Source organism: Mytilus californianus, unplaced genomic scaffold, assembly GCF_021869535.1.
Source record: "Mytilus californianus isolate M0D057914Y unplaced genomic scaffold, xbMytCali1.0.p SCAF_21, whole genome shotgun sequence".
Taxonomy (NCBI): domain Eukaryota; kingdom Metazoa; phylum Mollusca; class Bivalvia; order Mytilida; family Mytilidae; genus Mytilus; species Mytilus californianus.
The window spans coordinates 2624237-2696325 of record NW_026262670.1 but is presented as its reverse complement, the minus strand read 5'-3'; the positions used below and the strand labels follow the sequence as shown (position 1 = coordinate 2696325).

General features: G+C 33.2%; 2 protein-coding genes and 1 long non-coding RNA gene across 8 annotated transcripts; 1 reads left to right on the top strand and 2 right to left on the bottom strand.

Moving 5' to 3' along the window:
- The first annotated feature begins 34011 nt into the window (after positions 1-34011).
- Positions 34012-35376, top strand: LOC127731974 (uncharacterized). 2 transcript variants are annotated; one of them, XR_007995925.1, is made up of 2 exons: positions 34012-34227; positions 34928-35376. It is a non-coding gene; the product is annotated as an uncharacterized LOC127731974 (long non-coding RNA). The 2 variants fall into 2 exon arrangements; XR_007995924.1 differs by lacking the exon at positions 34012-34227 and adding an exon at positions 34236-34339.
- A 1267-nt stretch (positions 35377-36643) lies between these two features.
- Positions 36644-47513, bottom strand: LOC127731973 (uncharacterized). Of its 5 annotated transcripts, none has more exons than XM_052240938.1 (7): positions 47347-47513; positions 45726-45788; positions 43984-44102; positions 42243-42351; positions 40398-40577; positions 39631-39717; positions 36644-37228 (listed from the first exon to the last, which is right to left on the bottom strand). In XM_052240938.1, exons 2-7 carry the CDS (start codon positions 45784-45786, stop codon positions 37125-37127), a joined length of 660 nt encoding a protein of 219 aa, XP_052096898.1. In that variant the 5' UTR covers positions 45787-45788; positions 47347-47513; the 3' UTR covers positions 36644-37124. The 5 variants fall into 5 exon arrangements, with proteins under 5 accessions (XP_052096898.1, XP_052096899.1, XP_052096901.1 ...); XM_052240939.1 differs by having other exon boundaries at positions 39631-39711; XM_052240941.1 differs by lacking the exons at positions 43984-44102; positions 45726-45788; positions 47347-47513 and adding an exon at positions 43904-43954.
- A 4508-nt stretch (positions 47514-52021) lies between these two features.
- Positions 52022-54050, bottom strand: LOC127731972 (cholecystokinin receptor type A-like). The gene has a single exon (XM_052240937.1). It carries the CDS (start codon positions 53611-53613, stop codon positions 52249-52251), a length of 1365 nt encoding a protein of 454 aa, XP_052096897.1. The 5' UTR covers positions 53614-54050; the 3' UTR covers positions 52022-52248.
- Positions 54051-72089: the final 18039 nt, after the last annotated feature.

Below are 72089 nucleotides of genomic sequence, written 5' to 3'. Positions count from 1 at the left end.
AAACCTCACGTTTTATCGTTCTATTGCATCATATGAAATAATCTAGTTTAAAGTTTTAAGCTTTCGTCCTTTGAGATTATCACAAACTTTGAAAAAACAGCAGCCTAGTTAACAGTTTTATAATCCCCTTTCCTCTCCGTTTCTCAGCTTGAAAGACAGATTTGGTCAAATAATATACATTCTTTTCTTTGTTACTAATTGAATCTTATTGAAACTACGTAGCTGCAGAGACATTTAGCAATTACTTTTTAGTAACTGTCTATAAGCTGTAAGAAAAATAAAATTGTCATTCAATATTCAAAAACTAATCTGTCAAGTAGCCAGTTGAAACATCGCAGCGGATATAGATTCGTATCAATGTCCAATCTCATAAAATTACTTCAAATTGTGAAATTGTTCGATTAATTGTTTTCCAATTGAACATGTGATATGGTTTTATTACTTCTTCGACTGTGTGAATTCGTGTCGTTAGTTCAATATGGTGAATCCTTTTCCATGCTAATGCAAATTTGTAGATAATAATTGCTTATCTTTTCTATATTTTAAATAGTGTCTTTTGTTTACAATGCATCATATCATTCCCGTTACTGATGCTTACTTTTTTCTATTTATTTGAATTAAACATCATATTCAATGTTTATTTGACTTACTTTTTCAATTGATTTATCATGCTTTTATTTATACTCTCTATACAATCCCCTCCCCCCCCCCCCAAAAAAAAAAAAAAAAGAAGTAAAAAAAGAACTGTTGTAACCACAACGGTTTTATACACTAGCAAATAAACTATCAAATTTATAAAAAAAAATACATGGTATTCATCTTTAAAAAAATGCTTCAATGCAAATTACGCACTGCTGACGAAACAGTGGCAGGAAATATTCAAACGAATGGATACATTTGGGACATTTTTTCATTGACTACTATCACCCCGTATAACCTCGATTATATTGTGTACGGTTCGTTATCGTTACACTGTTTTATACTGTTCGATTCGTTGCGACAATATTGTATTTGTTAAATGAACTTTGTACGTATCAAAGTATGCTTTCGTGTGTTTTTAACCTATATACCATAGCATGATGTCATGGTATATAGGTTAAGAACACATGAAAGCGCCATGCATAAAGCATAATACACTATCCGTTGTATTGTTGAAATACTCTTGGAGGTATTTTGTATGAAATTATTGTCTAATCAGAAGACTAATAACCCTAGATAACGCACACAAAAAATGAAGTTTTTTTGAAGTTATGCATTTTTAAGATCCAGTTGTAAAGTCTGTCGTCAAGTACTTTTAGTAAAAATTTGTAATACGAACCCACCTACTCTGTTGTTATGACTCATTAGAAAGGTATTTCACTTGACCCATATATTTCATTCTTTAGTACTGTGAATTTAAAATTTTATCAAATCAACCTGTAGCTTAAATATATAAAAATAATAGAATCTGAAGCGAGATGATGTAGCAAATATTTTTGCTACAAACGTTTTCAAGACATAACAGTTAACTCAAACATGCCCAAACATAAAAAGATGCAATCGACTTTCTCTTTTTAATGCAACTATTTAATAATTGTCCATTTTTTGGGATTTTTTCCCAAACAACTATCGCCGGGGGCAGAGATGCAAATTAATGCTTTGGAAAGATGAATCTATTATCTATTTATGGAATTTTTTTTTCGGCGGAATTTATGCTTATGCACAAAAAAGATCTACTTGGATTTGAACCTACCATAATCGCATGTTTTATGAAAATTTGTCTATAATTTAAAAGTTTACAAATATCTCGAAGCTCCATACTATAATTTAAGTCAAAACATGTATATAAGATGCAAATAATCCTAAATTATGCACTTTTATTAAACTTTTAAAGCCCATAGAAACAGACGTAAACAATTCAAATATACCAATTTGGCTTTTTTCTCCTTCTCTAACAAAGAGTTCCATTTCTTTTGTTTGATTTCAACTGGGTTTCCGCCTGGTCAGCAATTAAATACAACCAATCAGACAGGATTCTACTTCGTCAAAATTATCTCCCCATTACGCCAGTCAATTTTTACAATGATCGTAAAAATGACAGCCATTGTACGGATGACGCGCTGTCAATTTAGCTCTTGATAATCGATAAATTTATCCACATAGCACCATTACGATCCTTGTATGCCAGTTGTATTTTATAAGACAAATGTATCTACTAGCTATTGAGCATCATTTTATGTACTTTTCTGCATTCAATCTATTTAAAACTATTGTCTGATCGGTTGTCAGGTGGAATTTTCGAAAGTTTAAAAACATTTAAAAAAATTCTAATTAAATATTTCGTGGAAGGCAGACTAAAACATTTCAGAGATTGAAGACCAATAACCGTAGAAAACACACACATAAAATGAAGTTTTTTTGAAGTTATGCATTTTTAAGATCCAGTTGAAAAGTCCATCGTCAAGTACTTTTAGTAAAAATTAGTATTTGAACACACCTACTCTGTTTTTATGACTCATTAGAAAGGTATTTCACTTGACCCATATATTTTATTTTTTATTACTGGGAATTTTTAATGTTATTTAATCAATGTGTAGCCTAAATATATAAAAATAATAGAATCTGAAGCGAAATGATTTTTCAAATATTTTTACTTTATACGTTTTCAAGAAAGAATAGTCAACTCAAAAAGCCCGAAATTGAAAAGGTGCACCCGACTTTCTTTTTTTCGATGCAATTATTGCCCATTTTGGGGATTTTTTCCCAAAAAAAATCTATCGCCAGAGGTAGAGATGCAAATAAATGCTTTAGAAAGATCAATCTATTATCTTTCTGTGGAATTTTTTCGACAGAATTTATGCTTATGCACAAAATAGATCCACTTCGTTTTGAACCTGCCAAAATCGACTGTTTAATTAAAATTTGTCTATGATATAAAACTTTAGGGAGCAACCATTTAACTTCAAAAGGGGGGGGGGGGGGGGGGGTTATGGTTTTTTTTACATCGCGATGACCGTGAGGGCATTCCGGTGTATTGCTATCGCCTAGATTTCCATTACGTAACTTTCGTTTTGGGTTTGTAACCGATCTATAAACATGATAAATACGCAGACATTCAGGAGTGCAAAAGTAACATTCCTTATCGTTTGTTATAAATACATCTCTTCAATGAATACTGATAAAAATATTTTTTTTTAGAACATAAATTAATAATATGAAAATGTTTTGTCTTTAGATATATATATATATAAGTAAAAAATCATTGATAATATATATGCACACGTACCGAAAAATTGTGTTAACGCATGCGGAAGAATATCTCAAGAATGTTTTGCGGCAATCCCCGCAAGGACTGGTAACTCTGCATGGAAGTTTGTTTTTTGCGGGAAAATATGAATGCCTACTCATATCCGATCTTTTAGAAAAATCGAATTTTTACAGAAGAGTGTCCACCATGCACTTGCACTGCACTATTATTAGAATAGTAGAATAGAATGATGTACAAATGGATGAAAATTATATATACATGTAACTGTTATTTTAAGGAATCATTATGACTGTAATATTTTTTCTGTCTATGAAGAAATAACCTAAAAAATGTGGTGCACACTGAATAACCCGCGTAGCTTGTTATTTATAAGTGTGCACCACAGTTTTTAGGTTATTTCGAATAGACAGAAAAAATATTACAGTCATTCCTTATAATTTAATTCTAAATTCCATTTTTAAGGAGTAAATTTTGAAAAAAAAACGTTGGTGACGTCACGGTCACATGACAAAGTTATGTCTATGAGCTGATAGACAAAACACTTTCAGCCAATCAGAAGACGTGTTACATCCAAAATTAAATTATATTAATATGATATATAACAACAAACCAGTGTATACTGATTTGTATCACTACAATATAATAGTTATTACGGTGAGGTTGAATTTCCTATCATTTATTCATCATCCACGCACGAACTTGTCTCAGAAAAAAAAATATCTCTGTACATTAACCTCAGTTTCAGGTATAGAGATGTGATTTTTTTCTGAGACAAGCGCTTTTGACCATCCACAAGAACTTGCGGTCATCCGATGGTCAGTACTTCAGTACTTTGATTTACTTAGTCAGAAATAAATTATTTAGTTTTTCGACGCGATGAATCAGATTATTTTTTTCAAAATTTAACACTATAAGATATGGGGGGAATTTGCATTCAGAATAATTTATCAAATTGGGGATCAAAATAATTATTTTTTTAAAAATCTGGTTATTATAAGCATCATAAAATATTTACCCACCCATATGAATTTTATTCAAATTTTGATTTCTTATGTGTTTTAAACTCTTATCTTCATGAAAAAAACCACAAAAACAGCTTCAATCTGAAGTACCCACGACTCTTAATAGCCTAACATTATAATGGGCTTTGTTCTCTAGGAGGTGGATATCAAGAACCCCGACAAATTCAGTATTTCTTGATTTTTGTTAGCCGAACTTGTTTAGTCCGAGTGAACTATCATTCAAAAATAAAGTGTGGTTGTATTTGTGGTGAAATACAAATTCAATGTTACAAAAGTTAGAAACTACAAGCATTTAGAAACACAAAAATTGACTTTCCAAACATTTGCCATTTTTAAAGTTGTCAGCAAGATAAGAATGTTATTATTTAAATAGGAAGCTCAAGTTCCTGCATATTTTTTTAAATTCAAAAATAGGACAGAAATGACTAAGTGGACTGACTGATGCACGTGCAATATGATTAATTGTTCTTTTCCTAGCGTCATATGGCAAATAGTTCATGCATGTACATTATTAATTAACAATACATACAATATGTAGGTCCTATGATAAAGGTTGATCGGGATGAGCTGGGAACAGTATATCTAATGTCAATATATATGTTCCTGGGATGAGATGGTGGTGGTGGTTGGAGCGGATTAAAACTGGCATTGTAAGATAAAATTAAGCCTTGCAAAATGCCACCTGTGGGCCCCTCAAATAGTTGTTGCAATGGTTCATAACGTGCAGACGGCATGGCACTCTATACACGAGGCATCGGAGTGAACGTTCAAAATCTGACCGGCGTTTTCAAAGTTCGTATTGGTGAAAATTTTCTGGAGCCCTCTTTGTCAATGACACCGGTACGTAATGGTTAATTGTTGGTTGCTTAACGTCCACATGAGCACAAATTAACAATGTATACACTAGGTAGGTTCTGTAATGGTGGCTGTCCAGAATTATGCACACTTATGAGAACTCATGAGCTCGTACATCCTCTCGATACTGTTTACTTATTATTTTGGCATTGCACAAGTTCATGCGTTGCTATGACGTCTTGGTCTAAATCCATTGGACATATACTGATTGATACTTTAGTCTTGAACATTATTGATCTTTTAGTTGTAATTGGCTCCGAAATAACTATCAGTAACTACAAGTACTCTTATTTCGGTTCTTCATGTGTATTGTTTTATATTAGATGTTTTTGTGCCTCGTTTCGAATTTTGAGTCAAACCAATTGCAACTGATTTGTGCAGTTTTTTTATCATGTTGTGAAGTTACACCAGTGTCCCAGGTTATGGTGAGGGTTGAGAGTTCACATGTATAACCCCGCCGCATTATTTATTTACCTCTCCTAAATTGTTTAGTTATACATTAGGCCGTTAGTTTTCTCATTTTAATTGTTTCACTTTTTTTTTATATCGGGGCCTTTTATAGCCGACTATACGATATAGGGTTTCTCATTGTTGAATGCCGTATGATGGACTATGATTGCTTACATCCACTTCATTTTAACTTTGGTGGATAGTTTTCTCATTGGCCATCACACCACATCTACATTTATACATATATATATATATAAAGCAAACAGTTGGAATGTGATCTAATAGAATCTGAAGCGAAATGATTTTTCAAATATTTTTACTTTATACGTTTTCAAGAAAGAATAGTCAACTCAAAAAGCCCGAAATTGAAAAGGTGCACCCGACTTTCTTTTTTTCGATGCAATTATTGCCCATTTTGGGGATTTTTTCCCAAAAAAAATCTATCGCCAGAGGTAGAGATGCAAATAAATGCTTTAGAAAGATCAATCTATTATCTTTCTGTGGAATTTTTTCGACAGAATTTATGCTTATGCACAAAATAGATCCACTTCGTTTTGAACCTGCCAAAATCGACTGTTTAATCAAAATTTGTCTATGATATAAAACTTTAGGGAGCAACCATTTAACTTCAAAAGGGGGGGGGGGTTATGGTTTTTTTACATCGCGATGACCGTGAGGGCATTCCGGTGTATTGCTATCGCCTAGATTTCCATTACGTAACTTTCGTTTTGGGTTTGTAACCGATCTATAAACATGATAAATACGCAGACATTCAGGAGTGCAAAAGTAACATTCCTTATCGTTTGTTATAAATACATCTCTTCAATGAATACTGATAAAAATATTTTTTTTTAGAACATAAATTAATAATATGAAAATGTTTTGTCTTTAGATATATATATATATAAGTAAAAAATCATTGATAATATATATGCACACGTACCGAAAAATTGTGTTAACGCATGCGGAAGAATATCTCAAGAATGTTTTGCGGCAATCCCCGCAAGGACTGGTAACTCTGCATGGAAGTTTGTTTTTTGCGGGAAAATATGAATGCCTACTCATATCCGATCTTTTAGAAAAATCGAATTTTTACAGAAGAGTGTCCACCATGCACTTGCACTGCACTATTATTAGAATAGTAGAATAGAATGATGTACAAATGGGTGAAAATTATATATACATGTAACTGTTATTTTAAGGAATCATTATGACTGTAATATTTTTTCTGTCTATGAAGAAATAACCTAAAAAATGTGGTGCACACTGAATAACCCGCGTAGCTTGTTATTTATAAGTGTGCACCACAGTTTTTAGGTTATTTCGAATAGACAGAAAATATATTACAGTCATTCCTTATAATTTAATTCTAAATTCCATTTTTAAGGAGTAAATTTTGAAAAAAAAAACGTTGGTGACGTCACGGTCACATGACAAAGTTATGTCTATGAGCTGATAGACAAAACACTTTCAGCCAATCAGAAGACGTGTTACATCCAAAATTAAATTATATTAATATGATATATAACAACAAACCAGTGTATACTGATTTGTATCACTACAATATAATAGTTATTACGGTGAGGTTGAATTTCCTGTCATTTATTCATCATCCACGCACGAACTTGTCTCAGAAAAAAAAATATCTCTGTACATTAACCTCAGTTTCAGGTATAGAGATGTGATTTTTTTCTGAGACAAGCGCTTTTGACCATCCACAAGAACTTGCGGTCATCCGATGGTCAGTACTTCAGTACTTTGATTTACTTAGTCAGAAATAAATTTATTTAGTTTTTCGACGCGATGAATCAGATTATTTTTTTCAAAATTTAACACTATAAGATATGGGGGGAATTTGCATTCAGAATAATTTATCAAATTGGGGATCAGAATAATTTTTTTTTTAAATCTGGTTATTATAAGCATCATAAAATATTTACCCACCCATATGAATTTTATTCAAATTTTGATTTCTTATGTGTTTTAAACTCTTATCTTCATGAAAAAAAACCACAAAAACAGCTTCAATCTGAAGTACCCACGCCTCTTAATAGCCTAACATTATAATGGGCTTTGTTCTCTAGGAGGTGGATATCAAGAACCCCGACAAATTCAGTATTTCTTGATTTTTGTTAGCCGAACTTGTTTAGTCCGAGTGAACTATCATTCAAAAATAAAGTGTGGTTGTATTTGTGGTGAAATACAAATTCAATGTTACAAAAGTTAGAAACTACAAGCATTTAGAAACACAAAAATTGACTTTCCAAACATTTGCCATTTTTAAAGTTGTCAGCAAGATAAGAATGTTATTATTTAAATAGGATGCTCAAGTTCCTGCATATTTTTTTAAATTCAAAAATAGGACAGAAATGACTAAGTGGACTGACTGATGCACGTGCAATATGATTAATTGTTCTTTTCCTAGCGTCATATGGCAAATAGTTCATGCATGTACATTATTAATTAACAATACATACAATATGTAGGTCCTATGATAAAGGTTGATCGGGATGAGCTGGGAACAGTATATCTAATGTCAATATATATGTTCCTGGGATGAGATGGTGGTGGTGGTTGGAGCGGATTAAAACTGGCATTGTAAGATAAAATTAAGCCTTGCAAAATGCCACCTGTGGGCCCCTCAAAGAGTTGTTGCAATGGTTCATAACGTGCAGACGGCATGGCACTCTATACACGAGGCATCGGAGTGAACGTTCAAAATCTGACCGGCGTTTTCAAAGTTCGTATTGGTGAAAATTTTCTGGAGCCCTCTTTGTCAATGACACCGGTACGTAATGGTTAATTGTTGGTTGCTTAACGTCCACATGAGCACAAATTAACAATGTATACACTAGGTAGGTTCTGTAATGGTGGCTGTCCAGAATTATGCACACTTATGAGAACTCATGAGCTCGTACATCCTCTCGATACTGTTTACTTATTATTTTGGCATTGCACAAGTTCATGCGTTGCTATGACGTCTTGGTCTAAATCCATTGGACATATACTGATTGATACTTTAGTCTTGAACATTATTGATCTTTTAGTTGTAATTGGCTCCGAAATAACTATCAGTAACTACAAGTACTCTTATTTCGGTTCTTCATGTGTATTGTTTTATATTAGATGTTTTTGTGCCTCGTTTCGAATTTTGAGTCAAACCAATTGCAACTGATTTGTGCAGTTTTTTTTATCATGTTGTGAAGTTACACCAGTGTCCCAGGTTATGGTGAGGGTTGAGAGTTCACATGTATAACCCCGCCGCATTATTTATTTACCTCTCCTAAATTGTTTAGTTATACATTAGGCCGTTAGTTTTCTCATTTTAATTGTTTCACTTTTTTTTTATATCGGGGCCTTTTATAGCCGACTATACGATATAGGGTTTCTTATTGTTGAATGCCGTATGATGGACTATGATTGCTTACATCCACTTCATTTTAACTTTGGTGGATAGTTTTCTCATTGGCCATCACACCACATCTACATTTATACATATATATATATATAAGGCAAACAGTAGGAATGTGATCTAATTCATTCGACATACAATATTCATCGAGATCCTATGGCTGCTTTCGTTTTTTAGCTAACTTTGACCAAAATCTGCATTTGAAAGGGCCTCAAATTGTGAAAAGTAAGAGTTATAGAACTTTTATTGGCTATTACATATTTCTTGAAACTTTTTTTTCATCTGGAATAACATTGAAATTCAGGCTAGTTCTTCATTTGAAAAATTGCCGTCAGATGTGCGCTTTTCAATGTTGGCCTTGAAAGACTGATAATATTATTGTCTACTATTTCGACAAAGTTTACAAATAAAATTTACAATAAAACACAGAAAAAGGGTCGCTGATGCCATCTCGAATACCTTAAAAAGAAAGGGATTTGTGACGGTTTTTGTCAACGAATTGTACATTGATTATTTGTAAAAGAGCAACGAACATGACACACTCGTTGAAACGAACGGTACAGTAAGAGGAAACTTATTTAGTATGATATCGTGTTTATTCTGTGTGTAAATGCAACATGTGAATGCACCTAGTAATTTAACTTGTAGTTATTTATTATTGCTTATAGTATTGCTACGCAAAAGTTTATGTAAGGAAAGATATTCAACATTATTTTCCTCATAAAGCGTACAAAATTGCACCATGTCTTTGCGTTTTGCGTCTAGCAGTTTCATCAAACGTTCTATACACAATCTGAAACATGCAACAACTGTATAATTGATTAGATAAACTACCATGTACATAGACACATTGAGAGATCCCCACATAAGTTCTAGAAAGGCCTTTCGAAATTGTTGTCATCCCAATTGTTGTCCTGATTATCGCTTCAAACGCATCAACGTTCGGATTCATTTGTATCGGGGTTATACGGGGTGACTATGGGCGTATGACATTTGCGCCGATTTAAAAAAAAATCGATCTTTCATTTGCGCATTTTTTTTTTCTTTTCATTTGTACCGATTGTGTACAGGTAAATTTCATGTGAATGTTATTTTTTTATTCATCATTCTAAACCTTTTCCGTTAGCCAGTTGTACATAAATATATATGTTGTGAATTGTCAGTTATAACATGTATATAAATGTTGTCCCCTCCAAAAAGATTGTTGTCGGTTTGATCTTGCTCAAAACATAAGGAATAAAATCCAGTCTGTTTGGCCAAGCACAGAGTATAAAGACAAATCAAGTGACCCTGATAAATGGCTATTTTAAATTTTCGGGCTACCATCACTTCCCCCAGATGAAATCGAGGACTGCTTCACTTTTGACATTATGTCTGACGCTCCTTCTAGTGATAAATGTCATGCATTCTTAGACTACGTATTAAGTACTTATATATATGCTCAACTTCGCGTTATCCGCCTTATTTCTGGGCAGCTGCGCTCGTTGAAAACTGTAAGTGGACGAATAACGGTCCAGATTCTTTTCATTCTCAGTACAATGAACAGATCTATTCGCACCACCCTAACATATATGTCTTATGGATGTCATCAAGAAAATCCAGACCGTTACTAATGTCAACAGAACTTTTGAAATGCCCACGTCTGTATGCAAACCAGAGAAAGAAAAGATGGACGTCGTCAACAGTTGACAATTACAACAAGTATAAAAGAGCTGAAATTACAAGGAAGGAATACATCAGATGTGTAGCATATAAATACTCGGCAAGACCAGATTTATAATTCATTGTATTCCGTTCTTAAGGATTTGAAACCTGTGAATAGATTTTTGAACCATGATTTGAGTGGATGTAGCAGGGTGCTTTCATCTTATAAAACTACTTATCCTGCTCGAAATCCTAATTTTGCCGAAGTATGCATAAACGGTCAAGGCCCCCGACCCGTACTACGTCCATATTACATGGGATCCCAAGAAAATAAATATATTCGATTGACTAATTTGAATGTAATACCAGTGTTCCCAGCAACCGTTGACATAACATTCGCTTGATTTCTTTTTTAATATGAAGGATCAGTTTGTGTACTCCGAATTGAGATCTGTCTCTATTCTACTTTTTTCGTGTTCAATCTCGTTTTCTTGTTAATTATTGTGATTGTAGATTGTTGTCAGGGTGGATTTAGGCGGTTTTAGCTACTTTTACCACAAAATATTTCTCGCCACGCTTCGCTTGCCGAGATATCTACATTGCACCTACTCAAGAAGAATATTTCGATAATGTTACTTCAAGCAGCCCCCCCCCCCCCCCCTATGAAATAGAAACTTTTATTAAAACGTTAATTACTAGCATGACTATTTTTTGATATAATAATGTTCAAGTAAAATTTCTGTAATCAAACTAAATTATATTCAATTCAGTCTTTTTTTTTTGTGTTTTTGTTGGGTTTTTTTCTCGCCCAATTAAATAATTAAATGCTTCCCTCAATTGTTTTGATCGTTGCGTATATATAATTTGTTTTAGATAGTAACTATAATTTTTACAGATATAATATAATTGCGAACTATCAAGATTGTGGTAGGCGAGATAACTCGAAGTATAAACACGATGTTAAATGTATTTATAGTAGCAAATCATTAATTTCTTTATTGAATAGAGTTGGTCACGGACCAATCAAATAATGTTTTATTGAACGTGCCAGTCGTGGACGTACTATCCGTTGACTGTCCTGATCGGAGATGATTAGGCTGTTGACCACTGTTGCCCAATACAGTGTGAGGCAAGCTCTTTTAAGATCGTGATTTGAAACAAGTAAAGCCAAGAACAAACTCGGCGGATACGATCAAATTCCGGCACAATTTCGATTTTTTTTTACATAAAAAAAAATAAATTTCTGAAACGCAAATAAAATTATTTGGGCGGCAAGTTTTTCACTGGGTCGGGCGGCAATGCCAAACAAATGAAATTTTATTTTAGGCCCTGTGTCCAGCGCTCTAGACCACTCGGCCACCTAGACTAAACTTAAAAACTCAGCTTTCGGTGGCCTAGTGTTACCTTTCCTCGTCAGTAGAATCTAGAGTTGTAACACAGTACATGATATATTAGGCATGAAGATGGAATTGATTGCAGATTAGCTTAGTTATATATATATAGCTACAAAACCATGCATACAAACTAAAGAACCGAGCAATATGACCCCCCTCCCCCGAATAAAACAAAAAACTGAAGGATTTCACTAAGCGATGTAGGAGTTGTGCTTACAAGGTTTAGTGGTAGATAGATAATTATAAAGAAAAAAAGACAAATGGACCGACTTTGAGTTTTATAAAAATCTTGAAATTTTATATGTTAAAATGCAATATTTGCAATAAAGAATCAATTTGAGAAAACATAAAAAGAATTTTTTTTTTTTATATGGTTTGGCCTTCCAACTGTTGGATTTGTGCGCCACTAATGAGTCTTATCACGGTAGACGAAACGCGAGTCTTACGTAACAAATTATAACCTGGTATCTATGATAAGTGGTCCCAGTTTATTGAAGAAGCGAATCGATAAAAACGTTTCTTATATGAAATAGCGATATTGTCTAATATGAACGAGTTGCATTGTGGGAAAATTCCGACGAATGTTTACATTTGTATGAAGAAAGGAAGATTTCTCGGTAAAAAGTAATGACTATTCTTCTTAAAACCGGGTAACATTTAACACTACAAACGTCTGCCTGTATAACTTACATGAATTGTGTGATTTTATACATAATTCGATTTACGTATATACAAAAAATAATTACGTATATACGTAAACCGAATTACGTATATACAGAAATAATTCCATGATACACAGAAATCGAATTACGTATATACTGAAATAATTCCGTATATACATATATCGAATTACGTATATACAGAAATAATTACGTATATACAGATATATTTATGTATACACAGAACATTTTTGCACATACGTTATTTAAATTATGTATTTGCTTATTCCAGAGTATCAGCAAATCAAATCGTGCGTAACAGACGTTGTTAATATTTCAGTCTTTTTGTATTTTTTGGGGTGTTTTTTTTTTGTGCGGAGATGGAGTAATATAATTAAAGAATAACGTCATTGTGTGTAAATTGTAAAAAACATTTTTTGTATAAATAAAATTTTATGCTATTCACTCCGATACTATATTCGTTAAGAAAATGACGGATACAGAGCGACGAACAGATCGGCATTCCCTTCATCTATACTATTAAATGAGAAGACCTCTTTTTGTGTGTCGCTTCTCTTCCTTCCACAATAAATTAATCATCAAGCCTTTGTGTCCTATAGGTACCCTGCATAGTCGCATTTGTCATCCTCGCTTATGATTATTCAGTTTGGGTTATTTTGGGAGGAAAACGAAAATAAAGGCGTCCGGATATTGTTTCTGTCATCGGACGGACTTTTAAGTCATAGACAAGACTTTCGTTTAGGACTGTTTAAAATTACGACCTCAAATTACACATTTGGGTGGCTGGGGTATTGGGTCCGTTCGCGCCCAATACACGTTCGCACCCTACACGTTCGCACCCCACATGTTCGCCCCCTGGGTCCGTTCGCACCCTTTTTTTTATTCAAAAACCTGATGAATTATAAGATGTTTTTTAAGATGTTTATCTCAAAATATTTTTATTTTCATAAAGAAAAATTCGGCAATTTTTAAATTTTTAAATGAAATATTGTTTTAAATTGATTTGATGATTAATTATTATATGTCAATTATGTATGATTACTGTTAATATATGGTGTTTACACAGCTAAACTTGATGTAAATTCTGCATGTAGTTAGCATGTATTTAGCTTGGTATGAGTAAAAACAATTAAGATTCAAAATGTTATTGTTGTTAAGTTTAATGGCGGTTTGGTATCTCAACATTAAAATATAATTCAACACAAAAAACCTTTTTAGAAAGTCACTTTATTTTAAAACAATGAAAACAAAATAAATATAGCAATACACTAACCAAAACACGATTAAAAAATATTCAACACAAAAAACGTCACTATATTTTGCATGTTTTGAAACAATGAAAAAAAACTTATTTATAGCAATACAATAACCAAAACACGCCGATTAAAAAAAAAAATATTTATAGCAATACACTTACCAAAATACGATTGAAAAATTATACTATTCATAGTATATAGAAAAACGCAAAAATAATTGAAATTAATAGAAAACAAAAAAATAACGGATTTTGAAAAAAATGGGGGGGGGGGGGGGGGGGGGGAGGGGGGCTAAAAAAATTGTCCTGTCCCCAAGTACCTATGACTTTTGATACCTTTCCTGAAATTCTCCAGTCATAAAATCTTTTGCAAAAATTCATCCTACAACAGAACCACGCTCTTAATGCCTGCGATTTTGCGGGTGTGTTCTAGTAATTTTCTAAATGTGTGTGATGGCATAGTTCAGGATGTTGTCCGTTTGATAAAATCAGACTGCAGGAACACAGATTATTTAGATTCTGCATTGTTACGACTCCAGACTGTAGCGACTAATGTTCCTCGAATATCGCAGAGATGGGCGGCTGTAGAAGAACTGTTGGATATGCTGATTGAACTCATTGGAGCTGTTGAAGAATTAAAAGGGTAAAAAAAAATATTACTATATTTTCTATGCCAGAGGGTAGGAATGCCCTTTATCGTACAGCGTCTAACGTCCCTTTTTCGCTACCGTTAGCGTCAAATGAGCCCTCAGGATTGTGTTTATCATCCTCTGACTGACTGAGACTTTTTCAAATAGTCATTCTGAACCATTGAAATGGATTGGACCAAACGTGTCTGTGAAAGTCACTCATTTAGAATTGTTTCCACTGGATTATAATTCAATATGACTTCAAAAGCCTATGATTTTCAACTTCTAAACTACTGAATAAAATTGTGTAGGATCGACCTTCGGATTGATCTTTATATACCACCCCCCAAAGGTGACTGGGGAATAGAAGTATGGTCACCATTGGTCTTCCTCCGACCGGCAGTAAAACCCGTGCTAAAGTGGGGCGTCCGTTTGGCTGTGCGGGATGTAAAAATTTGCAGCCACGTCCGGTCAGAATGGGGACGTTAAATCCGATGCCTCGTGTAAAGACAATGCCACGCTCTTTGCACGTTAAGAACCCTTGCAACAACTCTTTGAGGGGTCCGTAGGTGACCTGTTGCAAGGCTAAATTTCTGTCCCTATCCAATATACCCTCATTTCCCGTGGCAGTCTAAATTTCTCCGACCTTAATCCCTTAATCTATTACAGAACCTACCTATTGTATTTATTGTGAACTTGTTCTCGTCCTGAATATGCATGAAATATTTGCCACTGGACGTTAAGCAACCAACAATCAATCAATCTTTATATACCTGTATTTGTTGACACCTCCTGTAACCTAGAAATGGCCCCCGCCGCCTCAGTGTACAGGCGCGTAGCTAGACAAATTTGACGTATACGCCAAACTTTATAGAATAACAAAACATTTGTTTATTAGTGCCCTTTTAAACAAAATGAAATATGTATTCATTTCGTGGCATAACTGCTTAAAAACTGTGACCATAGAGATATTTAGCCTTCTGGACTTGGCGTTTGCATTGTATAGTAGTATATTCTATATTCAATCCACGTTCAAACTGAGTTTCTTATGTAGTACACAACCTTCTTTGTGAGAAGAATGACTAAAGTAAAAAAAATCTAAAATATGATTTTTTTTTGTTCAATCATTAATGAAAGTGAAATAGTGAAATAATTATTCGCTTTTAGCAGCCAGTATGGTTCAATTTTGTCAAAATAAGCTTAGAAACATTGATGATGAATTAATCACTTGCAAGTGAATAATTCGACCTCATTGAATCCGTATTCATGTGAACTACAATTTAACCCCTTAGCTAGAGATGGATAACGCATGAATCGTCCGTGTAAAGTTATTTAAAGGAAAAGAATGTCAACATTGAAAGTGAAACATAAAACATTCGATTGACTGATTCGATCCACAAAAAATCATTCTTATACAGGTAAAAACGGTGATAAACATAAATTTTTAATCTATAATATATGAAATTAAACAGACCTAGAAAAATCCAATTGCACGATTTAGCTTAATCTATTCATATCTATATTTATGTTTACATCGCTTATATGGTCATCGGAGGGCATCGGAGGTCAACTCGATAGTTAATTAGATGGCGTCTAGACTAAAATACACACGAAACGAAGCTACATATAATCGAGCATATGCCCTGTAAATTGTTTATTTTAGACTTTTAATAGTTTGGATAAATATTTTACATTGTTATAAATCAAATATGAGAATTTGAGTCAAATCGGTGAACATGAATTTGACAGCTAGTGCCCCTTTAATGACACAAAAATATCATTTCAATTATTTTTGCTTACAGGCTAATTCGATCTGAAATTACAAACGTTGTTTAGCATCGCCGACGGAATACTTTTTATGAATGTCCAGAGACAACTTTCACCATTTGTTGAGAGAAAAGCCCTCTGCATCTTAAAGATTCCTCGTGACAGCTCATGATGAGTGGTCCGTAGATAGTCCAGTACAAGGCGAAATTTACAGACATTATCCATTATACCCTTCCTTTCCAATGACAATCACATTTTTTTCATGCCCATTTTTCCTCCTCATTCCCCCGAAATTATTTTTAACATGTTTGTTAATTTGTTCTCGTCCTTCATATAGCCGACCATGTTATCACTGTACGTTAATTGCAATTGACAATGAAGGACAGTTGCGTTGCAAAATTTATGACAAGCGTGACGACTTTAATTTTCCATTAGTTAATTTCCCTTAACATGCCATCTTCTCATGTATACCATATAGAGTATCGCATGCAGTTGATACGATTTGCCAGAGCCTGTTCTTATAGTGAGTATCTGAACAGGGAACAACTCTATTTGAAAGTGAAAAATAATTACGCAATCAGGGCTACGATGAACATAAGCTGAAGTGATCACTAAATTCTTTGGCCGCCAACACGAGCTGGTTGATCCATATGGGATTTCTGTGTTACAACTTCTTGCTGAAATACTATAAGGGAAGTTCCAGTTTCATTTAGTAAGCAGTGATCATTTTGCTGGCTTTCAGGATGGAAGGCAGGACCGTTAATTATTTGGAGGCATGTATAGGCAGTTTCCTCTTATTACGGAGCGTCGACCAGAAAAATAATAATACAGAATCAAAAGAAATAAAAGAAAAAAAAATATATTATTTGATACGTTCTCGTTTGAAACCTGACACCTGTCCCGACAACATAGAACATCTTATTGTTCCTGTGACCTCTTAACATGTCACATCGAAACCCCATTCATGAATTTTATTTAGTATGCTTGTTAAAAACTGTCTCTACATTCTACAAAAATTTCTTGACACATGGCATTTGTCGCTAGTATAGACGAGAATTAAAATTTTCCAAATGTAAAGTATAATTTTGTAAACTCGGTCGCACTGCCTGAATCTTGAATGTCATTGTCACGATTTTTCGTAATTTTACGAAATTTTTTATGCATTTAGAACTCGTTGAACTGCATCTGAATATAGACAATTGGTATATGTAGCATTAATATGTAGATTCTAGAAATACATTTTTTTTTAAAACAGAACCTAAAAACGTAAATAATGTTCATGTAGGTAAAAATCAACAAAACAAAATGCATTTTATACGCTTAAAACTTTGTTATACGATATGTTATCGCTGTACAAGTTTCTGTTTTTAATGGTATGAAATTATTAGGGATTATCAGATTCTATTTGCAGTTTTAATAATTATAGTTTGAGTGATGTATGAAAAAAAAAATGAAAATTAAGATATCAATTTACAGTGTGACTCCGGTCATGATATTACACTTATTTTGTTATTCGAATCCTTTTTTCTGTGGACGTAATTTCAAGAAATTGAAATTCAATAAAAGAATTTTATCGATGCTTTTTATCTTCATTATATTATAGTTTATTTGCATAAACTTTTTATTGAATGTATCTCTGAAAAATATTAATTGTACATATTTCACTTTTAAGATGTTCAGATGCAGTTCAACGAGTTCCAAATTGCGTTAAAAATTTCATAAAATCCAAAATTCCCGACTATTACATAATATACACTTCGCCTTAATTTTGAAATAATAGTTGCCGCAGTCGTACCCCAGTTCCTTTTTAGATATGATCGTTGTCCTTAGAACGTCGGTCTGAAAACTGTTATCTTGTGGAAGCTCATGTCCAAACTAGAACACTAGCCACATCTTTTCTCGAGACCATCGTGACGAGAAAATGACGAAGAAGCATTAATAGAGCTAGTAGTGCTATAGCAAATAAAAACAAACATTACGACTTTGACAAATCATAATGATTAACTAAGAATTTCCTAACATCTTCGCCAAACTTGAAAAACCGAATATTAAAATATGAATTTGATAATAATAAAAAATGTCAGTTATGTATAGAGTGCACATGTTTCTTTGAAACCAAGGTAAAATATATCGGGGGGAAAAGGCAAGAAAGCAGGACATAACATCAACAACTGCTCAGCCCCCGTCTATTATAATGCCTCCTGTTAAACAAGTTCTAATTTACGGCCTTGGAAGGACTTCACGACGGGTGCAATTAATGAGGCAGGAGATGCTAACGCTTCCGGAGTACCTGATCTCGTCCTAATGTTTATGAGGGAGTTTGTGTTGACCGAACATTTTTGTTTTTGGCATTTGTGTTGTACAATTTTGTCTTGTATACCGATTGTTTGCTTACAAATACTGGTTCTCTTATGAGTACTGAAGACTACGTTTGTCTCTTAGAAATTATGTATGCTATAATCCTTGTCTTATTATGACGTTTGACAAAACATATGATCGTTCAATTGGGTAATAAAAGGATTTGCTCAAAACACGTGATTACAAATGTAAGCATCATGTTAAACATAATAATTCAATCAGCCGTTTTCCACTATCCGTTCCAATATCGTTTACAAATTCAAGAGCACAAAATCGACGTAGAAACAAGGATTTTAAATCTTTTATATACATATCCGTTTATGAAGGGACTTTACATGTCTCACTAAAATTGAGCATGTTGTTTTATCATCTCACAATTTTGTGATTCAAGAAATTTTAAGTCACATAAAGATACATATAACAATTTCAAAAGAAAACCAAAAACATGACTTTTCTAATGGACAATGAGGACAGTGTAAAATAAGTACAGTAATTGATATGGTTAAAATTGTTAAAATGACTTGAATAAACACAAAACTATAGACGAAGCTCTTTGACGAAAATCGGGTTAAAGTTCATAGGCGGATCTAGGGGAAGCCCGAGGACCCGGCCCCCTTAACTGGACAAAATTTACGAAGATTTCTGGCCAAATTTTGGTCCGGGAGCCCCCTTATTGAGCTAAAAAAATGTATCCCCTCCCTTTCGGAAAGTCTGGACCCGCTGGATACACATTTACAAGGTGTATAATTCCTATGACATTATGGATATGCACATTCAGTATAAATTTGATTCATGGAGAAATGACACCAGTAGAGCGCTTTTAACAGTTGTTTGTATTTTTACGTTTACAAGAGACATACTACCTATAATCGGTTTTGAATGTTCTGCTTTTCGAACTCGACCAAGCTATTGTTTATATAAAGCTTCATTATAATTTGGAAAGAATCCATGGCGAAATGACACCAGTAGAGCGCTTACAGGATATTCAAATGGACACCTGAACCTTAGCAAAATTGAAATTTTATAACAAACCCAAAAATAAAGTGCTACCACCATCTAGAGCCTCAAAATTGCGACTGTGACCTGCACATTTCTGAATGAACGATTGCAAAATGCAGGTGCAAAAAATCTTCCAAATGCATGGATATTAAAAAAGTTCTGTTAAATCTAGAAGTTATATTAAGAACTTCTGACAAACGTAGTTATGTTCACGCCAAGGTCGTTAAATGAAACAATAAAAAAAAAACCAAAAACTTAAGATTTTGCTAGTATCAAACGATATCGAATTCGCATAACTATCACCTGAAATAGAAATAAACGAAGAAAATCTACAATTAATCAAAACAAAGATGGCTATCAGTTCGTGCAAAGACAAAAATATCAAGCAAACATATACAAGTATACAAAGGAAATGTGATCCCTAGCCCTACCATTCCGAAAGAAAAGGGAACGGAGCATTACAAAATCAACCCAAAGCCCCCACCCATGGGACCCATCCTAAGTATGGTACTGGGGTTGGGGCTACTTTTGTCCATAGCTTTCTTTGGACTTCATTTCTTTCCTCTCGGGACAAACGGGATATACTTACAACTTTGATTCTAGTCAAGATAAGTTTGCACATCAAACTTTTTGAATACTAACCAAGAAAAAGTTTTTAAAACAGGAATAAAAGCCCTGTTCATTGATAAATTATTTATTTTTACTATGTATTGTGTGCGATTTTGTCCCATGTACCTTTACTCCATATCCTTTCATTTTCTATTTAATAATATTTCATTGAACAGGATTATCATCGTGTTCTGTCTCCTCTGAAGCATGGAATACAGGTCAAGGTAACCTACATTTGGAAGCAAGCCGCACACCCAAGTTACATGCTTGTAGGTAAACTGGTATCTGAGAACTAAGATTGGACGTGGACGCCGACGCCGAGGGTACTCAAACATTTCACCTTACATCCTAAACTATCTGAGAACTAAGATTGGACGTGGACATGGACGCCGAGGGTACTCAAACATTTCACCTTACTTCCTAAACTATCTGAGAACTAAGATTGGACGTGGACATGGACGCCGAGGGTACTCAAACATTTCACCTTACTTCCTAAACTATCTGAGAACTAGGATTGGACGTGGACATGGACGCCGAGGGTACTCAAACATTTCACCTTACTTCCTAAACTATCTGAGAACTAAGATTGGACGTGGACATGGACGCCGAGGGTACTCAAACAATTCACCTTACTTCCTAAACTATCTGAGAACTAAGATTGGACGTGGACATGGACGCCGAGGGTACTCAAACATTTCACCTTACTTCCTATACATACTCATCTCATATTCAGTTTTCTGTTTTGTCAGTTAAAATAATTGTAGAGTACACTCTAAAAACGGCGTTTAGATAGCAGTTCTTGAAGAGGTTGGAAGAGTTTCAACAAATGCGTCTGTTTTCTGAACTTTCCGTTTCTATATAGCAACATTTATCTCCACATGGAGTCCACATTTCACAACTGATACTTTACACAAGGGCGTGCGTGATTTATAGATAGAGGAATATCTTTATCAAATAAGATATTTAAACAGAGTTACAGAAAACAAACTTTAATATCCTCACTTAAAAATCTTATGGTCGCCATCACGATTTGGTTGAGCATTATGGAATGTCCATTTCACAAATGACTATGGATGTGTTCCAGTTGTCGTACTCCTAGTCCGTCCTTCTTATAGTGACCATGACTTTCTATCGGCTTTTACATTACATTTGGACAATGAGCAGGAAAAGTTATAAAAACAGAACGTAAAGTCAAAATAAAACAATGATAGGATGACATATACTTGTGCAGAATTGAAGATTTTTGGTGTTGACTTCGAATATAGTACAAATATTAGATCGTTTTATGTTAAATTGAAAGACAATAACGATGCGTAAAACATTACAGAATTATGTGAATTGAAACTGCAATTCTATGGAAAAGAATGAGGGGCAAATCCCCAGGATTTATTTTTCTTCATTTGCAAGTTCGGAGGCAAAATGATATACAAAGAAAGTTTTCCATAAATTCATAAAGCAAAAGAATTACCCATCGCTATATATTACACTTGAATACAGTTTTGCCGTATATTTTACTTGTTTTGTTTGGATTTATTTTTATGATTAAAAACCATTTTTTTTTTATGAACAATATTTAAGAAAATATTTATCTTTGTTGTGTATTAATATATACAACATAATATGGTGCTTATAAGATATGACAGTGAGGGTCAAATTCTACTCATATAAAATCACATCTATGTAAGAGTTAGCGGAGAATTTGTATTTACCACTCCCGTTTTCCCCGAAATAAAACTAAAGAATCTGGAGTCTTAATCTTAAAAAACAAAGATCAACTGATATGACAAATAATACGCTAAAGCGTCACTGAGGACAGGGTCAGAGCTATATGAGAATGTGACCCCCCCCCCCCCCCCCCGGCCTTGTTAGAGGTATCTGAAAATTTGAATTTTCTTTTCCACGAAATAAAACAAAAAGAATTGATAGGTGGAAGAATCTTATTGCATGGGGCCAACCCAAACATAAAGTATGGTAGATTCTGTTGTATACTTTTCGCTCATACACGAAGTCTATGAAACCGAATGAAATTTGACCTTGAGCCTCCACTCTAAATTGCAACTTTAAAAAAAATATATAACATTTACAGCAGTGCCAACCATTTTTCCAGCACCAAGTAAGATAGTGCCCAGGTTTATGTATATATCCACTCGGAGAATATTTTATTTTTTAAATTGGTAAAGTCATTGATGGACAATGACCCCTATAACTTATAATAAGAAGCCAATTAATGAATTCCGTCACTTATTTTCTTGTCCATAGTGATTTTCTTGGTTCTTTGCAGCTTCTCTCTATTTATATGTGTTTTCAAAGAAAAATCTTTAAAAATTGTTAAAGTCCATGAATTATTTTGGTATTGCTTTGATTAATTTGTAGATATGTTTTTTTTTATGTCAACAGTTTTTCTTTCTCGCTCTCTCTCTCTCTCTCTCTCTCTCTCTCTCTCTCTCTCTCTCATAGTTTTCATGAGTGTGGTCTAAATTAAAATCGATAGATTTTTTTTTAATAATTTGCAAAAATGTAGTTTATTCTTTTTTGAAAAACATAATAAAAAGTTTGGGCCACAGAGCATTTTGCAAGCTACAGGTTATGCAGTATTGTCAGATTTTGTATAAACTATACATGGAAAGCTCAATGTTAGAAAATAAAAAATAAAAATTGGGATCACGAGACTCGTTTTCTGTCTACAAAACGAAATAGATAAAGTCCCTACACATTCCATCATTAGAGACGAAATATGCCAAAAGGATTTCAAACTCATAAGTCGAAAACAGACTGGGCTAGGACGAAAAATTTTGTCCTGCTTTTTTTTTAGTTGTAATCTCTGTCCTGCCTTTTTATTTTTCACTCTATTGGTCCTGCATTTTTTTTTATTAGTTTATTCTGACTTTTTTTTTTACATAAATTGTCATCCTACCTTTTTTTTGCCAAGTTGCTCATCCTGCCTTATTTTTTTAACTCAAAACTCCTGTCCTGCCTTTTTCTCAAATTTCATTCTAGCCCCCAATAAAAATCAAATGGTAGCTCCCTAAGATGGCGGAAGACACCCGATCTACCCTAAGGACAATATATCTAATGAGAAAGAAAATTACAATTTCGGTCAAGTCGAGTTACTTGTAGATCTCCTTTTGTTGAAAAGGGTCATTTATCTATCTATTATACTGTTCAGGGGGAGGGGAGAATCGAAAAAAAAAAAATACATAAAAATGGATAAAAGAAGGCGAAAGATACAAAAGGGATAGTAAAAAATCTTAACCAAACTGACAATGGCATGACAAAAACTCATCAGCCGAAATAAACGAGAGAAAAAAGATCAAAAGCCAAACAAAACTGAGCAGCACGAAACTCTCAAAAAAAAAAGGGTGATCTCAGGTGCTCCAGAAGGGTAAGCAGATCCTGTTTCATATGTGGCACCCGTCACTTGGCGATTTTGCAAATAAAGAAGGAATGCGTTATAATTTTCGAGGAACTCCCCCCCCCCCCAAAAAAAAACAAAACATGAACTACAGGGTGTCAAATCGACGAACATGCTTAAAATAGGCTCCTTTTCATAAAAAAGAATTGATGAAAATGTATTTGTATTTAGTGTACAGTGGCAAATATTACATGCATATAAGGACGAGAATATGTAAGTGTGATATGAATATGAATAAATCTTTGCTCTGTACAAGACATATTTTGCTTGCTTAGCCGAATTTCTAACAAACTAGTTGACAAACCGTCTCTGACAATCTATGGAAATCCAAATAGCATCGGTTTTGATTAAGTCCAGATTTTTTGGTTTTATTTCGGGGAAAAGGGGTGCGTTTTACGTACAGTGGCAAATATTACATGCATATCAGGACGAGAACATGCAAGTGTGATATGAATATGAATAAACCCTGCTTTGTTACAAGACATACTTTACTTGCCTAGCCGAATTATCAACGAACTAGTCGACAAACTGTCTCTGACATTCTATGGAAATCGTAATCGCATCGCTTTTGATTAAGTGCAGATTCTTTTGTTTTATTTCGTGGAAAAGAAAATACAAATTTTCAGATACCTCTAACAAAACCGGGGGGAGGGGGTCACATTTTGATATATCTCTCACCATCTCAGTCCAACGCTAATGGTATTATTTGTCATATCAGTTGATCTTTGTTTTTTATGATTAAGACTCCAGATTCTTATGTTTTATTTCGTGGAAAACGGGAGCGGTAAATACAAATTCTCCGCTAACTCTTACATAGATGTGATTTTATATGAGTAAAATTTGACCCTCACAGTCATAACCGAAGTCTTATAAGCGCAATAATATGTTGTATATATTAAAACACCACATAGATAAATATTTTCTTAAATATTGTTCATAAAAAAAAAGTCTAGTTTTTAATCATAAAAAAAACCCAAACAAAACATGTAAAATATAGGCAAAACTGTATTCAAGTGTAATATATAGCGAAGGGTAATTCTTTTTTTTTATGAATTTATGGAAAACTTTCTTTGTATATCATTTTGACTCCGGAGTTAAATTTCATTAATATTCATCAACTAGCAAATAAAGAGGAAAAAATCCTGGTGATTTGTCCCTCATTCTTTTCCATAGAATTGCAGTACTTCTACGCATCGTTATTGTCTTTCAATTTAACATAAAACGATTTAATATTTGTACTATATTCGAAGTCAACACCAAAAATCTTCAATTCTGCACAAGTACATGTCATCCTATCATTGTTTTATTTTGACTTTACGATCTGTTTTTTAACTTAACATTTTACTGTTTCAAGTCAAGACCAAACTTCTTCAAATTTACATCGTGTAGTTTCAAGTCAACACATTGTATGATAAGCCTCTCGTGACGTCATAATGATATAACATCGTGCTATCTTAGCTCAACAACACGTACTTTCAACTGTACGTCGTGTAGTTTTGACTGAGCATATTGTATGGCAAGCCTATCGTGACATTCTAATAATATAACAACGTACTATCTTAGCTTAACCTCACGTACTTTCAGCTGTACGTGGTGTAATTTTAAATGAGAAAATTGTGTGATAAGCCTATCGTGACATTATAATGATATAACATCGTGCTGTCTTAGCTGAACAACACGTACTTTCAACTGTACGTCGTGTAGTTTTAAATGAGCATATTGTATGGCAAGCCTATCGTGATATCATTATGATATAAGATATTGCTATCATAGCTCAACATCACGTACTTTCAACTGTACGTCGTGTAGTTTTAAACGAGCATATCGTTTGGTAAGCCTATCGTGACATTCTAATGATATAACAACGTGCCATCTTAACTTAACATCACGTACTTTCAACTGTACGTTGTGTAGTTTTAAATGAGCAAATTGTATAATAAGCCTATTGTGACATTATAATGATATAACATCGTGCTATCGTAGCTTAACATTACAAAATTTCAACTGTACGTCCTGTAGTTTCAAGTGAGCATCTTAGCTTAACACGTTGCATCGTGTTGGTTTAAGTCAACAAATTGTATGGTAAGCCTTTCGTTTCAATATAGTGGTGTAGCATCGTGTTATCTTAACTTAACATCACGTACTTTCAACTGTGCATCATGGTGTTTTAAATCAACAGATTGCATGATAGACCAATCGTAATATCACAATGATATAACATCGTACTATCTCAGCTCAACATTAATTAATATCAAGTCAGCACCATACATTTTAGCTATTCATTTTATTTGTTATCATATCTGTCGATGTAGATGACTGAGCAGTATCCATCTGCAAGCTAACATCATGCAACGTCAACTTCACATCATGTACTTTAAACCCAACGTTACGTGTGTTTGGCATATCATCACAACATCGTGACTTATCATTATACTATCACGACTAAAGCACTTGTCATTGCAAGTCAACATTGCGCAAATTCAACTTAGCATATTGTAATTTATAGTTAGCATTTTGATGACTCAATTCAACATCACGCTGTCTTAACTTTACATTTTAAGCTTCAGCATAACGTTTTGTAAGTCTCTAATATATGACTGCTGAGGCTTTCCATACTTCCCGAGCACCTGAGTTCACTCTCGGTTTGTTTGAGAGTTCGCATTGTCCATGCTTTGGTTTTTAGTGTTTTCGGTGTTTGTGTTTCGTGTTTATTCCCACACCTGGTTATTTCGTCCTCGTCTGTTTTCCTGGAGGTGCCTTGTCCCTTGATCATGTTGATTGTACGAGATTTTACTGTGACTTTGGTATGCTTCCTGCTTTTTATGCCAATTAAAGTGAATCAATACATTGCTAAATATTAAACTGGAAGTTCTAGAGAAGGTCAATTTATTTACTTTAAAGTGCCACTTATTGTTATATCAAACTACAAATGTCGTTAATAAAAGCGTGTCTGTTGTCAAAATTAAGTGATTTTAAAAAAACAAGCAAGCAAAAAATATGCACCAACAAAAATTGAAAAAAAAACAACAAAATACGTGAAAACTTATGTACCCAGGTATGATCTTTTGCTGGTAAAATATGCTTGTTTATTTTTTTGATCCGGAATATATAAAAGTGAGTACAGTTGAAGTTGTTATGATAGTCTGTTGGTAGTCGCGCAAATTTCATTAAAAATTTCGAAATCGTTTTATTTGACAACATACATCTCTGATGTGTATTTTGTTAAACAAATGAGTTAATTTAGCTATTTTATGCATTAGTTTTATTGTTGCTGTTTTAACCTCCCACCCCCAAAAAACGAGAGTTAGATCCGGAACAGAAAACCGGAATCCGAATCCACGTAATAATGGAAGAAAGTGACCTTCTCGGTTCTCATTGGTCATAGATAGAGAGAAATCATTGTTATAACAATGAATTTCATTGGCAGTTTGTATTAATGTCTAGTATTCAAAAATATTAACGATATACACAAAGAATTCCGTATAAACGTAAATCGAATTCTGTATATACGTAAATTGAATTTCGTATATACGTAAATCGAATTTCGTATATACATAATTATTTCTGTATATACGAAATTATTTCTGTATATACGGAATTCGATTTACGTATATACGTAATTATTTCTGTATATACAGAATTCGATTTACGTATATACGTAAATCAAATTCCGTATATACAGATATAATTAGATATAATTATATGTATATACGTAAATAAGTATTTTTGACCCTGATTCCGCGCCATAACGATTTATCATTTGTAGATGTACACATTCAATTAATATCATGTAGCAAAATTAGTGGAATGCAATTTCGATTAATTCAATTGTTTTCTACACCAAAATCACCTATAATTCAACGATACTTCTATATTTTATAATATGGATGCGATATTTTTCTAATATAATAGCGATGTGTTTTTAATATGAAAAATTTATGAATGCAATATTTTTCTAATATAATTGCGATAGTTTTCTCATATAAAATAAACACGATAACAAGTCACAATGTATGTCAAGAAAACCGGAAACATAATTCACAATCATAGTTCATGACAGGTTAAATGTTATAGGCCAAATATCACTAAAATTTCGTACCTGTAACAAAAATAACGCGTACATGTACTAATTATGTCGAAAAATGTTGTTTGACCCTATCGATAGTTGACATTGTTAACAACCTGCTAACCCCATTATTTTCGATCATATGGTTATACCGAGTAATTCTATTTTTAGTGATGATGCAATGGCGGAATTTAAATGTAGCTACTGTGAATATTCTATCGACCTATTTGATTCTATCATAGGTCATGCTGTAAATATCCACAAAGACAAAGAAATATCATTTCTTAAAAGAAAAGAAAAACACATTCCTACAAACAATTCAATCCAATACGGTTCCCAATTACACCTGGAAATGAATATTCGAATGGAAAAAAATGTAAATTTTTGTTTACCTGGTTCACTACTGAAAATGCATGTGCAATGCGATACAATGAAGTAGTCAGGCGGTTTTGGAGGACTGGAAAGCATTTATTTAAGGGATTTTTTTTTAATTCATAGATATAAGAAGATGTGGTATGAGTGCCAATGAGACAACTTTCCATCCAAGTAACAATTTGTTAAAAGTAAACCATTATAGGTCAAAGTACGACCTTCAACACGGAGCATTGACTCACACCGAACAGCAAGCTATAAAGGGCCCCACATATGACTAGTGTAAAACCATTCAAACAGGAAAATCAGCGGTCTAATCTATATAAACAAGAGGCTCTCAAGAGCCTGAATCGCTCACCTGTAATGTTTTGCTTAAATCTTTCGTCAATGATTATCTTTGCTTTTTTATATATATTAATGAGTGGCTTAAAAATTCCATTGAGATGTTCTTTGTATCTGTCACATTTTCTTCAAAAGCAAAAAAATACATTTTACCCCTATGTTTCATTTTAGCCATATTGGCTATGTTTCTTGACGTACAAGAAAATAAAATACAAAATGTATACTAGATACTCTGAAACTCATTCAGCCCAAGTTTGGCTGAAATTGATTAAGCAGTTTCAAAGGAGAAGATTTTTTAATGTAAGCAAACTAGATGAACAAATTGTGAAAAATTATCTTTAAAGGGCAATAACTCCTTAAGGACACATTTGAAAATTTTGGTCATATTAACTTATTTGTAGATCTTACTTTGCTGAACATTTTTGCTGTTTACAGTTTATCTTTATCATTAATACTATTCAAGATAATAACCAAAAACTGCAAAATTCCTTAAAATTACCAATTTAGTGGCAGCAACCCAACAATGGACTTTTAGATTCGTCTGAAAATTGCATGGCTGATAGAACTTTACCCAATGAACACTTATACCCCGTGTCAGATTTGTTCTAACTCCTTTGGGTTTTTAGATATAAGCCAAAAACTGCATTTTACCCCTATGTTCTATCTTTAGCCATGGTGGCCATGTTTTTTGACGAAACAGAAAATAAAACACAAACTTTATTCTAGATACCCTAAGGATCATTCAGCTTAAGTTTAGTTGGTTGGAATTGGTTCAGTGGTTTCAGAGGAGAAGATTTTTTAAAGTTGGAAAACCTGATAAACAAATTGTGTAAAATTGTCCTTAAAGGGCAATAACTCTTTAAGGGGTCAATTGACAATTTTGGTGTTATCAACTTATTTGTAGATCTTACTTCGCTGAACATATTTGCTGTTTACAGTTTATCTTTATCATTAATACTATTCAAGATAAAAACCAAAAACTGCAAAATTTCCTTAAAATTACCAATTTAGTGGCAGCAACCTAACAATGGGTTATTAGAGCCATCTGAAAATTTCAGGGCTGATAGAAATTCACCTTAAGAACACTTTTACCCCATGTCAGATTTGCTCTAACTGCTTTGGTTTTTGAGATATAAGCCAAAAACTGCATTTTACCCCTATATGTTCTATTTTTAGCCATGGCGGCCATGTTTTTTGACGAAACAGAAAATAAAACACAAAATTTATTCTAGATACCCTAAGAATCATTCAGCTTAAGTTTGGTTGGAATTGGTTCTGTAGTTTCAGAGGAGAAGATGTTTGAAATAGTTTACACCAGACGGACGACGACGACGGACGACGACGGACGCCAAGTGATGGCTAAAGCTCACAGTTCCTTCGGAACGGTGAGCTAAAAACGAGATTGAAAAATACAGGTCAGATTTGGCATAATCATATTGATCAAGGACAGTATAATACATCTTTGGCACAAGTTAATTTCATTGTTCCCAATAAAGAAAGTCTTCCATGCGTGTAGGGAGAATATCGGATATGTACTGTTTCGATGCGTTCATAAAGAAATTTAATAGATGTAACATATTTGAACAATAATTTTGATACTTGGCTATTTAATTACGATGATGTTTATAAAACCTTTATTTGATTGATTTTGCTTCAAAAACCGATTAAGAAATTGGAAAGATGCTACCAAAAACATTTTGACATTTAGCAGTGACCTTAAAACTGCTTATTAACATACAATGTTACTCATAGTGACATTAAAAAATACTGCTATCATATTTTAAAAGTATCGCATTCATATAAGAATTCATAGCATTTGTTTATTTATGTACATAAGAAAAACACAGCACTCCAAATTTTACACGGATATAAACTTTTGCTTTTAACTAACTATTGAATATATATTTAGTATCTGCATATTTACAATTTCTTATTAGACAATATCGCTTTTTCATATAAGAAACGTTTTTATCGATTCGCTTCTTCCATAGACTGGGTCCCCTAATCTGAATAAGAGATCAGACATCAGAGATCTGAGGCAGCAGTGTATATCCAAAAGTGAAAGAAGACAGACTACACCACGACCGACAGACTACACCACGACCGATAACAAGAAGAAAAACAACAATTGATAATAATAACACTTTATAAATATAATGAGGAAGGATTGATTGATTTGGTTGATTGGTTTTAACGCCACTTTCGGCACTATTGTGCTATTTCTTGGAATTCAGTTTTTATTGGTAGAGGAAGCCAGTGTGCCCGGAGAAAAACACCAATCTTCGGTAGGAAAATTGACCATCACAGTCAATCAATTTAAGATTGAAATCAAGCGCACCTGCCATATGCGGGATTCGAGCTCACAATCTCAGTGTTGACAAGTTAGTAATACAGTAGTTCGACTACTTAGACAACTCGGCCACCGAGTTCCCCACTGAAGAAGAATATTTTTTAAAGCATTAATTTGCATCTCTGCCCCTGGCGACAGTTTTTTTTTTAAATCCTAAAAATGGCAATAATTTCATCGAAAAGGGAAAGTCGAGTACACCTCTATGCTCGGGCGTGTTTGAGATGATTTTTTTTTGTCTTGAAAAGTATAAAGCAAAAATATTTGATACACCATATCGCTTCAGATTCTATTATATTTATATATTTAGGTTACAGGTTGATGAAATAACATTAAAAATTCACAGTACTAAAAAATAAGATATATGGGTCAATTGAAATACCTAACTAATGAGTCATAAACAGAGTTGGTGTGTTTGGATAACAATTTTTTTTATTGAAAATCCTTGACGACAGACTTTACAAGTGGATCTTAAAAATGCATAACTTCCAAAAAATCCATTTTTTTGTGTGTATTATCTTGGGTAATTCGTCTTCAACCTCTGATAATTTTTAATCTGCCCTTCTACGAAATCTTTAATTAGAATTTTTAAAATTTTCAGAAAACCGATCATACAGTAGTTTTTTTTTAAAGTTTTTCAAAAGATTTGTTGTGATTTATATTACAACATAAGAGTTTCATCTTCAGAGAATAAGATTTAAAATAATATAAATTGACACGACTGTTTTACAGCAGTCTGGTAATAGAAGTTTTACTTTGTAGGATGATTTAAAACTTTCTTCTGAATTAAGAAACAAGCAGGATTATCCATAGTGTATTCACTGGGACCTTTAAATTTCTTCTAAGAGAAAGCCATCACTCATTGATTAATTTACCTGAGTACAAAAATTATCTTCTAAAAGATGAAAATACATGTTTTAACTCACAAAACTGCATGGGATGTTGTATCTATTTGATATCGATAATATATTTTCAATAGACTATTTTCATATTACCGACTTTTGACTACGGAGTTTATATTTTTTCGACAGGTTACTTTCTCTCTGGTAAGACATCCTGGTACTCGGTCAACCAAGAGCAACGTAAATCGGTACATTTTTTTTTGAGGAAATAAACTGTTTTATGTTTACATCATACAACAAAATAATCAGAAACAGTAAAATTTCCCCCCAGAGTGCACATATTATGTTTGATTTTACTTCTTTTGGTTGCTCTTACATGACCTAGTACCAGGATGTCCAACCACAGATTAAGAAACCTGTCAAAAAATTATATAATCCGGAGTCAAAAGTCGGTAATATGAAAAAAGTATCTGTTCAATGTAAACAGTGATTCAAACATAAAAGTTGATTTCTGACAAAATTTTCAACATTGTTCCTATTGTTTTGTTTTTGTTTTTTTGTGTTTGACAAATAAAAACTGGGAAATTATGATGTTTGGACGAAGGCCTTCTTAATTGTATTCTATAAGTAACCAAAAACAAACAAAAAAATGCAAATTTTAATAGAAACAATGCTAAAATTTTTGTCAGAAATCAACAAAGAACAATAGCTATTGTATTTATTCAATGGAACAATAGAGCTGACAAAAATTTAAATAGATTGAAGAATAGATGAATCTGCGGAAAAGTTTCATTTGGTTCCAATAAGTGTAATAATTGTTGAAAATTTGATAAGCAAGCAGGGATGAAAAACAATTTGCACAATTTGATATTGGGGGAGGGGGACTATTCTGTCAAATAAAATTAGGGAAGCAAGTGTGTAACAAGCATGGAAATAAATTGTGGGTGGCATTGCCACTTGAAATACATGTACATAAATTGTAATATTAAAAAAGAATATTCCAAAATATCCCACTTCACCCAATGCAACCCATCCCCAAACCCAAAGCCATAGAGGATCAAGTGGTATTCCCTTTATTGTTAGCATATATTTATATGTATATTGAAAATAAAAAAAAAAATCAAATTTAGTTCAATTTAAGCATATTAATGTATGATATATTACAATTACAGCATAAATTCAGAATGTATGGAAGGAATATGTACAATCGTGGATGATACAAGTACATTTATATTATTTTTATCAAAAAGTAATCTACATGTACATATTTTGGTTTACATACCTTATAACACTGAGAATATAGACATTTTTGTGGGCGTATGACATTCGTGCCGATTTTATAAATTTTCAATCTTTCATTTGCGCCAATTTGATTGTTTCATTAGCGCCGATTCAATAATTTCAAGTTCCATTTGCTCCTTTTTGCATTTTAGTGCTGTGCTATTTTCATGGTGTAAAGATGTTTTATTGTCCTTTAACATTTTAAAGGCTTTAAATAGATTTTTATATCATTTGATATTTTATTGCTATACTTAGTTATTTTATGTAAACAGAGTGCTTTTAACCTTAAAATTGACATGTTTTGCTCGAAATCCTACTTCCACCTCCCCATTGTGGGTAGAGGGCAACAGTTATATGCATGTTTTAATTGATAATTTATAACATATGTATAACTGGCTAGCGGAAGAGGTTTATAATATTCACCTGTAATTTACCTGTAAAACAATCGGCGCAAATGAAAGAAATAATCGGCGCAAGTGAAAGAAAAAATCAGCGCAAGTGAAATGCAGATCGGCGCAAATACAAAACGCCGATTTTTGTGAGATAAGTAGTTTCCCTTTGTCTTATTTTTTGTTTAGATAGTGGGCACTGTTATAATAGATTTCTTTGTACATGTGTTTCTAAGCCTAAGGCCCAGGGGCACTGCCATAAAATTCTACACTTATTGATAAACATAGACATGTATTCAGATTATTTTTTTTTAAAATCATAATTTTTATTTTATATACATGTATTAGTAAATACTAGTAAATAATTTGATAAACGAATGCATATAATGTAATTTTATTATTTAATTGTGCATTCATAATATATATGGTTGTTGGCTCTGATTCTGATCAATGCTAATATACTAAATATACATGTACACTGTGAAGTTTATTGTTGGAATTATCAATTATGTTAATCAATTATATTTGATTTTTATGCCCTTTATTGGTCCTGTAATTTGGGAAATAAAAATATTCTATTCTATTCTATTCTGTACATGATATGTAAATAACACACAACTACAATGTATATAAGTCACAACTACAATATATATAAGTCACAACTACAATGTTTATAAGTCACAACTACAATATATATAAGTCACAACTACAATGTTTATAAGTCACAACTACAATATATATAAGTCACAACTACAATGTTTATAAGTCACAACTACAATATATATATAAGTCACAACTACAATGTATATAAGTCACAACTACAATGTATATAAGTCACAACTACAATGTATATAAGTCACAACTACAATGTTTATAAGTCACAACTACAATATATATATAAGTCACAACTACAATGTATATAAGTCACAACTACAATGTATATAAGTCACAACTACAATGTATATAAGTCACAACTACAATGTTTATAAGTCACAACTACAATATATATATATAAGTCACAACTACAATGTATATAAGTCACAACTACAATATATATAAGTCACAACTACAATGTATATAAGTCACAACTACAATATATAAGTCACAACTACAATGTGTATAAGTCACAACTACAATGTATATAAGTCACAACTACAATGTATATAAGTCACAACTACAATATATATAAGTCACAACTACAATGTGTATAAGTCACAACTACAATGTATATAAGTCACAACTACAATGTTTATAAGTCACAACTACAATGTATATAAGTCACAACTACAATATATAAGTCACAACTACAATGTATATAAGTCACAACTACAATATATAAGTCACAACTACAATGTGTATAGGTCACAACTACAATATATAAGTCACAACTACAATGTGTATAAGTCACAACTACAATGTATATAAGTCACAACTACAATGTTTATAAGTCACAACTACAATATATAAGTCACAACTACAATGTATATAAGTCACAACTACAATGTTTATAAGTCACAACTACAATGTATATAAGTCACAACTACAATGTGTATAGGTCACAACTACAAAATAAACATGTAAACCCCACTAAATAATAATTATGAAAGATACAGAGCTATAAAATTTGCAAGGTTGAGCTTTAATGATATCTCTCAAATTATTTTCTTAAACTTTCAACTAAAATGTACCGACACAATAAGTTAGCTAGTCTATTTCATCGTGAACAAACTATATTGACAGTATACTATTCCCAAATAAAAAACTTTTACCTTTCAAATCTATCATGTTATATATGCCTCAAAGAGCTTACCATTTTAAAAGTTTTTTGTTGGCACTTTTTATAGCAATTACAAAAAAATGTAGCAATTAAAGCATGACAAGAGCGTAGGTTTGTCATTTCACTTGTTATACTCCATATAAAAATAGCAAAGACGAAAGACAAGAATGTTTTTATGTTTTGGACAAATATACTTATCGAGAGTAGAGGAATCCAGTGAAAACTTCCCATATCTATACAAGAAGGACCTCTGGTATCTGTAAATCAGTATCACAGGCTAGCCCACGCAGATGCTGTGAAACTTGCTTCTCACATTTTAAAATATGTATGACATCCTCAGGCGAGGCATGATAATATTGGAAGCTCCCACAAGGAGAATTATTTTTGATTAAGCACTGTTGTGACATATTAGTAGGGTACCGTTATCTATTCTTTGACTGTGTACGACCTATCTTATTACGAATGTATATCATTTTATCAACTGTTACAATAACTCGAATAATTCAGCGCCCTCTATCCACTACCTTTTCTAATGGAGTGATCGTAGTGATCGGAATATAACGACTGGATTATTCGGGTTACTGTTAATACTTTGGCTTTCTCAACTAATCTGCTTTATATTACTTCTTTTTTGAAGAAGTCATATTAGGGGAGATAACTCAAAGAAAAAGCTTCTACAAGATTTCCCAACTAAGATAATTTAAAGTGTCGCGGGCCTCAATCCTTTTGGGGACTATAATATTTAAGTCACGCTTTTATATGTATCAACTTCATTCCACTGCCATCGAAAAACCACATCCTCGTTGATGACTGTTAACCTCCAGATGTCTTTTGGTTATCTGTGTCGTTTGGATGCTGTCTCATTGATGTTTACCCCACACCGGCCTTTATCCATAATACCAGATCCCAGATCAGCGTTAAGTATGAAATAAAAAAGTAAGACGTAAGTAATCAAGAATCGTAGATGTGGTGTGATCTTTGTTTTAAAGAGGTTCTAGATTTGGGTTTACATAATAGAGAATAATGGGGTGCTTAAATATAAGGAACATAAAATAATTGGCAAATAATATAGAGAATAGAGAAAAGAGCATATCAAATTAAAGGATACAGAAATGAAGAACCCCTATTTCAGGCCCTTATAAAACTATTTCCGTTGTCAAAGGGAAACTAATCGTTTTTGTATGAAACTTCCGAAACTAAGGTTTCAACTCCCTCAGGCAAAGTTGACTTAAGATAAATTTGGCTATTTGTTTTAGGTATTTTTGTCATATAGCTCTTCAACTGTTTCGGTACTTATACATCCCTCGGATTTCAAATGTTTGGCTTTGAGCGTTCTTGATGAAGGTAAATCCAGAAAAGCGCTTCGGACGCACAAATTATTGAACGTGTTGTTTTCAATTTTTTTCCAAGTTCAAACGGCATTTGATGCATTTGATTTGTTTGATAATGATTAACTATTTTTGAACCATGGTTTGATATAAAAAATAAAACGTGTCTCAATGAAAACATAAAAAAAAAACAATACATGAAAAAAGCAAAGAAACAAAACAAAGCAAAGCAACTAAAAACACGTGTAAATTTAAACTTTTCCTCACGATAACGAACTACTGTACCCCTTTTGCCAGTACAAATATTCGATAAACAGGGAGTTGATGATCGATGAATGTGAAAAGGCTTCAGTAAGGGAGCTATCATTTGATTTTTATGGGGGGGGGGGTGTCTCATCCTGCCTTTTTTTTTACTCAAAACTCCTGTCCTGCCTATTTTTTTTCAAATTTCATCCTAGCCCCCCATAAAAATCAAATGGTAGCTCCCTAAGCTATGGTCATTTGTAGTTCCTGAGAAACTACACCAAAAATGGATACTTTAGAAAAGAATCATACGTTTTACAGACTCCGAAATCAAATATGTTATTTAGTTAATATATCAAATGTAACATTGCAAAATATATAATTATTTGTCGTCTGTCTATGAATTATTTCTTTGTGACATCTACCTTTGGTGCCTTGTACTGGTAGCCATCTTTGTTGGTCCTCACTGTGTTAGGGATGGCGTTGAAATGTTGGTCCCGCTGTGCATCTGTGGAATAATAAATAATGAAACTATCCATTTTTTTAAAAATTTTGATACGTACTTTAAAATTAGTAACACAGATGTTTGAAATGTTTAAAGAACTTTATTACTCAAATATTTTCATCTAATCAATTAGGCTTAAACGACCATTTAATCTAGAACTGGCTGGAGCATACCGCCATTTTTTTTTTGCAATCATACATTTTTCGGAAACTTTGAAGTCATTCAAATACAAGTATTAAATGGTTACAGAGTTTTATATCAATAGAGGAAAGTTTTTTTTTATCTAAAAAAAATCACCCCCGGTTTTTGGAGGGGTTCGTATTGCTCAGTCTTTAGTTTTCTATGTTGAGTTTTGTATACTGTTGTTTGTGTTTTGATCTTTTTCGTTTTTTGCAATAGCGTTGTCAATCTGTTTTCGACTTATGAGTTTGAATGTTCCTTTGGTATCTTTCGCTTCTCTACTAGGAGGTGACTGTATAATAGTATGACGGGTGATAGCAGGTCCTAGGAGGTGACTGTATAATAGTATGACGGGTGATAGCAGGTCCTATAAGGGGACTGTAGAGTAGTATGACGGCTGATACATGTAGCAGGTCCTAGGAGATGACTGTAGAATTGTATGACGGGTGATAGCAGGTCCTATAAGGGGACTGTAGAGTAGTATGACGGCTGATACATGTAGCAGGTCCTAGGAGATGACTGTAGAATTGTATGACGGGTGATAGTAGGTCCTGTAAGGGGACTGTAGAATAGTATAACGGATGATAGCAGGTCCTAGGAGATGACTGTAGAATTGTATGACGGGTGATAGCAGGTCCTGTAAGGGGACTGTAGAATAGTATGACGGCTGATAGCAGGTCCTAGGAGATGACTGTAGAAATGTATGACGGGTGATAGCAGGTCCTGTAAGGGGACTGTAGAATAGTATAACGGATGATAGCAGGTCCTATGAGATGACTGTGGAATTGTATTACGAGTGATATCAGGTGCTAGACGATGACTGTATAATTGTATGACGGCTGATAACAGGTCCTAGGAAATAACTGTAGAATTGTATGACGGCTGATAGCAGGTCATAGGAAATAACTGTAGAATTGTATAACGAGTTAAAGCAGGTCATAGGAGGTGACTGTAGAATTGTATGACGGGTTATAGCAGGAGATAACTATGAGGTCCTAGATGATGACTGTATAATTGTATGACGGCTGATAGCAGGTCCTAGGAAATAACTGTAGAATTGTATAACGAGTTAAAGCCGGTCCTAGGAGAGGAGATGACTGTAGAATTGTATGACGGGTTATAGCAGGTCCTAGGAGGTGATGGTAGAATTGTATGACTGGTCATAGCAGGTCCTAGGAGATAACTGTATAATTGTATGACGGGAGATACAAGTCCTAGGAGATGACTGTATAATTGTTCGACGCGTAATAGCAGGTCCCAATTGTGCGGCAGGTTGTCAGGCAATTCTGGTAGATTCAATTTGCTAGTTCCAATTTTGACTTTTACTTATTTTCTGGGTGTAGTAGTTTAACTGATTCCCGTAAAATATTGTCCGATCTTTTAATGAACTTCAATTTTATTTATACTGATAACTTGACAAAATTTTTTCAAACAAAAGTATTTTTATCATTTGTTTATTTAAATTGTCATAAATGAAAAATGATAGAGATTTTCCTTGCTTTCACTGAAGCTTTAGGCAAAATGTTTAAGTAATCATATGTGAATTAAAATCAAAATTTAAGGTTTGTAAAACTAATCTGTTGTAAAATAAATACATTAGAGAATTGTTCCGTGAATTTTTTTTTCGATTTTTAGTGCCAGCAAATGGATACGTTGTCATTTTTTTATTTCGAAAAAGGACAATTTTGATTTATAAAATTCTGTTCTTTTACATTTATACTGTTTTGAGAAAAAGGTAATTTCCACGGAAAATTATTACATACAGTTTAATTGAAAATTGTTTAATTTTAAACTAGAGTCTTTTTCGGTTTATTTGTTTTTTGTATTTACTGTCTTATTTATCCAAGACCCATGAAAGGGGGATAACTGAGATCACATTTCACAATAGGCCAAATACATGTAACATTTTAGAATTAGAAACTTAATTTTACCCTTCATTTCAACTTCCTTAAATAAATTATCAGAAATAATGAAACCACAAATTAGACGGAACAGTTTTTATACGCCCGTCTTAGTCGGGACGTATTATGGTATTACGTTGTCCGTCCGTGCATCTGTCTGTCCGTCAACACTACAGTGGCGTAGGGAATAGACTGCAAAGTGAGCATGGGCAAATTTCTGAAAGTGACGAGCCAAAAAAAAATACCCACATCTATAGTCTAATCAATAGTCTAATAGTCTAGAAGTTAGTCAGTGTCAGGTAAGAAAAGACTAACAATACTTACCACTGTGTTCTCTGTATGGTGGAGGTGGACTGGAAATTCTATAAAAATCATCTGACGTGTTGGACACGTGAGTACCGTTTCCTGCAACTTAAAAATAACTTTGTTATCCATAGTTAATGGACTATTTAAAAGTCATACGTAACTTTTTCAGTTCAAATCTTGGATGGGTTTCATATTCATAGATGTTATTGTTCAACATGAAAGTAATGTGAATCGTCCAAATGAAGGGAATATCAACGAAAGAAGTATTATCACTTACATATCACATCGATTTACTTGTCTATCTTTTAATCAGTGGTTCTAGTATAATATTTAAATCGTTTGAAAGATGCAGTCTATACGGTGACATTCATTTTTGTTTTGTTTTTTTTTGTTTTTTCTGTTGTTACTTCTGTAAAAGGAAAAAAAAAACACATTGGATAGAGGTATAGGGGAGGGTTGTGATCTCAAAAAAACATGTTTAACCCCGCCGCATTTTTGCCCCTGTCCCAAGTCAGGAGCCTCTGGCCTTTGTTAGTCTTGTATGATTTTTAATTTTAGATTCTTTTATACATTTCGGAGTTTAGTATGACGTTTATTATCACTGAACTAGTACATATTTTTGTTTAGGGGAAACACGCCTCCGGGTGCGGGATTTTCTCGCTGTATTGAAGATCCATTGATGGCCTTTGGCTGTTTTCTGCTCTTTGGTCGGGTTGTTGTCTCTTTGACACATTCCCCATTTCCATTTTCAATTTTATTTACAATATAATTTAAAAAAATGATACCTGGATATATTGCACTGATGGCATTATGCTTGGTTGACATATTCCTTTTCTTCAGTTTATTTTGCAGCATTCTGTATTTGTAACAGACACAGCTAGTAACAACAAACATGGCTGCCGCCATTACACTGACAACGATCAGGATGACAAGACTTCCAATACCCTGTTTGAAGGTTTCTACATCTGAAATTTGGAATATATTGCTGTGAACAAATAAAATATATCACGTCAGGAAAATATTTGATTACAAAGATCAAAGTAACACTCTATAAATGTGTTTCCTGGATTTACCTTCATCAGGAATTATTATGCCCCCAAAATATAAAACCAAGGATGTATTGAAATTTGTTTTTCATGTTAAAATAACAAAACAGATATGTTTTTTACTGCAGCGAGTAGTTTTACAACGCTAAAAATGACCTTGTTGACCGTTGTATCTTTTTCTGGTAATATATAGCAGAAGAAAAAGGATTTAATTCTTATTTCTAAAAAAAATCCTTCATACATACCTTTACAAAAGTAAGCATCACCACAAGGATCGGCCATTTGGTTAACATCCTTCATAATACCTTTACACATGTAAACATAGTCACAAGGATCAGCCATACGGTTAACATCCTTCATACATACCTTTACATATGTAAACATCGTCACAAGGATCAGTCATACGGTTAACATCCTTCATACATACCTTTACATATGTACACATCGGCACAAGGATCAGCCATACGGTTAACATCCTTCATACATACCTTTACATATGTAAACATCATCACCAGGATCAGCCATACGGTTAACATCCTTCATACATACCTTTACATATGTAAACATCGTCACAAGGATCAGTCATACGGTTAACATCCTTCATACATACCTTTACACATGTAAACATCATCACCAGGATCAGCCATACGGTTAACATCCTTCATACATACCTTTACATATGTAAACATCGTCACAAGGATCAGTCATACGGTTAACATCCTTCATACATACCTTTACATATGTAAACATCGTCACCAGGATCAGCCATACGGTTAACATCCTTCATACATACCTTTACATATGTAAACATCGTCACAAGGATCAGTCATACGGTTAACATCCTTCATACATACCTTTACATATGTAAACATCGTCACAAGGATCAGTCATACGGTTAACATCCTTCATACATACCTTTACATATGTAAACATCATCACAAGATCGGCCATGTGGTAAACATCCTTCATACATACCTTTACATATGTAAACGTCGTCACAAGGATCGGCCATGTGGTTAACATCTTTCATACATATCTTTACATATGTAAACTTCATCACAAGGGTTGTTCATGTAGTTGACATCTTTCATACATACTTTTACATATGTAAACATCGTCACAAGGATCGGTCATGTGGTTAACATCCTTTATACATACTTTTACATATGTAAACATCGTCACAAGGATCGGCCATGTGGTTAACATCCTTGATACATTCTTTATATATGTAAACATCGTCACAAGGATCGACCATGTGGTTAACATCCTTCATACATTCCTTTCCATATACAAACATCGTCACAAGGATCGGCCATGTGGTTAACATCTTTCATACATATCTTTACATATGTAAACTTCATCACAAGGATTGGCCATGTAGTTGACATCTTTCATACATACTTTTACATATGTAAACATCGTCACAAGGATCGGCCATGTGGTTAACATCCTTGATACATTCTTTTACATATGTAAACATCGTCACAAGGATCGACCATGTGGTTAACATCCTTCATACATACCTTTCCATATGCAAACATCGTCACAAGGATCGGCCATGTGGTTAACATCCTTCATACATACCTTTACATATGTAAACGTCGTCACAAGGATCGGTCATGCGGTTAACATCCTTCATACATGTCTGGAAGAACGAACACTGTTTACAACGTACTTCATATCCTTTGTCCGACTGTAAATAATAAAGTACATTGACTGTAGAAATAGTTACGTTACTCTGAAACAGTATCATACGGTACAATCATTGGAGACATAATTACATTACTCTGAGGCAGTAACTAACAGTACATTGACTGACGAAATAATAACATCTACTCTGAGGCAGTTACTTACAATACATTGACTGTAGAAATAATTACATTACTCTGAGGCAGTAACTACCGGAACATTGACTGTAGAAATAATTACATTACTCTGAGGCAGTTACTAACGATACATTGGCTGTAGAAATAATTACATTACTATGAGTCAGTAACTTACTAAACATTGACTGTAGAAATAATTACATAACCATGAGTCAGTAACTTACTATACATTGACTGTAGAAATAGTTACAATACTACGGAGCAGTAACTCACGGTCATTTACTGTAGAAACAATTACACTACTTCAAAAGCAGTAACTGACCGTACACTGACTGTAGAAATACTTACGTTACTCTGAAACAGTAACATACGTTACAATCATTGGAGACATAATTACATTACTCTGAGGCAGTAACTAACAGTACATTGACTGACGAAATAATAACATTACTCTGAGGCAGTTACTTACAATACATTGACTGTAGAAATAATTACATAACTCTGAGGCAGTAACTACCGGAACATTGACTGTAGAAATAATTACATTACTCTGAGGCAGTTACTTACGATATATTGACTGTAGAAATAATTACATTACTCTGAGGCAGTTTCTAACGATACATTGACTGTAGAAATAATTACATTACTATGAGTCAGTAACTTACTAACATTGACTGTAGAAATAGTTATATTACTTTGAGGCAGTAACTTACATACATTGACTGCAGAAATAATTACATTACTATGAGTCAGTAACTTACTAAACATTGACTGTAGAAATAATTACATAACCATGAGTTAGCAACTTACTATACATTGACTGTAGAAATAATTACATTACTATAAGGCAGTAACTTACTGTAAATTGACTGTAGAAATAGTTACAGTAGTTAGACGTTGGACATTCGTCGTATTTATTACTATGAGGCAGTAACTTACGATACATTGACTGTAGAAATAGTTACAGTAGTCAGACGTTAAACTTTCGTCATATTTATTACAATGAGACAGTAACTTACGGTAAATTGACTGTAGAAATAGTTACAGTAGTCGGACGTTGGACATTCGTCGTATTTATTACTATGAGGCAGTAACTTACGGTACATTGCCTGTAGAAATAGTTACAGTAGTCGGACGTTGGACATTCGTCGTATTTATTACTATGAGGCAGTAACTTACGGTACATTGACTGTAGAAATAGTTACAGTAGTCTGACGTTAAACTTTCGTCATATTTATTACAATGAGACAGTAACTTACGGTAAATTGACTGTAGAAATAGTTACAGCAGTCGGACGTTGGACATTCGTCATATTTATTAATCTGCGGCAGTAACTTACGGTACACTGACTGTAGAAATAGTTACAGTAGTCAGACGTTGGGCATTCGTCGTATATTTTACTTTGAGGCAGTAACTTACGGTGCATTGACTATAGAAATAGTTACAGTAGTCAGACGTTGGACATTCGTCGTATATTTTACTATGAGACAGTTACTTACGGTGCATTGACTGTAGAAATAGTTACAGTAGTCAGACGTTGGACATTCGTCATATTTATTACTATCCCAATCCCAATGGTGTTCAGGCTTGTCTGGTGGATGGTGATGTCTTCCATGTACTGTAATATATATATTATTTTATTAATAGCTCCGCTTCGCTGCTGGTGGCATTAAGTTTAAAGCTCCACTCAATCAGTACAAAGTCAGTACTTGGTTTACAGTCGCTGCTGGTGACATTAAGTTTAAAGCTCCACTCAATCAGTTTTAAGTCAGTACTAAGCTTACAGTCGCTGCTGGTGACATTTAAGCTTCAAGCTCCACTCAATCAGTTCAAAGTCAGTACTAAGCTTACAGTGTATGTCTTTAATTTTATGTTTTCCTTTTTTGCGACAAATTATGGTTTTGACAGACAAAAAAGGGTGATTTGTACTGACATAAAGTTGACTTTGTATTCAAATGAGGGTTCAGTATTGCCAACGTCTTAAGGGCATACGATACAGTTTTGATCCCGTAATGAAATTTTGATGAATATTTGCATATAGGCTATTTTTTACCTGATTAAATCAAATATGCAATAGAAAATATACCACCATGTGCTACTTTTTGAGTAAATTGAGGTTGAAATTTCAGATATTTCCTCAAAATTCGGATTTGTGGACGTATTTTTCCTTTCGACAGAAATACATAACTTTTTTGTTTTAAAAGATAAACACAAGCTGTTTTTTGTTAAATCATTTGTAATTTCTGTTTTATATAAATGTTCTATAAATTTGTACATTTATTTTTACAAATAACTCATATTTATCAAATGTTCATGAATGTAGAAAAAAACGTAATTTTTTGCTGTATATTTATCAAATTTAAAATAATTGCACTATTGACTTTTTCCATGAAAATTGGTACACATAATCTTCATACGTAATCAAACCAAATGTCATTTTAAAAAAGAAGGGTCCTTGAACTCGTTTTCAAGTTAAATCAGTTTGAATGATAAAAATCAGTCGAAAACTGCATCTTTTCCCGATAAGTCACAGTTTGACGTCGCGAAAATAACAATTTACGTTAGCAACGTCATTACTTCCCCTGTAACTGTATCGTATGCCCTTAACGATTAATTAGTTTATGCAAAATCAAGAACTTTCTGAGACTTGGTGCGATATAAAAATAATGATATTCTATCAAACATTATTACTTCTTTTGTCAATTTTATTGCGGTGTAAAAGCGTTATACGAAACACATGATGCGTGTTGTCAGCGCCGTTTAAGTAATTCTTATAATTCAATTTAACCATAAAACAGGACAATAACGAGTTGAAAAAAATATTTGTTTCTTTTGTTTTAAATTTGTAAATGCATTGTAGTAATGTGTTTTTGTGAGCACGTGCAATCCTGGATGCTTGTTTTATAAGAATATAAAAAATCACTTTGAAACACTATATCCGTAGCCTCCATTTACCAATCAAAATGAATTGAAATGATTCGTTTATTCGTTCTGTTTGTCTTTTATACGCTAGTTTTCCATTCGACTTTTAGCTGTTTTGAATTAGTCGTCGATTTCACCATTCAATTCAGTGTCTGTTTTCTGTAGGCTGTCTTTAGTTTGATGTTCATTCATTCATTCATTTATTCATTTGAAACAGATTTAAATTCGAATAGAAATGTCATTCATGCGTTCGTTCGTTCGTTCGATCATTCATTCGTTCGTTCATTTTTCAGTGAATAAATTTTAATTATGTTCTCACCGTTCATTGGACACACGAGAATAAGACACGAAATGAAACTGATTAAGGTGGTTCTGTCCATATCTGAAAATTAACCGAAACATAAATAACAATATACCAAAAGGACTTGATGCACCCTAAGTACTATTTCTAGAGTCATTTTAGTTCGAGTATGTATTTAAATGTTAACTTCATTCAAATTGTAAATTTTTCCTTAAATGTTTTATAAATATTTTGCATTTTAAAAATTTTACAAGATTAGAAGGCATAGCTAATTTCTCATTGATGGACAGGGGCGGATCCAGGATTTTAGGTTAGGGCGGGCGCAAATTTAAAGTTTCGCCGAGCGGAGCTAGGCGAAATTTTTTTTGAGGTAAAATTATCGAAATATTCTTTATTAAGCTGAGGATAGCCCATGCTTTGCAAATTTTAGGGGGGGGGGCGCACGCCCGCCACGCACCCGCCTGAATCCGCCGCTGATGGAGGCAATACGAATGCCTTACTGGGACTTTACTATTTCATGTGAAAGCCGTCTTCAGCAATTTTTTTTATATCAATCATTTTAAAAGTTTAACATATATCACATACTATTTTCACTGAAGTAGTTATTATGTATGTTTTGACAGATAAATCCACTATATTGGCACGGATGGTTATGTGATTGTTTGTTTGTTTATATCTTTTATTGTCCGTCATTATAGATCAAGCCAAAGTAAGAGTAGAGCTGTTCCTAATTCCTGTCCATATCCATTATAGAGATAAAACAACAATATATATAATTTCGTATATTATAACGGACCTAGTTCAAAATACAGGAGATTGAATACTAGCACATGCACGTTCACATATTTCATTTTTCAATAAAACATATATGTAGTCGGTTCACAAAACGTAGTTTGAGAACAGTAATCATTGCAACATACAATAACTCACCGCTACTCGTAAATCGACCCCCAATTTATCTTAATTATTTGCCATTACACGTTTTTGATTTATCTGCATATGCATGTGCACTGTATTACACCCCATTTGTATACTGATTAGCTCCTATTCTAGTGAAGCTAACTTGTTTTTGCATTTCAATATTGACATTATTATTTTCAGATCTGTTAATACAATTATTTCCTTTTATGAAAAATTGTTTTGTTGTTATTTTGAATCAAATATTGTCATGAAGTTTGTCATTTTGTCAGTTTGTCTTTGCTTTATTTTTTTTTTTACAATTACATTTCTCACCATGTAGTGACATTCAAACATTAAAAAAAAGGCTTTGTATTTGTTGAAAATCAATTGATGTTTTGATAAAATTATCTTGATTTTTATTAGATTATATAAAATTGAGAATGGAAATGGGGAATGTGTCAAAGAGGCAACAACCCGAATATAAACTGTTATATGTTCTATTTCTTCGTTTCAGCAGTTGAAAGTCAGTTTTTGAAAATCAATATTTCATAACTCAGTTAAATATTGATAGATTGATTGTTTTCATAACATCTAGTAGCAAATGGTGTACGCATATTCAGGTCGATGATCACATTTTGGTTGATTAACGTCCACTAGCAAATATTTGAGGACGATAAAAAGAAGAACCCAATCTAATAAATCCTATTGTAATTTTCTGTCCAATTTTTCATCATCTTACCTTTCGTAACAAGTTATGGTCCTTTCTGATAAATAACAAATTCACAGTAAAATATGCGATACCTAAATTTGGCCGCAATCTTATTCTCCAATCAAGAATATCATTGTTTAATACATCACGATACCCTTTGTTAAATCGTATGTAGCATATATATACTTAACAGGGATGTGTATTGAATTAAACCACCTGATCTTATTCGTTCCATGTCAACTAAGAACAGAGAACATTGTGTATAAAAGTTGGAAAATATTCAATTTGACTTTAAATGACGGTTTAATTGATGAAATTCACATGATTTAAATTTAAATTATTTCTCCAAACTTTATTTTTCGTTACGCATCAGTAATATGTAACAGGATATATTTTATGACTTGAAAAAAGGTAATTTATAAAAATAAAGGAAGATTTTTATTTATGACGATAGAGCAATTATGATGATGATGGCTGTTTTAACAAACTGTACAAGATTATTTTTTTCTATTCATACAGTAATTATGAGTAAATGTATATGATACGTTTTCCGATTGTCCGTGTACACGACATGACTGTGTTTCCGATCGTCCGTGTGCAAGACACGTGTTTCCGATTGTCCGTGTGTACAACATGTGTTACCGATCTTCCGTGTGGAAGACCCGTGATTCCGATTTTTCGTGTGGAAAACCCGTGATTCCGATTGTCCGTGTGGACGACCCGTCATTCCGATTGTCCGTGTGAAAGACACGTGATTTTTGATTGCCCGTATGCAAGACACGTGTTTTCGATTGTCCGTGTGTACGACACTTGTTTCCGTTTGTCCGTGTGAACGACACGTATTCCGATTATCCGTGTACACGACATGTGTTTTCGATTGTACATTTGAACGACACTTGTTTCCGATTGTTCGTGTGAACGACACGTGTTTCCGATTATCCGTGTGCACCACACTTGTTTCCGATTGTCCGTATGAACGACACGTGTTTCCGATTGTCCGTGTCGTGCTGATCATTTTTGCTATTTACAGTTTATCTTTATCAACCAAAGTTTTTGCCAATGCAAAAAATGCAAGTATTAATAAAAATAATCATTAAATGGCAATAACTCCTATAAAGATTTGACTGAACATTTCGACCATCTTGACATATTTTTAGAAATTGTCCTGATGATAATTTTTGCATTGTAAAGTTGTTATCTATCTGTCAAGTATTTAAGAAAACAGTGAAAAAACCAAAAAATGTTTTAAAAAAAATTGTTATTGTCAGTAATAACTCCTCTAAGGACTGACCATTTGGGCCAATTAACTTATTGGTAGATCTTGTCTTGCTGATCATGTTTACTGTTTGAATTTCTGTCTTTCTGTTATAGCTTTCAAGATAATAGGCAAACATGCAAAAAAAAAAAAAAAAAGAAAATCAACATTGTCTAAAAGGGCAGTGGCTCCTATAAAAAAATCGACTAACGGTCTGACAAATTTGTACATCTTGTCTTGTAGATCATTTTAGCTATTTAAAGTTTCTTTTTACCTATTATAGTTTTAAAATAGTAGGCAATAAATGCACATTTAAAAAAAAATCGTTGTTTTAGGGCAATAACTGCTTTAAGAAGTCAAAGAGATGTTGAATATACAAAAGAGATATCAAAACTCATAATTTGATGACAAACTGACAAAGCCATTTCAAAAATCGAACAGTATACAAAACAAAACAAAGAAAACCAGAGACTGAGCAACACGAACCCGACCAAAAACTTAGGGTGGTCTCAGGTGCGGCTGAAGGGTAAGCAGATCCTGCTCCACATGTGAATACCGTCGTGTTGCTCAAGTAAGTACACACTTGGTAATGAATCTCATTCGGTGATGTCACCTTCGAGGAAAAGAAGACGGAATTGTGTTAAAAGCTTCATTGTTAGCAGCAACTCTCTATCAAAGAAATCATGATAGGAAATACAAACTCTGGAATATCGTATCATCTGGGAGATATATACTCCATATGCAGGCGCTTCTGGTATGTTTCTACATAGAAATGGAAAATTCACAATTGGGAAGCTGAAATCATGTCTTTTGTCGTGAAGTTTTGTTCTCAACCAATCCCTATTGCCGTAACAAAGGAAAAAAAGAAAAGAAACAAAACAAGATAAAAAAAAAAGGAAAAGAATACAAGAAAATGAAAATAAAAAAAGAAACTAAACATTATATTTCTATATTTCTATTTCTCAGTTTTTTTCCTTTTAAATAGCTTTATAGGTTAGTTCTTTTTTCTGTAGCATTACTGATATTGTGTTTCTCTCTGTATTGACAATCGTTTTTATAGCTTCATTGTAAGCAGGAAATCATGACAGGAAATGCAAACTCTAAAAGCCTATTCAAAATTAAAAAAAAAAATTGAGAAATAGAAATATAAAAATGTAATATTTAGTTTCTTTTTTTTTTAAATTGTGTTTCTTTATATACTGGTATTTTATTTCTCTGTGTATAGCAGTAACTGGTATTTTATTTCTCTCTGTATAGCATGTACTTTTATTGTTTTTCTCTCTCTAAGTAGTATTTGCTCTTATTGTATTTCTGTCTTTATGGCAGTAACTGGTATTGCTTGTATTTCTCTCTGTATAGCATGTACTGTTATTGTTTTTCTCTCTATCTAACATTTACTGTTACTGTATTTCTCTCTGAATATCATTTACTGGTATTGTGTTTCTCTCTGTATAGCAGTTACTTACCCAAAGGAACTTACTTTAGATAAATCAAATATTAACAGCAATAACTGTCCTTTCCTAGATTTAGTTATTTCAGTGTTATACCAGAAACTCTACAACAAAATTAACGACAAAAGGGTCGATTTTTCTCCCCTATTGTTATTTTATTCTTTTTTGGACAGTGATGTTCTTTTGGCACCGTTTTACGGTGTTTATAGATCCCAACCCGTTCGCTATGTCCGTGTCTGTAGTGACGTTTTGTATTTCAATGAGCGTAATCTATGGATTACTAGTAAGTTATTAAGTCAGTGATTTCGTTACCACAAATTACTTAAAACCTTTACTAAATTCTTCCATAAATACAAAGATTCGGTTTGCAAGTTTCACTGCACCCGTAGAAAACTTATTTCAAACGAAATAGCACATTCTTAATTTTACGGTCATGTTGTTAATCGAGCCAGGAAATTTAGATACGATCCGGGTAAACGTATCAATCCTTTAAATAAACTAATTCGTAAAGGTTACCAACTCAACACTGTAATTAAACCTTTGAATATTGTTTTTATTGGTATAACTATTGATTTTGTTATCAGTAAATTAAAACCGTACTAAATATTATTGTTATACACATATGTACTTTCAGGGTACTACAGTCTGTCGATACTTATATTTTGGAACTGCACAAGGTCATGTTTTTCTCCGATTGTTAATGACGTCTTTACATTAAATCCATTGGGTGTTGGATGTGTACTGATTGATATTTTAGTGTTAGATACATTATTGGCTTTGAAGTAGCTGTCAGTAACTGCAAGTACTCTCAGGTCTGAACTTTATGTCTTTTTTGTTGTTAGGGATGAGTGGTTGTCGTTGGTTCATTTTTGTCATATTTGTTTTTCGTAAACATTTTTGTTATGAATTAGGCCGTTAGTTTTCTCAATTGAATTGTTTCATATTTCTCATGTCGGGACCTTTTATAGCTGACTATACGGTATGGGTTTTTCTCATTGTTAAAGGCTGTACGGCTGCCTATAATTGCTTACACCCACTTCATTTGAACTTAGATGGATAGTTTTTTCATTGGCAATCACACCACATCTCCTTATTTTTATACTGCTATTGTATTTCTCTCTATCTAGCATTTTCTGTTATTGTATTCCTCTCTATATAGCATGTACTGTTATTGTATTCCTCTCTGTATAGCATGTACTGCTATTGTATTCCTCTCTGTATAGCATGTACTGTTATTGTATTCCTCTCTATATAGCATGTACTGTTATTGTATTCCTCTCTATATAGCATGTACTGTTATTGTATTCCTCTCTGTATAGCATGTACTGTTATTGTATTCCTCTCTGTATAGCATGTACTGTTATTGTATTTCTCTCTGTATAGGATTTACTGTTATTGTATTTCTCTCTGTGTAGCATTTACTAGCATTGTATTTCTCTTTGTATAGTATGTACTAACATTTTATTTCTCTCTGTATAGCATGTACTTGTATTATTGTATCCTCTCTGTATAACATTTACTGTTATTGTATTTTTCTCTGTATAGCATTTATTGACATTGTTTATCTCTCTATACAGCATTTACTGGTAATGTATTTCTCTCTATATATCATGTTCTGTTATTGTATTTTCTTTGTTAAGCAGTTACTAGTATAATTGTATTTTTCTCTGTATAGCATTTAATGGTATTGTATTTCTCCTTGTGTTGCAATTACTGGTATAATCATAGCCATTTCTGGTATTGTACTTCTCTCTGCATAGGTGTTATTGGCATAATTGTATTTTTCTCTGTAAAGCGTTTACTGGTATTTTATTTCTCGTTTTTGTAACAATGATTGATTTCTACGCGTGCAACAAATACGTTTGTAATCGATATTTATGTATGATCATTAGAATTCTGAGTACTGTCTTTTAAAACGTTAGGCTTGGAGCAGTCTTGATGACAGTTTCTTCAAATATGCGCTTAGAATATTTAGATATTTAAATATAATCATAAAGGCTACATTGTAAATCTTTAATCAACTTAAACAAAATAAATTTCGCTGAGCTCATTATTTACAATTAGAGTATTTAAAAAAAAAAAATAGAAGATAACTATAACAATCTCACCTCTTACACCCCTCCCCCCCAAAATAATTTAAAAAAAATCACTAGTAAAAGCAAAAAATCAAAAACAAAAAACACCGTTTTAAAACAAATGATTGTTAAAACGATCTTTCCGAATAAGTCAATGCTTACATGTTTTACATCTGGTAAAAATCTTAACTACTTCATTTTTAAATTTGCTATCTAAACACCAGTATACAATGGGATTGACCATGTTGTTTATAAAATAAGTTCTATAGAGAAGACTAGATATAACCAGTTCCCAGGTCTCCATGGTGTTCCAGTATTTCTCGTCGGTGTTACTGATCACTTCTATTATTAGATAAGGCAGGAAGCTTATTACAAAAATCAATGTAATTATAAATAACATTGTAGTTATTCTAAAGGTTCTTCTTTGTTTTCGGGACGCCATTTTGGACTGGTCGATGATTTTCAGTTGACCTTGACCTCTGTCTAAGGTACCAGTTCCAGAAGTTGAGTCGTATTCACCACTAGATACGTCAGACATGGCTCGTTTTAATTTTTGTCTGAACGATTTTTCTTTCTTCGTTTCTTTATTGATTTTCCTTGGTATACGTGGGGAATTGTACGATAGGTTTGAAAATTTAGATTTCTGTTTGATTATTGGTGAATGGCCATGCATATGTGGCCGAAAATTGCCATCTTTCTCTCTCAGACTTCCTAAGGGTGTTGATAGAGTGTCTTCTCCTGTAACAGTCCTTCTTGATCCTAATGGCGTATCTGTACCGAGACCTGACCCATTGAGGTTAGGTTCGTGGACTTTCTTCCGTTTCCGAACGGCTATTCCAACGTTAATGTATAAAATCGACACAATTAAAATCGAAAGAAGAAAAACAAGAATGAAAAATCCGTCATAAATCAAAGGAAATTCTGTAAAAGCAAAATCTTTTGAAATATAGCATTCTTTTCCTGTAATATTTGGTGTTCGTGTGTCAACGTCTGCAACGCCATATAGAAATATCATTGGTGACGCAGAAATCGCAGCTACAAAGGCGGTAACCCAACATATTATTTTTGTTCCCATGGCTGACAACTGTTTTTCCAATGGTTTGCATATTTTCCGATACCTATCTATAGCTATCAAATCTAAAACGTAAATAGAACCTAGAATCGTAAAAGTCAGGGCAAAGCTCAAAGATTTACAGACTTCATCCCATGTAAATGTGTATGGATACGCTAAGTCCAATATATGATACGGCATTCCGAATAAACACGTGATCAGATCAAAGGCAGCGAGACTCAGAATAAAAACGCGGGAGGTTGACCTTCGGAAACGGAACTTGTAGACGTAAAGAACCATTGTATTTCCGAGTATTCCAATGATCATCAACATAACTAAGTAGACAGTCACTGGAGTTAGAGCTTTTGCCTCGTATCTGTTCTCAGCCAATAGAATCTCCTCATAGTTTTCTATTAAGTTCTCCTGCACTCTCACAGTTCCAGTTGTACTATTCATTATGATCATATTTGTTGAATTCTGAATGTCTTTTTTGGTCCTTTTTCTTTCCCTCAGTCTCTATTTGTTCGTTTTTCTTTCCCTCAGTCTCTATTTGTTCCTTATTCAATTAATTTGGTCGTATTTGCTTTCCTTCTGTAAAACTATAAAAGTTATTCCAGATCACTATCTTTACTGTCAAACTAGGAGAAATTCTTCTAACTCAGTCCATCCATTATTTATCACAATGTTAAAATGACATGAAGTGCATATTGTGCGTCGATATATTATGTATTTTGAAGTTGCCTCATATACGATTTAAAACTGTCCTGCTATTCATTCGTATGATTAAAACGCTTCAATTTAAAAAATTTTTTCTAGTTAATATAACAATTATTATGTCTGTTTTAAACTTGTTATATAAACGCGTATCGGAAATTGTTACCACTTGTGAACACAAGATATGTTTGTCGGATATAACTATGTAGATACAATCCAAACCAAATTTGTAAATTTTATAAATAAAGGAACGTAATCGAATGGCAAAGTAGCAAACTGATTGATAGGATCATTGACTGATTGGTGTAAATTGACTAAAAAAAGATTTATTCGCAATTTAACGGAGAGATCTTGGACTTTATATAGATTTATTCACAATTTAAGGAGAGATCTTGGACTTTATATAGATTTATTCACAATTTAACGGAGAGATCTTGGACTTTAAATATATTTATTCTAAATCTGTATAAGCTCATAGACATCAATAACTTTACTTATATCTAGAACTTTATATAGTTTACTTAAGTTTTGTTTAAACTCAGGAAGTTCTAGATCTTAATATAAATTTATTTACATTTTGTATGGACTATATATAAAGAGCTTTAAATAAATTAAATCTTCAAGATTTGGAGCTTTACAAGATTTACTCACTATTTAAAATTAGGATATATTAAAAACTTTATTTAGAATATAACATTCAATATCTACACTCAAGTAGTTATAGAACTGTATATAGATTAACTCACAATCGGTCTTGACTCCGGGAAATCTGGAACTTTATATACATTAACCAACAGTTTGACGGGAAGATATACACCGTGTAGAACGCCACATGCAGGGTTTTGTCTATGTTTGACTCTCTGATTTCGTTATCCTCATATACTTATATATACGAGCACGCAAATTAAAATAGATCTGAATTTAAATTAGATTGCTCCATGTTTTTGGTGAATCAAGCTTCTTGACTATGATAGTAACTAAAAAGGAAAGCAAATCATGTTGAGGTATAAAACAAAATAGATTTACTCACAGTTTGACGTGAAGAACTAGAGTTTTATATAGATTTACTCACAGTTTGACGTGAAGAACTAGAGTTTTATATAGATTTACTCACAGTTTGACGTGAAGAACTAGAGTTTTATATAGATTTACTCACAGTTTGACGTGAAGAACTAGAGTTTTATATAGATTTACTGACAGTTTGACGTGAAGAACTATAGTTTTATATAGATTTACTCACAGTTTGACGTGAAGAACTAGAGTTTTATATAGATTTACTCACAGTTTGACGTGAAGAACTAGAGTTTTATATAGATTTACTCACAGTTTGACGTGAAGAACTAGAGTTTTATATAGATTTACTCTCGGTTTGACGTGAAGATCTAGAGTTTTATATAGATTTACCTAGAGTTTTATATAGATTTACTCACAGTTTGACGTGAAGAACTAGAGTTTTATATAGATTTACTCACAGTTTGACGTGAAGAACTAGAGTTTTAGATTTACTCACAGTTTGACGTGAAGAACTAGAGTTTTATATAGATTTACTCACAGTTTGACGTGAAGATCTAGAGTTTTATATAGATTTACTCTCGGTTTGACGTGAAGATCTAGAGTTTTATATAGATTTACCTAGAGTTTTATATAGATTTACTCACAGATTGACGTGAAGAACTAGAGTTTTATATAGATTTACTCACAGTTTGACGTGAAGAACTAGAGTTTTATATAGATTTACTCACAGTTTGACGTGAAGAACTAGAGTTTTATATAGATTTACTCACAGTTTGACGTGAAGAACTAGAGTTTTATATAGATTTACTCACAGTTTGACGTGAAGATCTAGAGTTTTATATAGATTTACTCTCGGTTTGACGTGAAGATCTAGAGTTTTATATAGATTTACCTAGAGTTTTATATAGATTTACTCACAGTTTGACGTGAAGAACTAGAGTTTTATATAGATTTACTCACAGTTTGACGTGAAGAACTAGAGTTTTATATAGATTTACTCACAGTTTGACGTGAAGAACTAGAGTTTTATATAGATTTACTCACAGTTTGACGTGAAGAACTAGAGTTTTATATAGATTTACTCACAGTTTGACGTGAAGAACTAGAGTTTTATATAGATTTACTCACAGTTTGACGTGAAGAACTAGAGTTTTATATAGATTTACTCACAGTTTGACGTGAAGATCTAGAGTTTTATATAGATTTACTCTCGGTTTGACGTGAAGATCTAGAGTTTTATATAGATTTACCTAGAGTTTTATATAGATTTACTCACAGTTTGACGTGAAGAACTAGAGTTTTATATAGATTTACTCACAGTTTGACGTGAAGAACTAGAGTTTTATATAGATTTACTCACAGTTTGACGTGAAGAACTAGAGTTTTATATAGATTTACTCACAGTTTGACGTGAAGAACTAGAGTTTTATATAGATTTACTCACAGTTTGACGTGAAGAACTAGAGTTTTATATAGATTTACTCACAGTTTGACGTGAAGATCTAGAGTTTTATATAGATTTACTCTCGGTTTGACGTGAAGATCTAGAGTTTTATATAGATTTACCTAGAGTTTTATATAGATTTACTCACAGTTTGACGTGAAGAACTAGAGTTTTATATAGATTTACTCACAGTTTGACGTGAAGAACTAGAGTTTTATATAGATTTACTCACAGTTTGACGTGAAGAACTAGAGTTTTATATAGATTTACTCACAGTTTGACGTGAAGATCTAGAGTTTTATATAGATTTACTCTCGGTTTGACGTGAAGATCTAGAGTTTTATATAGATTTACCTAGAGTTTTATATAGATTTACTCACAGTTTGACGTGAAGAACTAGAGTTTTATATAGATTTACTCACAGTTTGACGTGAAGATCTAGAGTTTTATATAGATTTACTCACAGTTTGACGTGAAGAACTAGAGTTTTATATAGATTTACTCACAGTTTGACGTGAAGAACTAGAGTTTTATATAGATTTACTCACAGTTTGACGTGAAGAACTAGAGTTTTATATAGATTTACTCACAGTATGACGTGAAGAACTAGAGTTTTATATAGATTTACTCACAGTTTGACGTGAAGATCTAGAGTTTTATATAGATTTACTCACAGTTTGACGTGAAGAACTAGAGTTTTATATAGATTTACTCTCGGTTTTTCCTTAGGTTTTAAATTCACAGTTACGGACCAGATAATTTTAAATTCCAGACTTGGGTACTTTCTTGGAGGTCCACATTCTCATGTCCGACTACGAAACGAGTATGTTAAAATTTTTATTCAAAAATGGGAGTGGAATAATTTACATTGCTTTTGGTTGCGGTTGTACACTGAAAGTGTCTGTTCAGGTTATGTTTGCAGGTGTCTTAAGGTGTCTTTTTAAAAGAACACTGCTCTTTATTTTTCGAAATGGATTTTCATATGCATTACACTGACGGAGAAATCATGTTGACATATATATTTTAATGTAAGAAAGGTTGAAATCCAGCTAGTTCCTACACATACAGACGACGTAAGAAACAGAAAAACAAATACTTTCAGAGGTTTATATAACTCCTTTTTTCAAAGTAATGCTCTAATTTCCGTAAAACGTCTGATAGTAATTATTCTGTTCCTAATCCAGAAATGCTAGTGTACAATTGTTTGGATGTTCATGCATCCCGTTATGAAAATTCTGTGGAAAGATCAAGACTGCTTCGGCTAATTTTGAAAACCTTGACAAATTTTGATTAATTGAATTAAACTTTCAAATCTTACTTCTATACGATTTTAACCAAGCTAACACTTTGATTATCACGTGACTTTTTAGCAGAAAAATACTTGCTTTAATCAGTTCCATTGAACTTTAAACAAATTTGTGTACAAAGAATACAAATAAGAAATAAAAAAGAGAATTCAATGTGTCCATAGTACACGGATGCCCCACTCGCACTATCATTTTCTATGTTCAGTGGACCGTAAAATCGGGGTCAAAACTATAATTTGGCATAAGAATTAGAAAGATCATATCATAGGGAACATGTGTACTAAGTTTCAAGTTGATTGGACTTTAACTTCATCAAAAACTACCTTGACCATACACTTTAACCTGAAGCGGGACATACGGACGAACGGACGGACGAACGGACGGACGGACGGACGAGCGGACGAATGGACGCATAGACGAAAAAAAACATAATGCCCCTAGGTGAGGCATAACAATAGTCCACGAAAAAGTAATGCAGAAAACTGACGACTAGGACCCGAGTCCTCAGAAATCAGACCAGCAGGAGACGAGTCTATGGGATGATTCACAAGGAACTGAACAACGAGAACAGAGTCCATACATGGAATAGGTCACAGAAAATGGACCAATGGAAGGTGCGACCATGAAATAGTACACAGAAAAATAACCAACTGGAGCCGATTCCATTGAATAGTTCACAGAAAACTGACAAACAGGACCTAAGTCCATGGAATAGATCTCAGAAAACTGACAAACAGGACCCGAGTCCATGAAATAGTACAAAGAAAACTGACAAACAGGACCCGAGTCCATGAAATAATACAAAGAAAACTGACAAACTGGAGCCGAATCCGTGGATCTGTGGAATAGATCTCAGAGAACTGACAAGCAGGAGCCAAATCCGTGGATCCGTGGAATATATCTCAGAAAACTGACAAACAGGAGCCGAATCCGTGGATCCGTAGAATAGATCTCAGAAAACTGACAAACAGGAGCCGAATCCGTGGAATAGTACTAAAATAACTGAGCACCAGGAGGTAAGGCCACGAAATAGTACACAGAAAACTTAAGGCACCAGGCGGGATGAGTTAAACAGTACATAAACAAATCAAACGCATAAAAATCCAGTAGAAGTTTATTTTTATTTATATGTCATATACAAAACTTTGAATTGTTTAAAATACTAAGGATGTTCTACCACAGGAATAGATTACCTTATGTGTATTTCGCAAAACCTTTCGGAATTTTTAGCCCTCTATGATATTCAACTTCGTACTTTATTTGGCCTTTTAATTTTTTGGTTCGAGCGTCACTGATGAGTCTTTTATAGACGAAACGCGCGTCTGGCGTACAACAATACAAGCCTGGTATCTTTGATGAGTTTAAAAAAAATCAGACGTCAGTATAGAAAATAACACACCTTCAATTTGAGAATTGGAAACATCAAAGTTAAGATATGTTCTCAATGGCCTATAATTACAGGGGACCTCAACATCGTTCAAGACCGAGAGGTTTTAAACTTTTTGAAAAAAGGATCAAAACATCGTCCTCCATCAAAAATGAACCGGAAAGAATGTCGTTAAGTTATTATTAATGATGCTTTTTCGTCCTATTTTTAAAAACAATTTGTAAATGGCAATAATCTGACAAAAAAGTCCCTTGATTCCTAAAATAAACAATTATATCACTGCCAAAGTTTAGCTTAAAACAGTGAAATATCGTTTGATCTCAGTTTCTAGTGAGTGTTTGACTACTAATCGTTCCGTGTTGTTAACTAGTTCCCAAACTGCAGCTAATGAATTTGTTATTTGCTTTTGTAATAAAGCATATGAAATGATAGAATCAATACTTTTTAGGGTAAACAAACTTTGGATGCTGTAGATAAATTACGGGCTTTTGATGGTCCTTTCAATTCGGTTAACAGTTATGAATTTAAGAGTCTTTACACTACGCATCCACACAATTTTATCTTGTTAGATTAAGTAGTGATTTGAAAGAACTGTGATAAGATGATTCAAACTGAAAAGTTTCTATAGGACAATGTTTATGTACGTTTCGACATTAAAATGTTTTAGCTATGCGCTCCACATGTGGAGCAGGATCTGTTTACCCTTCCGGACAACCAGAGATCACCCCCAGTTTTTGTTGGGGTTTCGTGTTGATCAGTCTTTAGTTTTCTATGTTGTGTTTTGTGTACTGTTGTTTGTCTGTTAGTCTTTTTCTTATTTAGCCATGGCGTTGTCATTTTATTTTCGACTTATGAGTTTGAATATCCCTTTAGTATCTTTTGCTTCTCTTTTCATAGCATACTTATTTTTACTTTATTGTTATGAATCATAATCATAATCCAATTGGTAAATTTAATAACACTTACTGTTTCCTTGATGATATTTTTGATTTAAATTATCAAAAATCCCAAGTCAGGAGTCTGTCTTTCAGTGGTTATCATGGATTGCTGTCTGTCAGATTTATTTATTTTTGTTTGTTTATTGTTTTGTAATAAATGAGGCAGTGTTTACTTTTCTCGTTTCTATTCTTTTACATTTTGTCTTGTTCGGGTCTTTAAAATCTGACTTTATGCAATGGTTATTCTTAATGATGAAGACAGTATGGTACTAAAGTTGCTTAAATCAAAATTAAAGTTTGCCCTGTTAGATAGTTGTCTCATCCGAAATACAACCACACCTCCTTATTATATACAGTAAGCACAGAAGGTCAAAACCGACTAATAAAATCAGATATAAATAAATCGCATAGATTAAAAAAAAATTGAATGAAGATTTTTTTCTTCTTATCTTTAAAAAAATTTATTAACATTAATAGATGCTGCATCAAGTACCGGTACCTTCTCTCGCCACGTTAACATAGATCAAACATGTATGATATGGTTGTTATGTTTGTACAGAAATTTACATCAATTCAGATATTATCTAGTCTTCAACTAAATGAAGTCTTTTTTAGAGGCTTTGATATGATTTCATGAGCATTCTTATGAGCATGAAAATCGTTGAGATCTAATGTTCATCCGTGTTACACCGCATGTAAGGGTCTTTGCTCTACGTTTGACTGGTTGGTCACATACGACTGGAGTCTCCTTTTCTTCGACAGTATCATCAAATAAAGCGTCTAAATGATCCTGATGTTGGATACATGACTTCCGGACTTTCTCTTGCTGGATGTCTTTGTATATTTTGAGGAATTGTTTTGCCAGCAGTTGATCTTGTTCTCGAATTTCAGTCTGGAATAGAGCAAAGACTATATATTGAAATACGAATGAAATTATAACTCGAGAAATCGTAAATGCCACAACTACACGCCAACTGTTTAAAAATAGGTCATTGACAAGCTCAGTTTTTCTGGATTTGTTGAGTCGCTGATATTAATATATTTGATTTTTCAACTGTAAAGCTTCTATTTTTGTAAGGTATTTTAACACTAATTTAATGCAATGGTTGACTATTTCAAACCACGTGCTGCTGCGGTGCATGACATATCATCACATAGGATTTTGTCAGATTATTTACATTGTTGTATTTTGAAGGGAGAATATTGAAATGAGAAAACAAAGGTAAAAATAAAGACCAAAAGGACCTGAGTGTAAACAATGCTACCATGTATGTGAATTGCGGGGGTTTGAAGGGCGGAAACATTTACGAAATGAACATAATTATGCTGGCATGGTAAGAACTAAGAATAAATTATCTTGGCTAATTCTGCTCCACATAATGCAGACAGTAATTATGTACAAAATAGAATTGAATTAAACCAGTCAAGGAACAGATGAAAATAAATATAAGGTCCTCGAAAAATTCCCATCCTCATAAAATCTAAAGATTGTCTCCTTAGGATACAGAGCAAGCATGTACATTTAGTACAAACTTGTTAACATAGTTTAAAGAAAAAGATGTGTGGTGTGGTGTAAAATCAAGGTGAGAGAAATAACAACCATACACTCATACACAACATCAAATGTGAACTCCAGAGTTCGCATATCCTAATGCACAGGAAATTATGAGGGTCTAGATGGGGTGTACAGAATACAGAATAATGGGCAAAAAGCGAAGAATAAAGGGCCAAAGAAAAAAAATAAAGAATAGAGAAAATTAGGTAAAAAAAACTATAGGAAAGAGAATAAGGGTAGGGGGGATGGGGGAGAATAGAGAATAATGGGGTGCTAAAATATAAAGAATCGAGAATTATGGGCAAACAAAATATTGATTAGAGAAAAAAAGGTCTAAAAAAATTGAAGAATAAAGAAATTAGAGACCCGCTATCTGGACCTTCAACACATGATTTAACATTACCTGCAATTTTCTTACGTATTGAAGCTTTTCTAAGATTGTCATGTTTTTGCAAGCTTCAAGACACGTGGAATGAAAACAACTATCATTTTCCTGTACTACTGCTAGTGCTGACGGACTAGAAATCCTGCGCACTCTGAATGGACTGTCCAGGGAACCGGTTGAAGATTTACTCTCCATGGATCCACTACGAATACGCCCATGGGAGTCAGCCACGACATCCAGTACTGCATGACTGGAAACTTTTCTGATCCTTCCTGTCGGATTGATGATGAATCGTTGTAAGTCAACTTGCGGTCTGATTTTTAATTTCTTAGTAATGTCAACTAGAGCTTCAAGATAATCTTTTGTCATTATGCTTTAGTGTTTATATATGTCTTTGACAATATGCCGTGTTGTTAAACGTCCCGAATTATTCTATTCCTTATTAGAATATCATCATTTTCATTTCAAAGAATTTGTCAACAACAAAAAACATACTTAGTTGATCAGCTGTTCGACTTGACAATAGTCTTATACCCTTTGGACTGACAATGCATAAGTTCATACACCAGTCAATCTGGATCTGTAGTCAATTTCATCCACATCCAATCAAGACAAATATTAAATCATTTGCTAGTTAAGATTTATTTTTTAAAAACTTATACACTATATTGACAAACATGTAACGGTATTGACATTTAACCGATTTCCTTGTTAAAACATGGCAGGAAATCGAGTCATCCTCAACTTAAGCTATAATAGTGTGTAACAATGTACTTATATCATATATATGTGTACTAATGGGATGTTGTGAAACAAGCAGGAAATTTGCTTTTGTTTATACAAGATTAATTTCTAATGAAATTTTAAAATGTGAACAATCTAATATTTAGTGGATTTTATATGAGAATGTATGATGGAAAATGCATGAAATTTACGCTGTTAACATTTTAATTGGATCATTATGTCTCTGTATAATTTTTATGTTGTTTTGCAATTTTGTTGGGGGAAAATATGTTAAGCTCTGTTCTTCGACAAAAGCAATACAATTATAAAGACATATATTTTACTCACTGTTGAAGGGTATATGGCTACTTGTCGCACATCATTGACTTTTGGTCTTTATGATCATGCTTGGTTTTCCTGTTTGAATGTTTTACACTTGACATTTTTTGGGGCCATTTATTATAGCTTGCTGTTCGGTGTGAGCCAAGGCTCCGTGTTGAAGGCCGTACTTTGACTTATAATGGTTTGCTTTTACAAATTGTGACTTGGATGGAGAGTTGTCTCATTGGCACTCATACCACATCTTCTTATATCTATTGTGTCTTAGTTGTGTAGACCCATTTGCCGCTAGCCAGATTAGGCGTATGTAATTACACCAATATATTCCGATTAATTCAAAATGATATATTAGTATGTCTCTAATTTAGTAGGGGGAACTTTCAGCAATTTGGCCTTATGTTATGGGATAGAAAGATAGGATATACAATTACATGTAATGACATCTTGGTGTAAATTTTGATATATATGAATAGACATCATGCACATGTAACCACTACTGACCACTACTAATAAAACACAAATAGCACATTGGTATTTAAAAAAAAAGAAGATATATCGTCAGTTGTACATAATTGATATATGTTAATATAATGCCCCTAGATGTGTTGTTAATTTATGAGGAAAATAGTTTGTGTCCGTTTTCCTAATGCATGGGAAATTAATTAAAATATTTAGTTTATCAGTCCAGCCCCTTTTTAACTCATTTACCATTGTTCGATTACTTTCACTGATGCATGAAACAGGAGATGATATATGAATTCAAATGAGACAATTATCCACAACATATGACGTACATTTAAGCAACTACAGGCCAACGCATGGACTTCATAAACCCCATGAAAACCCCGTACAGTATAGTAAAATTCAAATGACCCCGACATAACATGTGGAACAATTCAAACGAGAAAACCTAAGCTACATCATGATGCATGTCAAAACAATAAACGAAAAAAAAGTATGACCGATAGATAACAACCAATGACAAACAGCACAAAATAATCAAGGTGCTCGTGAACGATAAAAGTTGCAGTTATTTTGCAGTGGTAACTAAATATCATAAATGGCATTGTATTGAGCATTGGAGCAGAACTATGGGTTGGTTCAACTACAACTTTATACAAAGGAAGATAACTCCAATATTTTAGACATCGCTTTAACAATGATCTTACAGATACTATATTCATGCACCTTACTCAATTTATATAATTTTCTAAAAAGTATGGTTATAAACAAACACATCTTTTTGTAACTTGAATATCTTAGTATTTATTTTATTGATAGATTTCTTGAATGTTCATGGATAGTTGGTATAGAATGTTATGCTCAATGCACAATGATTTGTATATCTGAAAAGTAGTGATAAATGCTTGAAAATTGATAAATATCAAGCAGAATTGATTTGAATGTATGAATATAATCTTTACCCTAAAATTGGAAAATACTTGACTCAAAAGTTAACGTAAATCACATTGTTATTTGGGGATTCTATAAATAACCATTAACCGTTAAAATTATGATGTTATATTCCATTTGGAATAAGGTCTACACGTTCAGCCAAACTTCAAAGAAAAGGTGTGTTCATTTGAAGAATAAAGAAACACATAACGAACCAGATTGAAAATAGACATACCGTTAGAAGGGACATAACGAACATCGCCTTCCAATATAAAATTTCGGAAAAAAACCCCAATAAGAACAGAAATATCATTCCTTTTGTCAGAATATTTTTATTGAGTTCCCCGTGTGAAATCGAAATAGTCTCATTAGAAAAAAAAAACCTCTTATCTCTGTTTTTATTTTATCTATTTAAAGCCAGTTTACTCCAGTATGATAAGGGAGTTCCTGATTATCTTCAGAGATAATGTTGTGTAGGTAAAAGTAAGAGATGCTTAATATTTCAATCAGATGGAACTTAGACGGATCTTAATAAAGGGATGTAATTGGTGCCAATAAAAAAACCAAAAAAAACCAAACTGTCGAATGCGCTTCGGACGCACGAAACCAATTGAGTGTTATTTTCTGTTATGTACGGGGTTGATACACCTAACGGTGGACTGCTTATTCCATGGGAAATTGTAGCTTAGTAGTCAGTGCTTCGGAAATGCATATACATACAACTTACCCTTTTTCAAAATTCTCGGTCGATAATTTTAGAAATTGATTAGATAACTAAGATTTAAACTCAATCATGCACAGTTGACCTTAGATGGATCCAACTATCCTTTTTGATCTCCTTCGGTCATATTCCTAAAATAGGATAGTCTTTGCCTCCCGAACTGTTTATTATGCTTGTAATTTTTAACAGAAAAACATTTTTTGGGGGAATGTTCTATTCTATATTCTCTACAATGCATCTTCTTTTTTTATTATTTATTTTTATCATTGTAATAATCCTTTCCACATTACCTGTACTTACCTGTATTTCAATCAAATTCAAATTGCTAAAACAACAAAACACCTTATACCAACATATATTGTTCTATGTTTGTAGGAATAGAAGGAATAGGAATTTATTAAATGTAGGAATAGCAGGAAGACACCGTTTACTCCAAAATGATAAGGGAGTTCCTGATTATCTTCAGAAATAATGTTGTGAAGGTAAAAGTAAGAGATGCTTTATATTTCAATCAGTTGGAACTTAGACGGATCTTAATAAAGGGATGGAATTGGTGCCAATAAAAAAAAAACAAACTGTCGAATGCGCTTCGGACGCATGCAACCAATTGAGTGTTATTTTCTGTTATGCACGGGGTAGATACACCTATTGTCAATAATACTCCTAAGGGGAAGGATTGTGCCTGATATTCATATGATGAAGACATAATCTTTCAATCAGTTTAATTGAAGTCTGGAGCTGGCATGTCAGTTAACTGCTAGTAGTCTGTTGTTATTTATGTATTATTGTCATTTTGTTTATTTTCTTTGGTTACATCTTCTGACATAAGACTCGGACTTCTCTTGAACTGAATTTTAATGTGCGTATTGTTATGCGTTTACTTTTCTACATTGGCTAGAGGTATAGGGGGAGGGTTGAGATCTCATAAACATGTTTAACCCCGCCGCATTTTTGCACCTGTCCCAAGTCAGGAGCCTCTAGCCTTTGTTAGTCTTGTATTATTTTTAATTTTAGTTTCTTGTGTACAATTTGGAGTTTAGTATGGCGTTCATTATCACTGAACTAGTATATATATTTGTTTAGGGGCCAGCTGAAGGACGCCTCCGGGTGCGGGAATTTCTCGCTGCATTGAAGACCTGTTGGTGACCTTCTGCTGTTGTCTGTTCTATGGTCGGGTTGTTGTCTCTTTGACACATTCCCCATTTCCATTCTCAATTTTATCGTATATTTAAAATGTACAAGTTTTGTATACCACTACTACTGGAAGTGTTTTACGACCTTGACTGGATATACATCCCTCGCACGGTCGGCTCGGTGCCCGAAGGCGTTTGGTGAGCGTTTAAATAATTTTGTGCTATCGGTCAGGAACAGGTGGAGGACGCCATTTTGGTAGGCCGCCATCTTGGTTTTGTGAGTTGTTTTGGTTTTTCTTTTGTTGACTATTTTGATGTTATGTCTTCACAACGGCTGCTTTCAGGGCCAGATTGGTCAGCTTGGCAGCCCGCTAACCTCGATGATGGAGTACTGGTAGATGAGTCTCGGACGTAGTATTAACGATGACAGGAAGCATTATCAGGACCAAAGTCGTGAGGCAGTGAAATGGTGGTCCATCATCTAACACCTAGGATACAGCCCTCGGACGTCACTCGGCATACCACTCCCCCATCCATAATGGGTTTAGAAGTGTATGTTGACGCGGGAATTAGCCCTACGCGGATTATAGCCTAACGTAGTCTGTACAGCGTTGGATTGGTTTCTGTCATCGAAAGTAGTAAGTCGTTGATCCATCTAACAGGAAACCCTCACCGAAGATAGCGGGTAAAGGAGAGCTGACCCAGCACGTCCGTTCAGTTGTAATGACTGAGACGTGACTGAATGTTGATGCGTTAACAGACTGACATTGACATTTTAACATCAGCATTGTGGGAGATTTCTAGTGTTACTGGCATATATACAGAACATATTGTAATTTTGAAAATTAATATTTACAGATCAAAATCGTTATTGTGAGACAGTTAAGTGTTAGTGTCATTTATGGATCAACATTGTAATTGTGAGACAGTCTAGTGATACTGGCATAAAAATAGCAATTTTGCTTAAATGTGAAAGCTATGTATGACTGGGATTAACACATCTCCATCATCATGGTTAAATGTTGCTCAGTCTTTAGTTTTGATGTTGTTTTTTGTGTACTGTTGCTTATCTTTTGGTCGTTTTTTTGTTTTTTGCCATGCTATAGTCAGTTTGTTTCGACTTGTGAGTTTGAATATCCAATTGGTATCGTTCATCTCGATTAGACAGGCTAGGTTAACTGATATTATATCGTCATTGTTAGACGGTCCGACATTCATTTTAGATCCTTTCTTATAAAATCGTTTGAAAAAAATAAAAGACCTTTTTTATCATACAGAAAGAATTCCAAATATTTGTCCTCTTTCAAAGGACACGCGTGCCTTATATTACTTGTTTGTAATTAGATATATGAAATTGCGTTAAGTTGTATTCTTGTTAATGATGTTTTGGGAAACATTCCGAGAAAAAAAATGATTACTGGAAAAAATTTCTGCAAAATGCAAAAGTCGGAAAACTTAAACTGAACGATTTTTGAATCATGTATTTTTAGATTTTTTTTTTTTATAATTTTTTTCTGCTGTTTTGAGGACTTCATCTGGTTAAACATAACCACAATGTAGCTACATTTATTACCTTTAATCTTTAATGTATAACTTGGAATTCTAATCAAACGCCATTGATGAGTCTTATATTGGAATGTTAAACGAAACACACGTCTGTCTTACTTAATCATAAGCCTGATATGTTGGATAAGTTTTTTTCAAATAAAGGATGAATGCCACTGCTGTTGGAAGTTTCGTCTTTGAGGTAATCACGAGCCTAGTTGTCAGCTATTTGTGTTGGCTTAAAATACGATTGATACGCTTTTAGAAATTTTACTGTTATAAAATGTTTCAATTATTTGAAACACTAAGTTTTCCTACTCCTAATGAATATTTATTTTATTTGGACTGTTTTTTTTTTAAAAATGTCTGGTTTATAAATTATTTTTCAAAAACACAAATCATATATATTATTAGTAAAAAATACAATAATAATATTTTTTGTCCTGATAGAAACTTTTAATTGGGAGACAACGTTTGAAATACTTGGTATACATTTTGATGTGAATCTTAATCCACCATTTTCTACATGAAGCAACGCATGTACCAAGTCAGGAATATGACAGTAGTTTTCCATTCGTTTGATGTGTTTGAGCTTTTGATTTTGCCTTTTGATAAAGGACTTTCCGTTTTGAATTTTTCTTGGTATTTTTTTATTTTACTTTTACGGGTGCCACATGTGAAGCAGGATCTGCTTACCCTTGTGGAGATCCTCAGATCACCCAAGGTTTTTGGTCGGGTTGTTAGATGGTTTCGGCTTATGAGTTTGAATATTGCGTCGGTATATTCAGGCACTTTCTTGAAAATATTTTAAACATCAACTATAATATTGAATATATATAATAAACAGTGGTTAAAAGACCCTTTACAAAAATAAGTAGAATAAATGTGATAAACAATCTTGTCTTACTAATTTTGAACCACATTATTATTCATCTGCCAATTCCTTCAGCCCGTATTTTTAGTACAAATAATGACACGTTTATACAGTTTTTATAGACCTCTCCGATATATAGAGTGGAGAAGAATGTATCGATTAAAGTATAATCGGAGGGAGGATTAAAAACATTAAAATTTTTATATGTTCACTATGGCACTGAAATCATCACAGATAAGACGGATTTTAAAAAGAGGCAGCAAATATTTAGAATTTTTAAATTGTGGTATTCAGTCTATCAAATACGGTTGTATAAATGTCAGAAACTGTGTTTTAGAAAGATGTATTTAAAACATAGGAAATGATTGTTAACAAAGAAAGGAAAAACAATAATATGCTATAATTATTATTAAACGTCTTGGAATTTTAGGACATCAATGTTCTTTGACTTAGTTCTTTATTTTGCCATTTATTTTTTTTTTGATTCGAGCGTCACTGACGATTCTTTTGTAGAAAATACCGACTTTCAAGGAACATTCAAAAAGTACGCCTGACGTACAAAATTACGAGCCCAAAAGCTATCCAAGATAATTAATCTAAATGCTCTTAAAGAGCCCGTGTAACTCACCTGGATTTCGTGAATCTTCAACAATAGCCACTCTCCAACACTGTAGACTAGATTACAAATCATGACTAAAATCTCTTTTTTGCTGAAGTTGTATTTCTAATCATTTTTTCTGTTTAGTTTCTCTCCATCTACTACTTGATTGTAGATCTTTTCTTGTTGATTGTTTATGAAATTCAAAGTTTCTATCTTTTACATTTTCAAGATACATGTAATGGTCCAAAAAAAAATCATTTTGTTTTCCATTCGTTTTTGTGTTTGAGCTTTTAATTTTGCTATTTGATAAAGGACTTTCCGTTTTGAATTTTCATTAGAGTTCGGTATTTTTGTTATCTAAGGAACAAAAACTGTCTGACTTATTCGTGGATCTTGTCTTGCTAATCATTTTTGCTATTTAAAGTTTCAATCTATCTTTTTCAGCCATGTCCTGCATTTTCGGTTACAAGCGGATTCTTCCGACACATTATTCAAACTAAATACCCTTATGATGATTGCAGCCAAGTTTGGTTCCTATTAACCTTGTCGTTTCAGAGGAGATGAATTTGTAAGAGTTAACAGACAAGGACAACGACGGATACCAAGTGATAAGAATAACTCTCTTGTGTTAGATGAGCTAAAAGGGGGATACCTCTTGTTATTATAAACGAATCTGTAGGTTGGTATTTTTTATGCTTATGATAATTCTAAAATAAAGGCATTCAATTGATATAATAATGCGTTGATAAAGAGATATGTCTCGCCTGTATATAATTTTGATGGTAAAACGCAAATAATGAAATTCAAATAGCATCATTAACATGAAAATTATACAAAATACTCAAAATCAATGAACCATGACTAAAGGAACAGGGCCAAGTTATTTCTGAGATATAAGATATGCCAATGCTAATAAATATCATTAATGTATCATAAGTGGTTCACCTGAAACTGATCTAATTACAAACTCTAATATGTTAGTAATGCAAAAGTTTCATAGGCTATAGACCACCACAAGGTGGCCGGGACAAATAATTTCCATTAAAACGAGATTTGCCAAAACTTATACAACTGCATACCAAAAATTATAGAATTACCACTTGTGGTCCCCCTTTAACTGACCTAATTGCAAACTTTAACATTTAAACTATGATTTTTTGATTAATGTCAATAGACTATGACTGTGGGAGTTGGGCCAAAAAATCTCTATGAAAATGTGATATGCCGATGCTTATACAACTGCATACGAAATATCATTGACTTATCATAAGTGGTTCCCCTCAAACTGACATAATCACAAACTTTAAAATATAAACTATGCAAAAGTATCAAGGTCTATAAATCATGACCAAGGGATTGTGTTAGAATAATCTCTATGGAAAGGAGTTGTGCCAAAGATTATACATCTGCATACCAAATATCATTGACTTATCACTACTGGTTCCCATTAAACTGACCCAATCATAAATTTTAACATGTAAATTATGCAAAAGTTTTAAAGTCAATAGACCATGACTGATGGAACAGGTACAAATAACCATCTTGGAAATGAGATGTGCCAAAGCTGATCCAACTACATACCAAATATCATTGATTCACAATATGCAGTTCCCCTTAACTTATAACAAATTTTAACAAATTGTTCGCTGAGGCAAGAAACAGCATACCTCACTATCGAACTCCGTTAGGGCGAGGTAAAAATGTATCGTAATACAAGGAAAGGTCAACGACGACGAATCACTAAATTATGACAAATCATATGCATATACAGACAGAGTATCAACATGTAATCATTGTATCCAAGTTATAAATACTTTCATACATTTGTAAATACATACATACTTGGTAAGGCTGATTTTCAAGGTATAAGCTGATTAAAAGAAAATATAAAAACATAAATACACAATAATTTGTTTTAAAGCGTCACATTTATATATACAAAGCTGTATATGAAAATTGTCTAAAACATATGGGGATAACTCATGATTATACGTTAAACAGTCAAATGACTAAAAAATTTACATAAGAATGCACTGAAAAAATCATATGAATGTTAGTTACAAGCGTCTGTCAAAATGACGAAAAACAAAACTGGGTGCTCATTACATTTATAAGTGTCATTGTTAGACCGATTGAAGGCCCATTACTCGCAATTACAAGTCTTCAATATTGAATTTGTCTGCAATTATTGTCATAAGTTTGAAAATAATAAAATTTGAAAAAGCATTGTTTGAAAGATTCTCAACTTATTGCACTGAAATGACATAAAACCACTTGTTTAATTAATCAATGACCCTAACTCCTGAAAGACAAAAGAAAAATTACCAATACTCGAACTAAAACTCTAGTTTGCCATCATATTCGGCATATTATTTCTAAAAGCTTTGGTTGAACGGTTCTAAACGTATTGCGCATAAAAAAACCATTAGTGTCTTATTACACTCAATCAAGAACCATAACTCCTGACGGCAAAAGTTAAAACCTTAAATAATTTACTTGACCTAAATTGTGTCATCAGTAGCAACATATTCAAATTTTAAAAGCAATTATTGAATGGTTCATCAGTTATTAGACAGGACCAGCTGAAGCCATACAGCTGCCTCCTTTTTACCGTACATCCCAAAATTAGATTACCAGACTCTCATCAGAAAACTCCAGTAAAATGTACTTCATAATCAAATGACTCATTATTCTTTATACAAATGCTCTAAAAATCAAACTCAAGAATTTATAGAAGAATGCAGATATATCATAATTTCAGAATGCACTGAACAATCAAATATCACACATGAAAAATATATTTGAAAATCAAATGACTATTTATGAACAGTATAATGCACTGCAAAAATTATACTCCAGATCATGC

What these genes read in the sequence shown, in the direction of transcription:
- LOC127731972 (XM_052240937.1), bottom strand. Translation starts at nt 53,613, where the DNA reads ATGATCATAATGAATAGTACAACTGGAACTGTGAGAGTGCAGGAGAAC.
- LOC127731973 (XM_052240938.1), bottom strand. Translation starts at nt 45,786, where the DNA reads ATGGACAGAACCACCTTAATCAGTTTCATTTCGTGTCTTATTCTCGTG. An exon ending in CGACGTTTACATATGTAAAG is followed by an intron (nt 40,578 to 42,242) that starts GTATGTATGAAG and finishes TCCAAATTTCAG; the next exon opens with ATGTAGAAACCTTCAAACAG. An exon ending in ACCATACAGAGAACACAGTG is followed by an intron (nt 37,229 to 39,630) that starts GTAAGTATTGTT and finishes ATTATTCCACAG; the next exon opens with ATGCACAGCGGGACCAACAT.